This window comes from Oreochromis niloticus, linkage group LG22 (assembly GCF_001858045.2).
Source record: "Oreochromis niloticus isolate F11D_XX linkage group LG22, O_niloticus_UMD_NMBU, whole genome shotgun sequence".
NCBI lineage: Eukaryota > Metazoa > Chordata > Actinopteri > Cichliformes > Cichlidae > Oreochromis > Oreochromis niloticus.
Genome location: NC_031985.2, coordinates 21,820,319 through 21,889,400, shown reverse-complemented (window position 1 = coordinate 21,889,400; position 69,082 = coordinate 21,820,319). Strand labels below are relative to the sequence as shown.

The window sequence follows — 69,082 nt, the reverse complement described above, 5'->3', positions numbered from 1 at the left end:
TCTTTTGTTGTTTATGTTAGTTTCAGCTAGGTTACAGAGTGTATTTTCTTGTTTCAGTTTAGTTTTTATTGTTGGAAAAGGTTTAGTTTTAGTTTAGTTTTCGTTAGTTTCAGTGTTAGTTTTAGTCTTTTTAATTATTATTGTGTGGAGGTAATATGTCACAGGCAAGATATTGGTAATCCAATAACAACACAATGCTTTGAAAGCGGTTGACTAACAGTCTTGTAAACATCTCACAAGTCTCAATAAACACATTTATCATGTGTCATCAGGCAGGTTAATAATACATTTTTGCTTAATTAACAGATACCAAAGGTAAGAACATTTCTTTTCTCTTTATATATGTGTTCTTTTAGTTAGTTAGTTTTCCAAGGTCACAAATTGTTTCAGTTTTTTATTTTAGTGGACTAAAAAATTTTTTTCATCTAGTTTGAGTTTTTAGCCTATTTTTAGTTAACGTTAATAACCTTGCACCACACCATTGCAGGATGGAGCCATGCGAAATTTGATCCTACCATCTGACTGACGCAGCAGAAATCAAGACTTGTCAGACCAGGCAAGTCTGCTTCAATGTTTTATGCATTTCTGCTTGGTTGTAATGAGTGGTTATTTGAGTTACTATTACATCCTATCAGCTTGAAGCAGTCTGGCCGTTCTACTCTGCCATCAACGAGGCATGCACCCAGAGACCTGCTGCTCACTGGATATTTTCTTGTTGTAATTCCATTTTCTGTGAATCCTGGAAATGGTTGTGTAGAAAAATCCAGTAGATCAGCTTTTTCGGTAATAGACCAGTATGGATTATGTCCATTGATTTTCTTATCATTTCAGGGTTGTGAGGTGCTCTAGATTTTATTAGTTGTCACGAGGTAAGAGGCAGGGTACACCTTGGACAATCTGCCAGCCTGTCCCAGGGTAACACAGAGATATAGATAAACATTCACACTCACGTTCTACGGTTAATTTAGGACCCCCAGTTAACCTAAACCCATGGATGTCTTTGGACTGTGGGAGGAACCTGGAGTGCTTGGCAAGATTAAGATGAATATACAAAACTCCAGGTTTGAGGTATAGGTCAAGTAGTAGTTTTTCCCCAAGTGGCAGAGCAACGGCATCACACCAGCATGATTGGTTTTCAGATCTTGCCCAATGATAGAGTCCTGAGATGGTCTTTGAAGGTGCTATGTCTCCTCTCAACCTGTAGATGGCACTGCCGATGTTACAAGTTGAAACCACAGCCCCAGGGTACTATAGTGAAATACATTTGTTCCCCCTCTCATTCATTTAGTAACGCCTACATGTCTCATACTCCTGTCTCATCTCTTACTATGCATCACATTTACGTTCATAATATTAAGTTAGCAACCTTTGCTGCCTATGATGTGGGGTATTAATTTACATTTTCCCCAGACTTGGTAATTTTATGTCAACGTGTCCACTCGCAGAAGATCTCCAGACTATGGATGTAATTGTACAAGCTCATATGGCACAACTGAGTGAATATAAATCTACAGCAGTGGTAGTTAATGACATTCTGGACAGATAGTGCTCTATCTCTGGTTCACAGATGTGCATGAGGAGCCTTTGCTGTGGAATGAGCGTGCGTGTGTGCTGCGTGCATGCTGTGTCCCCAAGCAAGACTTCTCTGCCGGAGATGATTTTGCTACAGTGAAATGACCACAAATGCTTTTATTAAGCTTCTCTCACGAAAATATGATAGGAAGGCTCTGCACCAGGCAGTAAATGTTTAATTATACCTTGTGAATGGGGATATTTTATAGGCTGAGGAACGACATCTGGTGTAATAATCCACACAGGCTGAGCAAGCTGCACAGGTTGAAAGCCTGGTCACCAAACCTGTAAATTTTGCTTCATCCCATGCCTATAAGGAAGGCTTATACTTACTAAATCTCTCTTAAAAAAGAAATAAATCAAAAAATACAGGTTCCTTTATTTATTCTGAGATGAAGAGGGCTGAACAGTGAAGCAGCATTTCCTTCTGCTGATTGTTCCAATTTTTTCCTAGTGTGTCAGTGTGTTTCTGACCCAACCTTGAAAGTAAGGCTCTCATCGTGGTTGGAAAGAAATGGATTTAGCACAAACATGTGGTGGCTATTACTCGCATGCTACTAGACATGTGTAAGTTGTAAAAAGTGTGTCTGAAACCAGGACTCGTATATATGCTAAAGTGATAAGTGTAATGGCACCTCTGACCCCAACATGGATCTGTTTATCTCCAATTTACGATGCCCCCCTCCCCATCCCTGCAGCACTTTGTCTCGCAGGGAAATCTTATCTTCTTGGAGTTTTAAGTCGGAGCATCAAATCTGTACAGTTTGGGTTGTAAACTATGTTTTTCTTATGACCTTTGACTCTCATTTCTATTGCATCGCAGTTTCTCTTCTGCTCTCCAAATCCCGCTTTCGCAAATTGTGTCTCTCACTTGGTTTCTGCCTGTCCAGAGCTCATTTTCACTTGTTTATATCCGCTTCCTGTATTTGTTTGTTTATATGAATGATCAGCAGTGATATAAGTCCTACAATCATAACACAATTCCACTCATATTTACATTTCATCTAAAGAGAAAACAAAACAGAACAAAAAACCCAGCTGTCCTCTGTAGCCATTTTTAAAAATGGATTTTTTTCACTTCCTTACATCTAAAGTACTCCAAACACACACACACACACACACACACACACACACACACACACACACACACACACGCACATGACTTGAAAAATAAATTGTCAGCTTTTGAATCAAGAAAAGCAGCAATGCTTGCTGTAGAGTGACAGCAGTTTTTATTTTTAATGTTTATTCAGCAGGATGTTTAGACTCATTAAGGAAGACTTTTAGTTATCTTTGGGATCCAAATTCAGATATCCATGCTAGTTTGCTGTTGTGCAGGTGGCAGGCAAGGTCATGCACTAATCAGAGGTTTAGCCCTTTAGTGCCTCCACATGTCCAAGTGCAATTCAGCAAGACTGAACCTGAATGAGCAAATGAGAAGAGGTAAAGTGGTTTGAATGCATGTCTCCCACTTACCTGCTTTTCATTGGATAGCAGCATCATGTGGGCATGCTTAGAAACGTATTAAATACATAACTTGCACCTGTTGCTGACAACTTGTGAGGTTTTTTTCCCGCACCTTACTGTGGGGGTTCACAGCTACAAACGTGCATAACGTGAAAACAACGTCTGGGCGTGAGTGTGTGACGGCCTACATTCCTGCATCATCCCGCATCTGTCAGCAAAGAGCACACATTGATATTTCCACATCAGCTGACATCATCGCATAAATAGAATCCAAGTCAATGCACGCTGATTGCCATGGTGATGTTGTTATGGCGACCAATCAAAAAGAGAGGTGAGCTGATGGGTGCCTGTGTGTGTTCCCAAAAAAATATAAAGGCGCAGTGGAGAAAAAGAAAGCTGAAAATGGGCAGAGGTGGGTTACTGCCTCGAGTTCATCGCAAGCAAACTGTTAAAGAGTGCTTTCATCGATCTCTCTTGAAGACCGGAGGTGTTTTAGTCTCGGCTCGGCTTATCGTGGAATTAAAACGTCCTATAATTCAGTTCTCTAGATTAGTGTTTGCACATTTGTCTGCCCCCTCGTGCTTGGCTGTATCGCCTCCCCATATACTCGAGTCAATTAACTCCTTTAAAAGCCTCTAATTTCATAACGGTGCCCGTTGTGCTTGGCTGTCTGTGCTCAAGGCCCAGCTGGGGTCACAAGATTCCTTTCCAGCATGCAATTAAACAGGTTGACAGCCACAAACGAGGCTGAAAGCCTCAGCATCGGTCCACTTAACATAATATTACATACCTCAGTTGCCATGACAGCCTCAGTGTTTGTCTGTGAGTCAGTGATGCTAAACGGCTGCAGGTGTAAAGCTATTATTTCTATTATTAATTATTTATCGATCTGCTATTTGTGGGCCGCTTCGAGCTGAGTCCAGAAACACAGTAAAGTAAGAGTGCCATTAACACATTAGCTCTGCTGTCACAGGTGAGCTTTCTGCCTGCTCTCAAGTTTGAGTTTTTGCTTTAAGTGATCACATCTGGAGAGTGAGAAGCAGGCTGGTGTTTTAGGCAAGGTTTTTCTGGCACATTAGCACAATAAAGTCTTCTATCCTCAGTCATAACACCTGACTTTTGCCTAGTTTTGCTGCTCTGACCACAGCTCCACTGATCCATTTTCTTCAAGGTGGCCTGACAAAAGTTTGGCGCCAATATTTCAGAGGTGATTTCTCACCCTGCCACCACTCCTACACTGGAGGAGAAGAAGCCACGTGGCCAAAACTAGAATATGAAACCACGGGCTTCCCAATGTGTGACACTGAGACGAAGCAAAACTTTTCAGCCATCTCCAGCAAAAGAGTGGGACAGGCAATAACAGCTAATGCACACAGCCCCCTAAAAGCCCTCCCCTCTTGCTCCGAGGAACACAAAACGCCTGGCAGCGCGGCGAGTGACAAAAGGGGCGTGAAATTGAGTTTATGAGTAGATGTTTCCATGTCTGTATTTTCCTCCTCCTCAGCTTTTGTTCCATGTGGCTCATGAATGGAGGCGCAGTCCACATGAAATCGCTCAGGCTGGAGATATGCCCTGAGTGTGAAGACACCGCATTTATTTGCGAACAAGCACATCACATACTATTTGTTCCACTGAATAAACACTACTGAATGACTCCGAGTGAGGCCTGTTGCGTGCCATGCTTTTGTATTATTTATGTTCACTTAATGCCTGGTTTGTGTGGCTTCTTCTTGCTTCACTTGTTAATCACACATTTGTGCATGCGTGTCTGTTTATTACCAATTAAAATAGCCTGTGAGCACACAAAGGCTCTCTCTCTCTCTCTCTGTGTGTGTGTGTAGTTTCAGGACAGCACTTGTTGAACTGACAGCCTTCCTGAGATAAGTCTCCCTAGAGTTTTTGGATTGTGGGAAAACACATGTTGTTGTCCACTTTATTGGCACAGGGAGAAAACATGTTTGGGCTCGAGGACAAGAAAGTCAGTCTGCCAAAAGATACAGTACATCTGAGCTCTCCAAGCATTTGCGGGTGCGTGCAAGTCAGAAAGACAGACAGGAGCGAGCCATGTTCTTTTTAAGGCTGAGTGATTATAGAATTTGCAAGCTCACATTAAAGTGTGCTTGCACGTATGTGTGGCAGACTGTGATGTTTTCACCTACTGTATGTGTCCATGTGCAGTTTCCTCTCTATGGAGCGAAAGGATGCATCTAAAAATACCATGGGCCCGAGAGGAAAAGGAGGATGGGAAAGCACTTACCAAAGCAATAAGTGGAACACAGGTCTCTCCTTTCCTTTCCCGTGCAGCACCTTTCCAATGCACTTTTATTGTGGATGTGTCAACTAGAAGTTCAAATTAAACCTAAATAATTTCTGTTGTTCCAACGAGTTAAAAATGTGCCTGTTGGCTTGTGGATGCTGGCACTGAGGGTGCAGTGGTGTGTGTGGGGGCTACACAAATCCTGGGTGGTAGTGTGTACCAATTAAGGTAATTTCCGGGTATTTGCCAAATTAAAACCAGACTTCTGGGAGATGTAGATACACGGGCAGATTTCTACACGGATTGTGTAAAGATGAGGAGGAGGGGTGAGTAGTTGAGGAGGAGGAGGAGGAGGAGGAGGGAATCCAGATGGGAAGGAGCAGCATCGGCGCCGCAGGAAAGAAGGAGAGAGAGGGAGAGAGACTGGAGGAGAAGACACGAAGCCTCATCTCTGCTCGGAGATGAAAGACACTTTTATCACACACTGAACAATCGGATCTCACTTGGTGCCGCAATGTATTTTGGTATGTAAACGAAGCTTTTTTATTAATATTGTTGCTCTTACATTAGTTTTTTAATAGGCTGGTAATAACGCAGCGGAGTCACTTGTTGCTATGTTGGATTGGACGTGAGCTTCGTGAAGTCAGTCACCTGCACAGCGGTATAGACAGAGGGACTCAGCGCACAGGTTATATCACGGTATTTTTGACTTTAAAGTCTGTTTACGCAAAAATAAGTATCGAAAATATTAGTCTATGCATAAAAGAGATGCAAAAATATAGTAACAGCATGCTGAGAGAAGACAAAAGCTACTTTACTGCGTTTCTTAGATTATTTCATACCTTACATTTTAAACGGGTTTCACGATTGGGCTGTTTTATTGCTTTTGATCGTTGCCTGCAAGTTGATTGTCACTCCGCTGCTCTTAACCGACTGCAGTCTGTCACGTGTTTCTCAAAGGCATAATAACTTCTTTAAAGTAATCCATCCCAAAAGCAAATCAGATCAATCACGCAACGTTACGTGCGCGCACCCACACGTGCACCCTACAAGACTTTAGTTAGTTAACGGCAATCAGAGTAATGGCAGAGCGGATGGGTGTGTTATGATTGTGATTGCGATGATTACACACGGTCCTAAATCAAACTGTAATCAAGCTGAGAGAACATGCAAACTATAGAAAATAAGGCTCTATAATCAGCACAACAAACAAGACCCTTATCAGCCATGGCCTCAACGTACTCGTGCACTGTTTTTCAGGTTGCATGTGCACTTATGTACGTGCTTGGCATATTTGAGTTTGTTTTTGATTAGAACACCCCCTCACCAAAAAGTGTTTTGTGAAGGGGCTGATTGCTTGGTTGTGTGTGTAAAAAAACCCACCAAAACTCTAAAATGATTTATTTTAGTAAATAATTTTAAAAGCAAAAAAAATGACAAAGAAAAATGAAACTGGGAAGGTTGTCAAGGAAATAATAGGCCGCATTTGTACCCAGCATAATTACAGCATAAAATGCATTTCCCCCCTCGGAGGTAGCAGAATCCTGCAGAGCCTTTATTTAGTCAAAGAACAAAAGTATGAAAAGTACAGTTTTACTCAAATTCTGCAGTTTTCTCTCTCTCTCTCTCTTTTTTTAAATTTATTTTTGCAAACCAAATTTAAGGCTAGTATCTCAGCATTTTGAATAAGTTAGATAAAGTTTCTCAGTTTTGAGTTATTTTCTTCAGACGGTTAACTTCGTTCTTGAAAATTTGAGCTAAATGAGCTAAATTTTTCACTTATGGATGACAAAACAAACCATGTACAAGCACTTTTATAATGCAGAAGCAGTTTTAACCCAATATTAACACATTCACTGTAATGGAGGCAATTCAGGGTTCATTATTTTACACAAGGACACTTTGACATCCATTTCAATTCAATCTAGCACTAAATCGCAACAACAGTTGCCTCAAAGCACATTTTATTGTCAAGACCCTACAGTAATACAGAGAAAACCTCAGGAATCAGACGACCCTCTGTGAGCAAGCACTTGGTAACAGTGGGAAGGAAAAACTCCCTTTTAGCAGGAAGAAACCTCCGGCAGAACCAGGCTCAGGGAGAGGTGGCCATCTGCTGTTGCCAGAATGGAGATACTGACCACTGAGCCACTCTAAGTAATTAGGAAGTTGTACTTGATCACAGTTTACAGCAAAGTGGGTGTGTGCCTATTAAAGTAATTTCCAGGATCTTTGAGTGAGAGAAGACCACTAGGATTAAATATTGGTATTTTTCCAGTTAGAAAGCCCATGAAAGCAAATTTCATGTTTTGGGGTACAATATAGCAGGACTCATCCCAAATGCACTCAAACTGGCTCAACATCTTATTTGAATTGAAAACATTAACACAAATGATGAAGAGCATTTTACATAATAAAGTTTAAATTAAAATAAGACAAGACAAAGATGTAAGAAAGCATCAAAAATGTATCAAAACACTGAAGTTTTTGAGCACAGAATGTGTTCATCTGGTTCGCTCTGGTCTATTAGCTTTTATCATCATCATCATCATCATCATCATCTCAAAGGAACCACCTCATCTCCATCGAGTCATTGCTCCATATGTTTATCTATCTGCCTGTCTCCTTCCTCCTGTGATGTCTCTCAGGTAATGTGTGCCACAGCACTCTGCCGCCGCTGGCTCGTCCCACGCTGGGCAGGAACCAGCCCTCCCCTGACCCGAAAGCCCTCCTCCCCCTCCACCTGCTGCCTAGATTCACTGACGTGAGTACTGTCAATCATCGTAGCTGTCATGGCAACAAAGCTCTCATCACCTGCACTCTCATGCCTTTTATTATTATTATTATCAAAAGCAAAATTGTTCATTTTACCATACCAATTTTTTGCCTCAAGCGGAGGAGTTAATTTCGCGGAATAGTCTGCCTGCATGAAGTAAAAATTCAATGCACAGATGTATGAGCACGCTGCCTACACCTTTCCAAATATATCATGCCTAATGCAGAGAGCTGTGACATTTCCACACAACCTGGGGGGTGTGGAGCTGAATCCTTGGTATTCCTCCTGCAGAGCTTTTCTTAGAGCTGTCTGCCCCGGTGTTTGTGAAAGGTGAAGGTGGAGAGAACTAAGGCTGGCCAAGTCTAAGCCCAGAGGACTGTAGATGTGTCAGGCTGAGGGTTGATGTATGGTTTACACGGAAATCGTGTGATATCTCTTCGTATAATCCAAGGTGTTAAATGCCTTGGCTGTGTCAGAGTATGCTCATAACGCCATTGAGTCTGACCAAATAACTGCTCGGAAGCAGAACTGACAATTGTGCTTTTGTTCCTCCCTCCTCTTTACTCTTCTTTCCCATGACATGCTGTCAGATGTTTAGAAGATGTCTCCGAAGAGACACGTGAGGGTTCAGAAAGAGTACTGAGTGTATTTGTCTGCCTTTTGTGGCCTCTCACAGTGTAGCAGTTATTTTGCATGTGTGCGTGTGTGAGGGATTGTGTGTCGGGTCCGTCTCTTTGTCAAAAAGCCCATCTGCCACCCAGGGAGACACTGCTCTAGGTCTCGGCCCTCTTGCCTTCCATTTCACCTCGCTTTCATCCACCCCTTCCACTTTCTGTGTTGCTTGTGCTCTAACACCCTCTTCACTTCAGCTCTCTCTTCATATGTATTTTCCACTTTGTCCCCTGCTGTCATCTTTCCTCTCCCTCATCCTCTTGTGCGCTTTTTCTCCCTTTTGGAGCTTTCAGATCCTCTTCACCTTCCTTTGAACTCCTCTGTTCACTTCTAAATGTACTGCACATAATAAGAAACTTAATATTACGATATTTGTTGCTATTGCTGGGTGACCTTAATATAGCACGGACAGAAAAATGTTTTTAAATATCTCACTCGCACTCTCCCTGCTGTCTTTTCCCTGTTTGTCTCTTTCTGTCATTTCTTTGATTTTACTCCATGTTCAACACATCTCCCAGTCGGCAGCCACAGAAATAGTGTAACACCTGTAAAAAGTGACTGAGCGCTACAATGTTCACTACTGCTAATGCTGAATGAGTAATGTTGTAGACTTAACTCCTTTTTTGGACAGCAAGGTTAGAGAAAGAGTATCGGCTAAAAACTTAAAATCCAGCATATCTCCACACTAAAAGCCCTCTTTGCCACCTCTATAAACTTGAAATCTGCAATTAGCTACAGGCTATTATCTCAGTTAATTGCTAATCATTATCTCTGTAAAGTTTTAGAAAATAGTGACAGTGTCAAAAACCCACATATACTAATTTTACTGTCAGAAATGACAAGGAAAGCAGTGAATGCCCTCACTGATGATAAGGGAATTTGATATGTGGTTAAAATATTAGCTTACCATTACATTTTAGCATTTACATTAGCTAATTAGCTTGCCATTGTGTCAACTGTTCAGTCATAACCTTTCAGCCAATTACTTTAACCTTTCAGCCAATGTTTTTAATAGCTAATCTATTTAACAGATATTAATAGTGCTTAGTGATGTTTTGATAAAACTCTTGCTTGTTTCTTCTTCCCTGTTTCACTAATAATTTCAACAGTTTTGCCATTTTTTAGCTTATAATTGATAACTTTCAATTCATAATGTTAGCTAGCTCCTCGACTATTTAACTTTCCATTTTGTTTATTCCACTAACAGTTTCTTATGTTATGCAATTTATATCTATACTGTTAAGTTACTAGAAACATTAAAAGTGAGTAGAAGTTGAGGGACTGTAGTTAGTAGCTTCAATAGTTTATCCATATTTTGCGCTAACAGTTTCCAGAGTTAGGTCCTTTAAACACTAAAATTTGTGCAAATGTTTTGTTCGTTAGAAATATTTTTCAGACTCACTTATTCTTAACTGTTCACACCGACCATGTAATTTCACTGGATGTTTTGGAGCATTTATTTTTCCAAATCTGACCAATCACTGCATTTGGCAATATGTGCTCGTAACTCAAATCAATACCAGTACTGAATGTATGTGAGATGGAAATAGTAAAATATTCTATTACACCACAGACACACTGCTAGATGCTGCTCCGGGTCAATCGATTCTCTGAAATTATTTCTCTGCCTCCTCAAACTCTGCTCCAACTCTGCCAACAAGAGCTCAAACTGCCCCACTGACATCCTGAAATATGTACAAAAGCGGTCGTGATAAAGCTTCAACTCCTGGATCAATCCATGAAATTCTCCCTGCTGCTGTCTTTTCGTGAGAATTAGATGAACCCAGAATCTCAGTTTCTTACTTTCCTTGTTTAGAAACTCATCATTGCTTGATGGTCACTTCATTTTTTTCACTCCGTGTTTTTCGAGGCTGAATTGTGTGTATACGCTACACGGCAAGTTTGGATTGGAAAATTTTAGCTTTTAACTTCAGTTTTAGCTACCTCTACAATCTATTATCGTTTATTATGGAAGCTTGTTTCTGCCACTGGGAAAAAAATAATTGACATACAGAGATAATTTGAAATTTCAGGTTATCTCAAAATTTCAACTTGCTCACTATCTCGAAATGTAACAAAAAATTGAGATATTAAGTTGAAATTTGAAGGTACAAACCTTAAATTTTGACTTTGGAGAACAAACAAAAATTTTCTTCAGTGGCAGAAACAAACCAACATAATTTATAAATTAAGTTTGGATGTCTTTTTCTAATACTTATGTGTTACTTTTAGTTTTTCTTCTCAAATCTGTTCAGATGCACTTAAAAAAAAAAATTCAGATCATTTTAATTTCTCTTTTGTCATTTTAGTTGACCTCATCCTGCTGTATTCCCTTTGGGTTATGCAGACATACACTCATTTGTGAATCGCTGAACTCTTTCAGTTTTGCTGTCTTTATTAAATAAATTCCACCTCTGAGGTCCCCATATCCTTCAGTTGCTTTTGAGTGTTTGGAAAGAGCTGAACGAAAATAAAATATTGTCTAGAACGTATTTTGTCAGAGAATCGTCTTGCTCCTCTGAATCGAACCTGTGGGTGTGAAGTAAGTGGGCACGCAGCTGAACTCTGACGGCCTGTGTTTTCTTCTGAAATGTGTCTCTTTATGTGTGGGTTCTTCGTGTGTGTGTATTTGTGGTAAAGCAGTGCATTCGCTTGTGTGCTTTGGCCTCCATAAAACTCTGCACAGGAGTTTGTTTGGTGCCCACATGTGCGTTGTCATGACTACAGGGCTGCAGGCATGTGTGTGGATGCTTGTCGTGATTCAGGGACCCCCGCTTTTAAAACTTGGACTTCAGAAGCTCGGTTGGCTCGTATTCTTTATCTTTTTTCTTTTTGGAAACAAAAAAAAGTGATATTGTTTCCAAGAATAAAATAATTGAAATGACAAAGAGCCCAAAAGCAGCAGCTCATTCATCATAACTCACTCCTTTTAGGTGTTTGACGTCAGACATTCACACATAGCTGTCATGCTGGTACATAGTGTAAATCCAGGAGCATTCATCATTATAAAGTTTTTGACTGTGATCCAGGTAGAAGTCTGCTTTACTTCACTTTGCCATATGTTTCAGCCATAACTGACTCCCTGGAGCAGAGCATGTCTGACATGCTGACACCCTGTGTGCGAGGAGGTTTCTGGAGGGAATATGCTGGATATAATTGATGCTGTGTGGTGGATGTGATGCCTTTATTTAGTGTACAATCCACTGAATGTACTGCTTTCATTTCTCTTCATGAGCTCACAGTGGCAGATTTGTTTCTGCATGTGATATATGTATTTGTGCGAGTGTGTGTGTGCAAAACAAAACCGAAGAGGCAATGAGTAAGAAGGGCAAACTGACTTTGCTGCAGGTGCTAGTCCATCGTAGTGCCGAGTGGGAGTGGAGGGTAAGAGTGACTCCACGGGGAGCCGGGAAGGTGACTTTGATCAGACGCAGGCGAAGGGAAAGGGTTCAGAGGTAAGCAGATGGAGGGGTGAAGCGAGGAATGTGTGATGGAAGGTCAGGCGGAGATACAGGAGCCTTGGGGCTGAGGAGCGAGGAGGGAGCGAGCGGGCTGTTAGCTGATGTTAAACTGTTCAATCTCATTCACAGAAGCATAAAAAAGGTCTCATAAATACTCTCACATAAAGATGTTTGTCACACGTTACGTGACAGATTTAGTCCTTTGCTTTGTTTCTTAAATTTCTACGACTTTTTGCATTTCACACATGATACACATGATGTGTTTGTTTTTATGGAAGGTTGCTGGAGTTTTCTATACACAAACAGCTGCAGGGAAACAGGGAGATAAGAGACCTGCGACTGCACAGATACATTCCAGTGTAGCAGCCCAGAGTGATGATCAAAGAAAAGTAGTGAGAACACACACACACAGACACGCACACCCACTGTTGAGTTTTTCACTTTTGAAGAGCGTGTTCAGGTTTGGCACTAAAGAAACAAGGTACATCTCCGCTGCAGTGCTATACCGAGGGTTCTCTGGGGTTAGAGGACTAGCTGGCTGACCCATAAGAATGCATAAATTTTTTTTTTTACCACTAACCAGATTTCCATAAAACCCCCACTCCTCACTCCCCACTCCCCGCCCGCTTTGGCTGCTTATATGGCCTCCTACATTTCATCTCAGGTAATAGTCTTGTTTTGCTCCACAAAGCCCAGTTGGGTTTTATTACACTGAGTAGTTGTGCTCATTACAATTTCCAGTAATGTCCAGCGGTGCACAGTGTTGTGTGGTCAGATAATGGTATTGTGTACACGCGTATATGCAAAGGCATGGACAGGTTTACTGCCTCTTTCTTACATGCATAAATAAAAGTACTCTGGGGGGGGGGTCTGAAACTTCATTAGCTGATCCGCAGTACGAGGCAACACAAACATGATTATGCTGCATGCAATTTCAAGCTATTTTACTTAGTTTTCTTAATATGGTAATGGTTTCTCGCTGTTTGGTTGGAAAGACCATTTGCACGTTTGGTGTTATGAAGTCTTCCTGGAACAGGGCTGTGTGAGTAAAACTCTCACCCCTGCAGGTTTTAAAGGTGCCTGTAAAAGGTTTTGTGTTTTCTCTGTTATGGATAGCAAAGGTTGTGGTCAGCATGGCTTCAAGGTGGTCTGAGTGGACTCCAACAGTGATGCGCAGAAAGAAGGGCAGGGCCATTTTACCACTGTGCAGCATCCCCTTTTATTTTAACAGTCTGTAAACATCTGGGAACTGAGGAGAGTAGCTGCTGTTCAACAGTCCTCAGTGTTTTCCATCCATCCATCCATCCATCCATCCATCCATCCATCCATCCATCCATCCATCCATCCTCCCTCCCTCCACTTCAGACATTGTACAGAGATTTCTTCAGATTCTCTGAATCTTTTGATTATATTGTGCAATGTAGATAATCTGGTATTCAAAGCCTTCACAATTTTACGTTGAGTAACATTGTTCTGAAATTACTCCTCAATTTGTAGACACATCTTTCAGCAGGCTGGTGCACCGAAGCCCAGTTTTAGAGATTAGAAACTTTGCATCACTAAGATATCTCATGTTACTGGCTTATTGCCAGTTAACCCAATTACTAGCAAAAAGTTCCTCCAGCTGTTTCATTTTAGCACCACCTACTTTTCCAGCCTTTTCTTGCCCCTGTGCCAACTTTTTGGAGATCTGTTGCTATATTTTTCATGAAATACCAAATGTCTCATTTGATATGTTTTCTATGTTGTGCTGTGAATAAAATACTTTAAACACAGCGCACTGAATTTTTCAGAATTGGCTTTGCTCTTCAGACTGCTTATGGCCACAAGGGCAAAAAGCTTTACCACACGTGAGCATTTGGAACATATGGAGAAAACCGGTGGCCAGCAGAGAAGTGGGTTATGCTGCAGAGTGGTGTGACAGGTTTCATATAAACATTTTGAATCCTGTTCTATACCATGAAAACAGTTCAGTGTCAGTGTAATTAATCCAAGCTGAAATGACCAAACAGACTGCACTGTGAAAGCTTTTCTAAGTCACGTTACATCATGTCAGTCAAGATGATATGTTGGTATTTGTCTCGGGCAGGCTGAGGCAGCAGAGAGCACGTGGTTTGCTGTTTTGTTGATTTCACTGACAGATGTGTGAACATCAATATTGTTTATGGGCACCAGCCCCCCTTAGTAGGTCCTGAAAAGCTAAAATTATCTGCTGATAGCATGCAATTTAAAGAGATCACTTTCACTACCTAACTCAGTCTGGTCTGTTAGAGCATAATCCACAACCAGTTCAGACATTAACATTTCCCTTTTCCTTGTTGCAGATGGATCATATACATAAAGCTCTGACTGGCCCAGGCTTCGGGCTAACCTCACCCTTAATAAGAAAGCCCAGTTCCTGCGGCGTCTGTCGTCTTAGATTCAACTCTGAGGTGGGCGATGCTGTGTGGGAAACACATGCTTTGTCAATTGTTTTTTGTCTTTCAAGGTGCGCTTGTTTTTCTCACACACGCCCTTACATGACAGTTGAACCACAGAGAAGACCTGCCCTTACACATGGCTGTCTTACTGGTTTTGAAGGTTTAAAGCTTTCTTACTTAATTACTGGGTCAAATGTGAACTCACCTGATATTTGATCTTGGTAGAAAATTCATTCTGTATTATTTGTGCCATAGCATGACTCATAAGAAAGCAACTCAACAACTGCAAAGTACTGTCACATATTGTACAGATATTTTTGTAAAAATGTGGAAAAAGTGCACATAGTGCTTTACTTATTTACTTTAATGACTTACCACTTGATTACTTACTACACTGGCAACTGTAAGCAAGTCAGAGAACGATAGCTTTCTGCAGTTTTTCCATTCATATTCAAGTCATGCATTGTTGTGTAAAGTAAAGATAGCCACTTTACTGCATGAAGCAAAATCTTTTTTTTTTCTTTTCCCGTTGGACATCAAGGCTCAGGCTTCCTCCCATTATAGCGGCACGAAGCATGCGAAAAAGCTGTTAGCTCTGGACGCCCCAGATTCAAAGATCAGGACCTGCGAACCGGTCTCCAAGGAAACTGCAGTCCTGTTGTCGTCGTGCTCACGGCTCTCCAGCTCTGACACAACATCAGGAGGTGAGTGCATTTCTGCAACCATGCATGCACACGTGTGCACGGACATCACGCGCATGACACCGTTAGACATATGAACTCAGACCTTCTTTTCCTAGTCACGACCTTAACTCTTTGATGTGATAAACCTCCTGCTGCTTTGGGTTGCACGGTGAAGTGATTAAAGGTTGGGCATTATCCTCTGCTTCTTCTTCGTGTCTACATTTTCTGACCTCATTCAGTGGTCTCCTGAGATCAAAAGAGCATTGAAAATGCTTTGAATATGATCTGTGGGTAGCTCTCCTCCACTATGTATGAGTGTGCGCTTGCTCAAGGGCCTCAGGCACATGTGCGTCTGCAGGCATGCAAGTGTGGCGGTGTGTCAAAGCACTGACTGCTTTCCAGTGTGTGTTTATATTTGTGCCAGTGCTGATGTGCTACTTTTGCACGCTCGTGGGCGTTTAAGGATTGAAAATAATGCATTTCGCCACAGTTAAAGAAGAAAGAGGTTGAAGAAATATTCTTGACAACGCCGACAGGAGAGTTTGTTTTTGAGAGAGTGAGAGGGTGAATGATCATTTCAAGAGTTTTGGGGAAGTGGATGAGAAGCAGGAGCGCTCTCTGAAGATTACTTTAGTGAGAGAGTGGGGAATCAGTGGTAACAAACAGACACCCACTCAGTGAGGCAGAGCTAATCATTGTTATTAACAGAGAGTGAATCCTTAAATCTGCACGCGCTCCTCCGGGGGAAAAGTCGGCCCCACAAAAGATAACAGAGTCAAATCATCTCTATACAAAAGTGTCCGTTTAAGTGCCGCGAGGCAGAAACCCAGGAGAAATCATTGATTATTAGTGTGATTAGTGAGGTTGATGGAGCTCATAATCATGTGTAGCCTGCTGAGCTTTTATCTTTCTCTTATCATAAAGAATTCAGAAATTTCATAGAAGTGGAAAAATGTTCACGTTTGTCTTCCTTAGTGCTCGTTCTTGCCAACAGGACTTTCCCTAATGCATTTTTTGGGGGGCTCTGAAGCTTCAGCAGTAATCAACAGAAAAAATTCAAAGCTTCCCATCTGAATTTAATACTCCAATGCTGTCTGACAAAATCACCACACGCATAAGTTTAAAAGCTTTAAAGTGGTGCTGCGCTGTGCCGCTCTGTGAACAGAGCAGAGAGAGAGGGAGAGAGAGCCGTGGAGAGCAAGACCTCGTAGAGTGAGATTCTTCACTGGCCATAAAAGTTGATAAATGTGTACTAAATCTAGAAATTATGTTGCTAAGCTGGCTACAGTGTCTTGAAATTAAACTAAATCACCACGAATCCAAGTTGAGACTGCATTTATTTCTCCAGTCTACAGAAAAAAATACACATTCAAGCAAGCACATTTAAATATCACAATTAAGAACTGAATATCTACTCAGACGATGAATATCCAAACAGTCAAATATTAAAGTATAACCTTACTTTTTTCCCCCTTTGTTTTAGAGCCTTCATCGCTGAACCCTACCTCAGAAATGGCACCATCAACCAGTGGCTCCACTGAAACTGTGAAAGCACCTTCTGACCCTTCCTTGTCACCCATTTCAAGGACAACAGAGAAAGAGGCACCAAAAGATGGAGAGGTGGAGGCTCCAGGAGAGGAGACCGAAGAAGCAAAAGCTATACGTCTTCTGTACTGCTCTCTCTGCAAGGTGGCTGTCAACTCAGCCTCCCAGCTTCAGGCCCACAACAGCGGTGAGAGGCAGTCGCTGCCACGGCCAGACTTTGCTCAGATGAAGCGTGTTTCTATAATTTGTTGATCTGACTTTATATCTGCTCAGGCACTAAGCACAAAACCATGCTCGAGGCCAGAAGTGGCGATGGAGCCATCAAATCCTTCCCCAGGATGGGGGTCAAAGGCAAGATGGCTGCACCGTCTGAGTCATCGACAGGACTCCAGAATAAAACTTTCCACTGTGAGATCTGCGACGTGCACGTCAACTCTGAGACTCAGCTCAAACAGGTGATCCCTGCAGTATGATAAGCTCAAAAATGAACTCTGACAATTGTAGATGTGTTTTAATATGTTTGAACTTCTAGGAGTTCATCACTTTTTAATAGTTTTGGATATAATATGATACGGCATCCAAACCTCGAAATCTTAGATAATAAGATGTTTGACATTATATAGCATCTTAAAATGTATTTACCATGAAAAGTGGTTTATAGATTTTTAATACAAACATCAATTAATTACAATTACAACATTATTAATACAAAAACCTTTGTATATACGTGTTAATATTCCGCTGCATCTGCTTTTACCCCCCAAAAAAACAGAGATGCTTCATGAAAAATTACTCACATGGTGAGAAATATACATGCACTTTGCTAGGTACACCTTGCTAGTAGATTAGACTCGCTTTGTGTTTGGACCTGAATTGAATCTTCATGGCATAGATTCATAAAGCTGCAGGAAGCATTTTGGTTGGGTGCACAGTTGCTGCAGATTTTTCAGCTGCACACCCATGATGCTAATTTCTCTTTCTACCACATCCCAAAAGTGTGCTTTTAGATTTCGATCTGGTGACTGTGGAGGTCGTTTGAGTACACTGAACTCATTGTCATGTTCGAGAAACCAGTTTGAGATAATTTGAGCTTTGTGAGATCGTGTGTTCCGGGCATTCTGCTCCCGCATACCTAAATGCACTCAGTTGCTGCCATGTGATTGGCTGATTAGATATTTATCTTTGCACATTGGAATGCACAAGTGTCTGGTGGTCATTACAGGAATCACAGGATATAATGTACAGCAAAACTTCAATTTTATGGTTTGAGGAAGAAAGCAAATTTATTTAATTAGATTTATCCAAGAAGTGATCCCTTGCTTTCTGCAGTCACACCGTGCAGTGACCTTATTTTATTGCACACTGATTGCCAGTAGTTGTGTTGTTCCTGCCCTCATGGAGTGACCAATGGAAGGCAACATAAGAAAACTGACTCTTGCACTAACTTACTGGTTAGTTCCTCTTGTGCATGTAAAGTTATTAAAAGGTCAGCTGTCACACAGATTTGCTATTCAAAGAGTTCAGGAAGTACAAAGCCACCGTGATTCATCATCACTTTATCCATCAAGCATTAAAGACGGGAAACTCAGGACCATGCAAATTTTATTCCCAATCACAGTGTGAACGGCTCACACCTGTCGCTGCAGGTGAGTTAAAATCACAGATCCCTCAAGATAATGAGCACAAAGCTACTAAGCCTTTGCTATTTCACTGAGCATTTGAATATGATGTTAGCATCTCTGTTCGTGATGTGAATGCATAGCGTTGGTCTGACTGTTTAAAAGTTAACTTTGGCCAGGTGCTCATGAATATTTAGCAGCTTGCTGCTGATTGTGTGGCGCGTTGGCCACAGCCATCTGTTTGTGCTTGTCAGTCAAATTTTAAAAGATTTCCTAACCCGCCCCTTATAAATATTTGGAGTCTCAAAGTCAGAGTCAACAAAATACAAACAGTCTGCCTGAATTGCCAAAAATAGGAGCTTTGATTACTGCTTGCCTTTAATTTCCTTTTCACATTATTCAGATTACCAAGCATCACCTTCTTTTTTCGCCCATGCCATCTTCTTGCTGCAGCCTGTGTCTGTGTGGGTCTCTTTTGCTGTGTGCTTATCTACGTGTCTCTTTCCTCGACTCCAGCACATCAGCAGCAGGAGACACAAGGACAGAGCGGCAGGTAAACCAGCCAAGCCTAAATTCAGCCCCTACACTCCCACCCAACGTCACCAGAGTTTCCAGGCAGTGAGTACCATGCTATTGCTTGACTTACTTTCACCCCCTCATCATTGTGTTTGTGTACATGAGTTGATCCTCGTGGGCTTCTTCCAGGAAGCTCCACTCCCTACTGCCAGTGAAACAAATAGTCAGCGATAGCTCAAGAATAATAAATTTTCTGAATTCTAACCTCTTGACATAATGAGTTGGACAAAAGGGCAGGATTTCACTGGAACAGAGAGTGGATTATTAATAAGAATGCCTGGTGATAAATGGAACAGCTTGTACCTCTAGTTTTCTACTTTCCTACTTTAATTTCCCAGGAAAAACACTCACCTTGATACTACTTTGTCTGCCTGTGTTTCATTCTCAGATAAGGCTGACTTTACGAAAGAACCAAGATCTGACCAAGCCTCTGGCGTCTTGTGTCCTCCAGCGTCAGCTCTCTGTTGCTGCCGCCGCCGCTGCTGCCATGGTGTCTTTGCCCCCGTTCCCTCTCCCGCCTGCATCAAACTCGAACCCCGCCCTGTTTCACAGTCAATCCCTCCCCCAGGCCCTGCTTCATCCGGCACCCGGACCCATCTGCTCAACACACACGTCTGTTCTGTTTTCCCCCTACTGACCCGGCCGATGTCTCTATCGCTTCTGAACTACAGCTAAAAGCAGACATGAGGCCCGAACAAGATGTGATATAAGCCAGTGCCCTTTGTACTTCACATGCCAACAGACACCACGGGTGTCACGGACCAGACATTTGCTGCGGTTAAAACCACAAGAGTGGGTCAGATTGAGGTAGCAGATGGGCGAAGACAGAGTATTTTGAAATGTGAGAGAGTGTGTGAATGCTACCAGGTGCGTGGACACACGTATTCATCACAGAAGTGCAAGTTTTTGCTCTGTTTTGTAGCACTTTTGCTAATAATCTGTGACGCATTAAAGAAGTTCCCTCTCTCTTGAAATATATATATATGTATACATATATATATATATATGTATATATATATATATATATATATATATATATATATATAGAACAAAGATGCAGAATAGCAAACTTCCATGATGAATATAGCTGTGTGTGTTTGTATGTGCACATGAGTGCTATTCAGAGCATGCTTAACTATTATTTTCCAATTTTAAAAAAATTGCTGGGGACTTTCACATCGATTGCACAATGTTCCTACTTTTCTTTCTGTCTGAGGGTTAATGCATCCTCACGAGGTTATTGTTGAAAATGCTCCAAAAATGTGCAATTTGTCAAATAAATAAGTGCAATAATGATTCAAGTTCATGCTGTGCTCATGTCTTTGTCGGATGGAAATTTAAGGATCAAAAAGATGAGAGCGTACCCAAGAAATAAACATTTGACTTTCTCATTTCAACTCCTTGTGTACGTGTCTACGTGTATGTGCCGGAATTGTTGACGCAGCCAGGCGTCGCCTCCTCTCCAGATCATAAATCTCAGTATCTGACTACGACTTAAGCTCAGTTAATCTCCTTTGATACTTAGCAGCACACAGAACATTTTTCCTAGGTTCTTTTTTTTGTTTCAGGTAAAAAGGACACATCCATGGCAGGATGTCTCCGAAGGCCCCTCCACATATCCTCCAGCTTCAGTCTCCGAGATAAATCAGTGCAGGAATGTTCTGTCTGATGTTATTGTCTGTCTTTCTGATAAGGTTTACTACACTGCAGCTGCAAGCAATGTGGTCAGTTTGATGCACTTAGTATGGATACAGTGTGTGTGTGTGTGTGTGTGTGTGTGCTGCAAGAGTACAATATGTGTGTGATTGCTGGTGACATTCCACACCGATGTTAGGTGAGTGATGGCCGTCTATACTTGCTTCTTAAAAAAGATCGTTCGTGTGTGCTGCTGCTTTGTCAACTTTTCCTGACCCCTCATCATATTTTCTTGTTTTTTCTTTCATCAGACACCAAACTCGATTAATTTGTTAGATGTTTTACTTCTGTCTCCTGCAGTCGCTCCAAAGCAAATAACCTTACCGGCCAGTTCGGAGAGTTATCATCCAATATGTCACTGCTTCCTGATTCTTCCCATTGTCAAGGCAGTTACTATTATTATAAATTGCCTGGGTGATGACTGTGAACATCTGTGTGGGGGATGCTCAATTCTCCACACGCTATTGGAATTCAGACCTCCACTGGCCCCCTAACTGCCTGGCTCACTCCCTGGCCAGCCTTCACTGCCTTTTCTCCTTCACCTTTTGTCATCTTTCTTTGGTTATCTCACATGTTCACGTCTACTTTCTCCACCAGCTTTCTGGCAGGTGCACGTGCGCACATAAACATATGTCAACAATACAAAAGCCTGACTTGGCATCCACGGAATTTTTTATTCTGTGCTACCTGGAACGACTACAAAAGTACAATGCAGAGCTATGCATGCCATGTGAGGGCTGCTTGCTGTTCACGTTCATAAAAAGGCTATAATAAGCTCTTGGCGTGTGAACGCAACCTTTTGACACTTTTCAACTCAGTTCAAATAAGTAAGAACAAAGGAGGTTGTGTATACAATGAGTATGAGCGACAGGAATCACCATTCAAGCTTAAAATACTTATGTTTTTCTTATTATTGTATTAGATCAGAGTTTGTTGAAAGAAGAGAAGCATACCTTGGTTAATTCACTGATTTTCTTCATAGCCTTTGAATCATAGAAGAAGACTCTCATCTCTGTATGGAGGTGCCAGTATAGCTCTGTACAAGAAATGTAACAAAAAAACTCCCTACCAGCACTTTTATTGTGACTCCATCACACAATTCACCATTTTATGGGGTTATCGTGGATGTTTATCAGGACTCTGTGGAGGGAAATTTCTCACTTGGCAACAAAAAAACACCTTGCACACAACACCTATTAAACAAAGTGCAGTTTTGACGCTTGAGTTTTTGCAACTCATTAAACAACTGAGACCAACAAATGTGCTAATTAGTGAGGTTTAGAGACACAAGGATTTATTTGTGTAACAAAACCAACCGCATAGTCTACATCACAGGTGTCGAACTCCAGGCCTGCAGGTTTTAGATGTTTCCTTGATCCAACACAGCTGATTTAAATGGCTAAATTACCTCCTCAATGTGTCTTGAAGTTCTCCAGAAGCCTGGTAATGAACTGATCACTTGATTCAGGTGTGTTGACCTAGGGTGATATCTAAAACCTGCAGGACACCGGCCCTCGAGGCCTGGAATTCGACACCCCTGGTCTACATGAAAGTGGACCTGTTGTGCTCGTTTCCAGCGCTGTATTTCTATTCTTGCATTCAACCAGAGAAACTTTGATCAAAACAAACAAACATCCTAATTTGTGTTGTAAAAGCTCTCGATGCACACACCTCATTCACCTGCTATGTGAAACAAAACTTTTTAAGTTCTTCTCACTTTAAGGCCACAGTTTTCATCTGATTGGCTGCCCCTCTCAGTCAGAAGATTTAAACAGCAGGTGAGTGTGGCCTCTCCACTCAGAGGGTTTGTTAGCTGCCCTTCTCTATGACATCATGGAGTGCCAAGAGTAAAACAAGAGATTTAGGGGTGTTGCAGGGAATACTTACACACACACACTGATCACATTATTTAAAAGACTGACCCTGTAACAGTACAGATATGACTGGCCCACTTGAACATGCCATGCATTTTCAGGGATCTGAATTTTCTTTTTTTCACCTGTTATAAAAAAAAGAATTACGACAGGCCTGTTCAGAGACCTCATGGTATTTGACCAGGTGGTTAACAGCAATCTGTGGGCTTTAAATCCACTCAAAGTATTGCACATCTAAAGGCTGGCACTCCTACACCACAAGACCTGTGCAAGCTGCCCTGTGGGAGCAATGTCTCTCCAGCTCGAGTGGGCAGACAAAAGGTGAGCGGGCTGAGAGGGAGCTGCAGCATAAGCACCATCTGTCTGGGTCAGCATACCTCCACGACAATCTAGTGAGCACAAATTAAAAGTTCAGACAAAGCTTTCAATTTGGCCTCTTGCTTAAGATGCGTCTGTGGCTGTTGCAGCCCCAGACAGGATATGTTAGGTCCCTGCAAGGCTTTCTGGTCCTGTGGAGGCAGTGCAGCAGTATGGCATGGAGCAGCAGATCAGTAAAGGGAACGGATGTTGGCTGTGAAGTTAATGTCTCGGCAGGGTGTTCAAGAGCAGGCTGTAAGGCATAATGGCCAAGGTGCAACCCACTGAGAGCTGATTGTGTGTCTGGGGCCCGGTGCTGCTGTCGTCTGTGTTCAATGGGATGTGAGTGTGAAGGAGTGCTGCTGCAGTTATGTTTGTTAGTAGTGCAGCAGGCAGCTGGTTTTGCATCCATAGAAGGAAAACTGCTGGAATCCTTCTGCATTGTTGAAAGAAAGAAAGAAAGAAAGAAAGAAAGAAAGAAAGAAAGAAAGAAAGAAAGAAAGAAAGAAAGAAAGAAAGAAAGAAAGAAAGAAAGAAAGAAAGAAAGAAAGAAAGAAAGAAAGAAGCCACCTACTCATTCATCCACCGGTATCGGATCAGTCTGAGGCCTATAAAACAACCTCTACTAAACCTCTACAAAGTTTAATTTTAGGCTTTGATTACACAACCTATGTTATGATTTCATTACCATAAATTGTGATTATGGCACCATAAGCACATTTTCCATATTAAAAAATGGGACTGTGTATTTTTGGCCCCGGTAGAGGCGAGCTCTCAGATTAGAGTTAATACTTTTCATCTGGTAGAGAGGCAGATGATGGTTTCATTGGCCAGTCAGGATGTCTGGACACGGATGTAGGAGCTAGAGATCTGAGTGGACAGAGATGAGTTTATGATCTCTTAATAACCGTATTACGTCACAAAAGGTTGACAGACTCCTACTGGCTACTGTTATACTAAAAAAGGCAACCTATTCGTGTGTGTTGATGTCTCGTCTTGCTTTTTATTATCTTTATTGTACCCTAATTTTGCAGTCAGCCACAGCACTCACTCTATTTTTATTTTAATCACTTCCTCCTATCCCTTTTCCTCTACCTGTGATAATAAGTTTCTCTCCAGGCAGCTGACATGCGGGTAGTGAGGAGCTGCATGAAAAGACTGTGTGATGGATTCGTCCATTAAAGCAAGCTGAGCTAAAACCCGCGGAGTCCCTCTGGCTGTCTATCCGTCTGACTTTATATGTTCCTCTCTCTTTTTCTTTTGCTCTTTAATGCAGTCAGACTCACTAAAAAGTACACATGCACACAAACACCACTCAGTATTTCCCCTGCTGTGAGGCAACAGCTGTAACATTTGCTTTCTTTTAGCAAGAATAATACACCTTTTAAGTAAACACCAATGAGTCACCACAGGTCTGTAAGGCTTACACACACTCACTCAGTTCCACCCCAACACTAAAATGGCATCAGCTACACTCTCTCAAAATAAGTGTAATTTATTTTGTTTGTGATTAAACTTGATTGCTACATGTCCTCATGCAGGTAATGTTGAAATAATCCCGCTTAGAATTCACAAAGAACGAAACATTTGTGAGAAAAGTCAGCTAAATTGAGGACTGTTAACGATCCATGGTCTCGTCCAATATCAGGTGCCAGTTTTACAGCTGAGGCACCTTTTCTGAAGTCATTTATTTTTTAGTGGGTGACAGTGACAACACCCAAACCTTACCAAACCTTCTCTGTAGTCTCGGTTTGCTTGGCTGGCATCCTCCTCACTCGCAGAAGGTCCAAATGAATTAGCTGCAGTGCAATGCCAGAAAGGTCCAGGTTTCCTCCCCATCCCATGCCAAGCAAGACATCCCCTGTGTGGCTTGGAAAATTAAATCAGCTCATGACTATGTAATACCAAGTAATCCAGTACTTATGGAACATTTATTGAGCAAAACCTGGGAAGGTTAATGATGGGTACTTATGGGTGCAGGGTGACTGTGAGAGAGGCAGATCTCTATGTGTGTGTGAGAGAGCCACAGCGTGCATAAAGGTATAGGCTTATTATAGGCCTCATGTCACAGAGAAAAAGACAGGAGTCTGTATACTGGAACAGACTGTCAAAAGACCTACTAGCTCAATTTAAAAAAAAATACATTGATCTAATCATTGACTGTCTTTCTTAGCTGCTGTACAATCGTACACTGAAAAAGCCACGGCAGTTTCAGGAAAAACTCAAAAGAATATGACTCAAACACTACTTGCCAGAAGGGTTTGGATGAACAGTTATCAGCTCCATCCACATGCAGCTGAGCACTCTACTGAGCTCTGAATGCTCTTATCTTCAGCAGTCAATTAGGCTATAAATGCTCAGTTTGGCTTAATGAGCCTGATCCTTAATGGCTCTTAATCTAATTCCTACTTGTGAAAAAACAGAAGTTTACTATGGCTCTATTTCCCAGTTGTGGATGATTTTTTTTCTTTGCTTTGTTTTCCAGCTGACAGGGATGATATGGGTGAAAAGGGACAGCTTGAAGCGGCAGGGATTATAATTAGATAATTGTACTTGTGTGCGGTAGTCTCCTGTTTGGTCTCAATGGAGCAGAATATGCAGACGAATAATGAATACTAAATAAATTATGTCTCCTCTGCGAGGAAACGCGGTTTGTTTTCTATTATACATCAGTGCCATCTAGCGGACGTCCGTTTCATGCAGAGGAAGTGACGTCGTCTGAAATTCTTACCAATCAGCAGTCGAGGCTCTCAATTCGAACGGCAACTCTCGGAGGACGGAGGCTGCGATAAAAATTGATTATTTTGTTTCCTCATTTTAAGCGCTAAATGCGTTTTTTGCTCGAGTGGTATCATATAAACGGATTGTGTTGGTGATTTAAATATTTATTCCGGTAGGTTTCATTTGGTGCTGCTTTCGAATACAATGCCAGACTGCAGTTAGTAAAAAGTGCGTTAACAAACGTTAACGGCTAGCTCGCACATTAGCTTCCTCGTTTGTTTTGCTACTGCGTTAAGCTCTTGAACTGCACACTAAACTTCGCCGTAATAACAGATCCCGAGTCATGGTGAGAGAACGGACCCAGAAGAAGTCCTTCCAGCAAAGTCTGGAGGACATCAAGGTGAAAATGAAGGAGAAGAGGAACAAACGTCTGGCCAGTGCCTCAGCCCCCAGCGGAGGCCGGTCGAGGATGATAAACAAAACAAGTGGTAAGGAAATAATCTTTTGTCAATTCTGCCCACCCCCCAACAAAGTTACCTAATTGAATAGAGAACATTTGTTGTTATTGAAATAACGAGATTGGGAATGCCTCTCCGGTTTGGTGCATCCATGTTAAACCCACATTCTTGCATTTGCTAATCCATGAAGTTACTGAAACACACTATAAGATTGTTTAAAAAAAGGGAGCTGGAACATAAAGCTCCTGGGTCAGCTGATTTCCAATCTGCAGGTGAAGTTTTCTGGCATGAGAGATAAGTATAATAAATAAACAGAATGCAAATCTAAATTGATTGTGGTAATAGAAATAGAATCTGTTAAACCCAAGTTTTTAATGAGTGTCTGCCTGAGGGCTGCAACTCAAACAGATTGTGGCCAGGCTGAAAGATGTCGTTTACAGCTGTGCTAATGGCCTTCAGTAGAGCTTTTTTGTCAGCAGCTGAGCAGCCAACATACCGCAGTGTGTTGATATTCTGATAATGACGCTGACATTTACTGGCAATATTAGTATGAATGTGGATTTCATTTTTCTTTTCTCAGGAAGTGCCTCCACGCACACCATCCTGATAGGTGTGCAGATGAACAACAAGGCGCTGGCTGTGGCCTTGCAGGCTGAAAAAGAGAAAGTGAGGCAGGCTAATGCAGTGATCCTGCAGCTGAAAAGAGAGCAGCAGGCACTCTTCCTTCACCTGCTTCTGCTCAAGAGAAAGTTGAAAGAGCAGGAGGCTCTGGCAGCGAGCGCTTCAGAGGTACGCACTGTCAGCTGTCAGATTTTTTTATTTTATTTTATTTTTTTAATTAGGAATGTCCTAAGTTATTAGTAGACCATATGAATTATTTTGAGACACTGCACTTTGAATGTAAAATAAATTGTATAAATTCTTTATTTGCTTTGTTTAGACTAAACCTTCTACTGATGCCAAGCAAAACATGCATTCAGTTAGGTAAGGTTTTAAAACTCATAATGACTTACATTAAAAATGTTACATGCCTTAAACTGAGTGAAATATTGAGATTTGCTTCCTGTTAAATTACAGGAGAAAGCGGGCCAGCCAGAAACTGGACCACATCATCTGTGAATCTTCACCAGCTTGTGCAGGTATGCATAAAAATACTTCAATATCCCAGATTATTGTTAGGTATTATCCATGACTGTTAACGTATTAACCAAATATATTATTTATTAGAGGTCTTTCTTTTAATATAGTAACATTGTCTCATTCTTATTCTTCTGACATTTGCATCCATCTTAATCTTACAGTCAAGACATTGAAATTATTTAATGTGTGTGTGTGCATGTTCGTTTGTTTCTTCATAGATCCTCAGCTCTCTAACAAGAATGGGGATCTTCAGTGTGAAAAACAGACGACCTTGCCATCTACAGTAGGAGTGCGGCGTCAGCGTACAGATAAAAACAGGAGGAGGTCTGAACGTTTGCAAGAACAGAGGATTCTGGGTGAGGAAGGTCAGGTTGGTGGCTTTGGGTCTTGGATCCCAAGTCCTATTCGCAGTGACAGTGAAAATCTCAATCAAATGCAAAAATTAGAAGAACCAGAGATGGCAGATCCAGGTTTCACTGAGGAGTTACAGCACTCTACTCCTGAACCAGTGCCACCCAAAAAAAGCAGACAACAGGTCGCCAGGAAGCAGACCCAGCAACAGCAGCAGCTGTCCTCCAAACCAGAACAGGTTTCACGAAAACCCGAGAGAGGTCGCAAACCAGAGCGTGCCCCATTAAAGAAACCATGGGAGAATACCAAACCCAGAACCAGGTCAAAGAGTCGGGACCGATCAGCCACACGGGCCAAAACGGCACCTCCAGCACAGGGCAATAAACTCAACACTTCACTGGGATTTAATGACACATTTGACTTTGACTGTGAAGAAACCGTCCACGTCACGCCGTTCAGGGCCAAGGCTGAGGACAATCAGCGAATCACACCTTTGAGTGAGGAGGCTCAAGAAACAGGACAGGCCCAGGCTGAAGCTTCACCTGTGATTTCCAAGCACAGTGAATCCAGCTCTTCATCTCCGTCTTCTGAATCAGAAGACAGCCTTTATGTTCCTCACAAGACCAGACAGAGACCAGGTTCTCCTAACAAGACCAAGGGCATCACCACTCGTAGAGGCCGGCTCTCCAGTGCAGTCAGAAAGACGGAAAACATCCCTCCTAAACCAGAGATCACTGGTAAGCATTTAGATTTGTTTTTAATCTCAGCTTTTGTTTAATCTTTTATTTGTTGTTGGTCTCTATTTTTCTTTAACATTTGATAATTAAAGACTTTCTGGTATTTTATTGAATTTTGTTTTTTGTAGTCTTCAGAGATGAAGAGGCAAGTCCCAAGACTACAGGCTCTGAAGAGGCAGCAGGTTGCCTCCATCAGTCACCTGATTTTAGCTGTTCTAACAGTCCTGACCCTGTAAAGATGGAACAGGATAATTATCAAGGTAGGTGTTTAATTTGTGCCATTAAAAAAATAATTAAACAAAAAACAAAAGTATGAAACAGTTATTAAACAGTTGTGTGTGTGTGTGTGTGTTCTGCTGCTTCAGAGGCTCGTGGGGAGGGAATGGAGAATGATTGTTTGCTTCCTGTCAGCCCTCTGATTGAAGCTGAGATGATGAGAATAGACAATGTCCTGTCCAATTTTGGAGATTCCTCCGGTGAAGCTCCACTGCTTTTACCCCACCAAACTCCAAAGAGGCTCAAATCATGCAAGAAACGTAAGCTGTTACAGGATTCAATCCAAAACTGCATGTCCAGTTTGCATATCACTGTTAAAATGTTTCTGATAAATAACCTTTTGTTGCCAACATCTTTGAGCACAAGGGGCTGGCTGAATCACCTTTTTGTTGTGTTGCACTGGTGTATGCGTGTGAATTCACACAACTCCTGTTTCCTTTTTCTTTTCCTCTTTCTCACGGTTCACGTCTTCCTTCACATTCCTGCAGGTGGGCTTGGTGTAAGGCCAGCAGGGCGGGGCTTGAGTCTATGTGATGTGACCAATCTGTCCCCTGCAGCCTATCGCAAATTTTCCTGTGGAGGCTCGTCTGATTCTCGATGCTCCACCCCCGTTCCTATCCGCAAGCGGCGCTGCACCATGGCGGTCAACTACAAGGAGCCCTCGTTGCACGCGTAAGCTCACAACCGCTCTCTACTGCACGTGGTTCACTGTGTTTTTATTTTCTTTGTTATTGCAAGAAAACTCAACATTTCTCCTCAATAGGAAACTTCGGCGGGGAGACAAGTTCACAGACGTGCAGTTCCTCCGCTCTCCAATTTTCAAGCAGAAGTCTGGCAGGAGGTCTGTGCAGAAACCAAGGAATTCAAGAAGTGGGCATCAGCCATTTGAAAAGTACAATGAGTCTTTTGTTGGGTGTCGCTGAAAGTTGTTGCCTGACTTTGAAGTTGGTTTTTTTTCCCCATTACTGTCAGTGAGATTTCTTTGTGATAAAGAACTACTGTGATAATTTTTATATATTTGTTTATGTTTATGTATCTTTTAAGCTTTCATTTCTGTTATCTGTCTTTAGGTGAATGTAGTATTAGCCTTCTCAGATTTGCTCATTTTGCCATTTGCCAATTTTAAATTGTTTAAATTTTGCATTTTAACATTTTAAATTGTTTATTATGAATTCTTTAAGAAGTTTATGTTTGTAATTCTGCTTAATTTTCTTCTACTGTATGATAATAAACTTCATATAAGCGTTTACACATCATTATGACAGGTTAATATCTGAACACACCAAGTTTGGGCTCAACTCGATCAGGTCTGGACATTAATTTCAGTGTTGTGTAGTTGCAAATGAACACTGGCCACGCAAACCACTTATAGTCTGGTTCTCATCAAAGCCCTGTTTCGTTTTGTTGGGCCTGAGAAGCTCAGCTGTGTTTGCAGCTGAACCCAATTAAGGCTAGCAAGGTCTTTGTGTTGGAAAAAGTGCACACACGCAATTAGCCTCACTTCTGTTTTATTCAGTCTATAAAATAGGCTAATGCTATGTCATTAAAACCAACTGTAGAAAGAGCATGAAATTCTCTCTCCAGACATTACAAAAGGTATTTTTTTTCTAAAGCTTGAAAAGTACAAACACCTTTTTTACAAAACAGTAAAAGTACATAGTATTGCACAATCTTTTCGTTTATCTCCAAAGTATAAAGTTATCAATCTCCATCTGCCGGACAAAAATAAGAAATAATAAATTAATAACTTGCCTTAAGTATCATTCTTCTAAATTACAGCACATAAATAAGAATATACTCTAGATAATTAAATTAGTCCTTAGTCAGCAGTGTAATTTCTATGTAAAACAAATTCTGAAGGAAAGGAGATTCTCTCATTCATGTTAACTAATACTTGGAAAAATAAAAGTGCATTTCGATAGTCAAATTGCCCTATGTGGCATGATAAAAGCAAAAGATTGGGGGTTTTTTTTGTCCTTTTTCAGTTCTGGGAAAGAAAATATATGTTATATACACATTTAAAATGTACAGTGGGGTATAAGTGCATTAAAATCTGTACAAATTTAAAGTATGTATTCCTCTTTTGGCAGGACGAACTCTTCACAGACAAACTTTGACTTCATTAACATCATGCGTGCTCACAAGAGTAGAGTTTTACAGACAGGAAAACGTGGACTCTCAGTCCCTTTCCTCACAGGTAACACTAATCCACCGCGCATGCGGCAATTCCTCATGACATCTCTACCTGAGTCAACTGAGAGGAGGAGGCAGACAGAAAAGGCAGTATGAAAACAAAGATTAAGTAAGATGGGTGGTTAATCTCTGATCAGCTGTCATAATACAGTGCTTTCAGCACACAAACAACACCTGCCCTGTTTAATGTTTTACTACTGCTCTTCTTTTCTTTCCATGGGCCTCTGAGACACATGGTCAAATACAAAAACTACAATGCTTTTGTCTGGAAACGGAAACAGTCTTGCAGTTCTTAAATGAGGCCTTCCCCTCATGACCCATCTTTCAGGGTAGTCTAAGCTACTGATTTATGGTGTAGGCCAGCAAGCATCAAACATTACAAAAGTGTTCATCCAAGACCCGTTTGCACCTTTTACATTAAGATATGTTTCTGAAACCTATCTACTCCAGAATCAGTAGTCGTGTCCTTTGCTTTGCTTGTCTTTTGCATTGCCTAAAACAACAGTTCATTGTCCCAGGACACCCTCATCCTTGTTGAGGTGAAGACAAATCTCTTCCTCTCGTTTACTTCTCGATTAGGCCCGCCTCTTTTATCTTAGTGTAGAAGAACTTCTCCAGTAGGTTGGCACACTTGTAGTACTCGCTCTCTGGAGGGTTGTATTCACGACAGTTTGTGAAAATTCGCTGCATGTCGGCCATAAAAAGCTTCCGTGTCGTGTAGTACCGGCTCTTTAGACGCTCACTCATTGTCTTGAGGTCTGTAAAAATGTGAAATTTCAATTATGATACCTCTCAGTGGCTGAATGAGCATGGCATTTAACAAATAAACCCCACTTAGTTCATGCTTTAATGCCAGCTGAATAACAACAGTAAAAGATGTGGACTTTAATTAGAAATGATCTGCTGTCGTACTGCAAAACAATGTACAACTATGCAATGACTAGTGCAGACAATTAGTAATACACAACTTGTTAACACACGTACCCATGGGGAAGCGTATGACTTGGTAGTACCCAGGTGCTTCTGTTTTTTTCACAGGCTCCATGAAAGGCCAGGCATTCTGGTGACTCTAAAACACATAAAGCAGTGCTTTAAGAAAACTTTGTCTGTGTACGTGTGTGTCAGATGTAGACCACATTACACGTGTCTATCCCTCACCTTCACATGTTGGAGGATGGTTTTCAGAGTGCTGTACAGTTGATCGGGGTCTTTCAGTTCTTTCCTGAAGAGTGAAAAATGGTAGAAAGAACGATATAAAACTGAGGCTAGCTAAGTGCTATTTCCAGATGTGCATGCGTGTTATTATTGCCTGCAAATTTTTATCATAAATGAAGACCAGAGACAATGTCTGACTGTATCATTGATAAAAATGATCCAATATAAGATGTGAATACATTAGCCAAATCATTAGCGGAGCAACTTACCCTTTGCCCACAGGCTTCCAGCCAGTTTCACCTGTTGATATAAATAAACTAATATTAAACTCATACACCACAATGGAGTCATTCTCTAGTCACTAGAGGAAAAATAGGTCAGCAACTTCTGTGTAACCACAAAAAATGCTGCTGGGTGAATGATTGCGCAGAATGTTTTTGTAAGTAGTTGGACGACTAAATAGTTGCGCAGAGGTTGCGCGTGTGGCACTCTAAACCTGGCAAACATCTGCAATGAATTCCCATCTAATTTTATAAAACAGACTCTAAACAACTTGCAGTCAGTCTCTGCAATAGCAGACATGATGCTGACTCAGTCTTATTGCGGATTTCTCACTGTCCTGACACACCAATGTTTCTATAGAGATGGCAGCTGACTGGAAGTGGTTTAATATCTGGTTCCTTTCTTCAAAGCAACCACTTCAAAGGCAGCCACATAGCGAGCTGAGTGCAATAATTTTGGTTGCCCTACAGTCTCCAACCACTGTTTTTCTTGTGTGACAATAGCTTAAAAGATGGACGTGGATATAAAGTAGTGACATTGCAATTACTGCTTGTCTTGTTGCCACAAAACAAATTCAAAAAATTCATCATAATTCTTGCATTCACGTGCAACCTGCTCTAGTCCTTGGCTGGTAGCCGTACATACAGAAAATAACCACCCATCCAGATTTCGTAGAGAACAGATTTTAAATCCCAAAAGTATTTGATTAATTAGCTTTCAGTTCTGCTTAACCTGTCGCTTCGAGGAAATTAACAAAGTTGGTGGTGATTATAGAGGTAGATGTACGACAAAGCCCATAAAAACCCAGTAGATAATATAACCAAAAAGTTGGACAGCTTAATTGCACAGGATGTATGTGGTAAGTGGCCTACTTTCATCAGCATTTAATGCTGTAATGGCAATCATTACTTTTTAATGGCAATAATCTTGTAATGTAACAAGCTACTTTTAAAGGCCAAGGTTACCCAACACTGAAAAAGAATAACATACGTATGCCAGGAATGCTCTCAATGGGAATCTGCCGGACTCCATCCTTAAAACAGGACAGCCCTGGATAGACTTTTCTGATCTGAGCCTGTTTCCTCTCAATCAGCTTCTTGATTATCTGAAGGCAACAAATGAGAAAAAAAATCTTAGTTGAGGGGACAGAAAGAAGCATTCAGACCAATAAAATGTTAAAGAGTTGATTTAAAAGTCACCCACACACCTCTTTCTGCTTCTTGATGATGACAGAGAACTCGGTGTAGGGGATGCTGGGGTTGAGCTCACAGCCCATGAGTGTGGCTCCTTCATAATCCTTGATGTAGCCCACATACTTGGACTTGGGAACCTTTATGTCTTTTGAGAAACCCTGATAAGGAGGAAGTAATAATTTATCCTGGAGCTGCCACGCGCTAGCAGTTCTGCCTCTATTTATTATATTATTGTAAATATCTATCACAGTCCAAGAAGAACCATGTTACCTGTTTCTTAAAGTACCCAATGGCGTATTCATCAGCATAAGTGAGAAAATTGAGGATTTCATGCTTTATGTGATATTCTTTCAGGTGGTTCATCAAATGTGTTCCATAACCCTGCAACCACACAGTCAGGCCAGGAAAGGGTTAGAGCCAGCCATCCAGATATCACTGAATACCCACCAAGCTGAGAAATAAAGCTGGGCGCGCTCTCACCTTGACCTGTTCGTTGGAGGTGACGGCACAGAAGACAATCTCTGTGAAGCCTTGCGATGGAAACATCCGGAAGCAGATCCCTCCGATCACTCTCCCGTCCTTGATCAGGGACAGCGTTTTGTGTTTCCTGCCAGAAGAAAAGATGAATTTTACAGAGGGAATCTGCTTCTATAGCACTTCTGAACTTAAGGTGTGACGATGAGGCAGAGTTACACTCACGGATCGAACACCAGCCGCGTGATGTACTCCTTGGGCATGCGGGGAAGCTGATGGGAGAACACGTTCTGAAGGCCGACGAGCCACATCAAAATCCTCTTGTTGGGCTTCTGGTTTAGGGAGTTCCCAATGACGTGGAATTCAATCACGCCCCTGCGCTCCTCCAGGCGGGCGGCTTCGTCACGTGCAGAGTGAGCTGATAGCAGGCTGGTCTGCACAGACAGGAAGGTATCAAATAAATCACGGTCCAAAATTTGCTGTGATGTGCAGAGGACTTGAACATTTTGTGCAGGGACAATTAACCTACGACTAAAAAAATAAATGAAGTGCTATACAGACACATTATGGCAGCTTGGAAGGAGATCAAGACCAATTACCATGAGATCTGACACTGACAGGAAAATGATTAGGCTGGAAGGATGAGAAGATTTACAATTATCTAATGACTTTAATTCTTTTTACTCTTGTTATAAAGTGTCAGCCTGGAAAATCTGATAGAGGCTTCGGGTCTGGATGGTATCTGTGAAGATTACATAACTGCCCTTTGCAAATCTGCAGTGCCTTCTTATTTCTCTTAAAAATCCAAGACTTGAGTCAAAATGAAAAGCATTGCAGGTGATGCCAGTTTCAAAATATACTAGGAGTAACCCCCAAAACAACTGAAGAAGAGAGCACGGGCCATTTTAGTTTGTCTTCACTTGATTTACAGATGTGAGGCATCTTGACTGACAGAAAGGTTTCAAGAAAACGGCTGTGTATCAGAAGCTGGAGCGATATGCACTGGTTTACCCTGAAGGTGTCTTATCACTTTTACTTTTTGTCACATACAGCAACAGCAGGAGAAGCTGTAAAAAGGGCCGTTATATTATCCCACTCATACATGACACCGCGCCGTAGTGATTGCTTCAGAAATCATATGAAGCTCGCGATTAAGTTTTCAACATGGCAAAGATAACATAACAGAGAGCGTTATACATGAAGAGGAAGTGGAAATCATCAGGCCTCACGAGCACTCTGATACAGTTTCTGACAAACAGCTTATAGGTGGGCTATAATTATAGAAATTATAGAATTTTAGCCCAAATTACTACTTTTCATATGAAGATTAAATTCACTTCCAACTAATTGGACTCCATGCTGTGACTAAACAATAATGGGTTACCTCTGGAATGGCAGCAGGATCAGTGATAGTCGCCATGACTTCATTGATAAGGTCCATGGGGATGTCACCAACCACCCTGGGTCTCTTGTTTTCCTCATGGGGAAGGGGCTCAGAGGGTTTACGCTTTTCTCCAGCTGGGGGAGTGTACACAGAGGAAAGCTCTCATTACTCAAGGTGCTTTATGTTGTAAGGTAAAAACAATATTAGAGAAAAAACCCCAACAATCAGACGACCCCCTCTGAGCAAGCACTTGGCAACAGTGGGATAGAAAAACTCCCTTTTAACAGGAAGAAAGCTCCAACAGAACCAGGCTGTGGGAGAGGCAGCCATCTGTTGTGACTGGTGTTAGAGGGAAAAAGAAGAAAGCAGGAGACAGAAATCCTGGAAACTGGTTCTACAGAATGAGATGTGTGAAAGCTGAAGCCTCTGCCTCCCATTCTACTTTTACATATCCTAGGAACCACAAGTTAACCTGCAGTCTGAGAGCAAAGTGCTCTGTTGGGGTGATATGGTACTGTTGGTATGGTTGGTAAACAAGTGACGGACATTTGAAGTCTCCTATCCTCAGTCTTCATTTTGAACCTATATGTACTTGTTTGTTAGAAGCAGCTCTGGGGTTTACTTCACCTTCATGTGATGACAGATCTTAGAGGCAGCACTTAAAACAGCGTTACATTAAAAGCATAAGAATCTCCAAAACTAGAAACTATCTTAAAGGACGGCTGACTTGAGTAATCTCGCTGTAAAGTAGGAACCGTTGCACTTTCTGGCTGCTGTTACAACCAAATTTCCCCTTGTGGGACAATTAAAGGATTGTTCTATTCTATTCTGTTCTATTCTATTCTACTTTTAAATGTGGAAAACAAGGCTGACTTCACTCAGGTCCACACTTTTTGTTGTTGCACTGTTACGCAATAAGTTGGCTTAACTGAAACCTCATGAGTAATAACAGGTTTGTCAGCAATACCTGGGTTTGGTTCCAGTACAGAAGCTGCCTTCCTGGCAGGACTGACACTGCCGCAGGTGGACGGGTCTACTGACACGGGACTGGTGCTGTAGTACAGCGGCCTGGCCACTGAAGCAGCACTTATAACTACAAAAAGACACAGAGGGAATTGAATTTATTCAGTCATAGGCTTTAACCTTTTCTTAAAAAAAAACAAAACAAGTGTCATCTTGAGAGGCGTTTCGGTGAAGGTGCGTGGGAGGGCGTGTCACCTGTGTGGATAGGAATCTGCCCTCCTGCTGCCCCTGCCAAGAAGTCTTGGCTCCAGATTGGAGAGTTATGACTGTAAACTTCCTCCTCCAGCATTGACAAGAACCTGAGCAGAGAAATCACAACAACTACTTAACTATATTAAAACAAGCAGTCAACTTTACATAAGTGGCTACAGTCTGGTTTCATACTGAGGATGTGAAGCACATCCCAGAGTGTAGCTACTTGAAGGCCTGTGTGGCTAACTGCATGTGAGCCTTCTGTATCTCTTACTTGGGAAAGTGTGTAAGAATGAGTGTGCGTTTCTCAGGAGGGAGCTTGTCCTTCTCCTGTCTGGCCTGCTCCAGCAGCTGTTTCCTCATCACAGTGAAGACAGAACGCAAAAGCGTCCGCCCGAAGATCTGAGTGGTCTCGTAGCGGGGCAGGCTGTCACAGAACTGAGGCACATTGCAGTAGCAGAGCCATCTGGAACAAGCATATCCCATAATTATCTTACAGCTTGTAACTGTACTGGTGCAGGAAAGGCAGGCACAAGATTATCTGTCTACTCTGCTACCTAGTGTAGTTGACTTTGTATCCAGCTGCGTCATCGTTGGGCACCCTTTGGCGTCTTTGAGAGGGCGTTTCCAACTGCCAGTAGTTGATCTGGTTGAGAAACATCTTAGCCAGCTCCATAATGGTTTGGCGTTCTTTAGATGGCAGGTGGCTGAATTTGTACTGGACAAAATTGTTCACCCCCTATTTTGAAAACGTGGAGTAAAAGAAAGAACAAATACATCAAAATTAAGATAAAGATCAGAGGATGAAAGAGTCTGTGCAGTGGAGACTTGTTTCTCTACCTGCTCGATGCTGGGCTTTTCAAACGGCGGACTCTCCTGTGCTTCTAACATTGGTTTACCCATCTGCAGGATGGATTTCCTCAGCAGCTGACAACGGAAAAAGATGGCGTTTGTTTAAAGTGAGCGAGATCTGAAAACTGTACCTTGCTTCAAACGGAGTGTAAAGCAGTAAAATTACTTTGAAGAGGGAAAAGTAGACTTGTTTAGTGTCAGCATCCTCCTCTTTGTGAATGCACGTGTACAGATACTCCACATCCAGAACAATACCAAGAAGCCTGTTCATTTCCTCCTCTGAAACATTTTCTAGATGGGTCACATGATCACCTGGAAAGAAGAAATAAGCCAATGAAATTCATCTAGCTTACCCTTCTTGGTATTATTTTCTGATGCAGCTTCTCTGGTGGGCATGCCCACTTACCCAAAGTGTGAGAGCAGCTCCGACAGGGCTCCTGGAGGTTGACTGCGTTGGACTGCTGCTCTGTTTGAGGAGGTGTAGGAGGGGGATTCTGACTTTTCCAGCCATTACACTTACAGGCTCCTTCAGCCTGCAATAAATAGAGGTTAAATTAGTACAAGCAGGCACAAACACGACAGTATTTACATTAAAAGCAGCAAGTGAGCAATAAATGGGGGCAGATTATACTGAACAATTAAGGAGAACCATTCAACTTGTTAAGCTTTGCTTTTTTATTCCATAAATATCTTAAAAGCAAACTGCAGCTTTTCCAGGCTCTCTCAGGTCAAACAAGAGAAGTTATGCCCGACTGTCTACAGTAACAGGGGGCGGGAACACGATCAGCTGAAGGTGCTGTTCTGAGCATGCGCCCTGAAACAACAACAAACTCCGCCCCCGCCAGCAGCTGTCACCCTGTCAAAACAAAGACCCCGTCCCTCTCTGCGGATCATACGCTGCATAAGCCCAATAAACTCCTCTCTGTTTACCCCCCCTGCTATGACGGACTGCACGGGGACGCTGTGAAATTTCCAGTGGAAACACGAGACCGTGCACGACCACACACACGCGTATCCAGACCTTGTGCACACAGCCAGCTACTCCCAAAACCAGCGTCAAGCCAATGTTTACGTTCACCAACCCCCCACCTTGACAGAAACAGTAACACTGTAACAGGCTGCAGCTGCAAGGCCCCTGCTGAAAAGTCCAGATGTAAAAAAAACCTCCAAAACACTTAACGTGTCAAGATTTTTTTTTTTTTTAGTATTACCTCTTCAGTAAGTGGTTCATGCATGCAAAAGAAAAAAAAGAAACTCAAGTGCGGCAATGGCTTCCTTTGCTGCGCTTGCATTTTGAAAACTATTGCAACCAAGCCCAGGAAATGCACCACACTTTAAGTATGAGCCCCGAAAACTACCCCGCTTCAAAGCCCTGCTTTTGCAGATGTGGCATACTTTGCAGGATGAATATACTCCGAGTTTTTCCAGTTTCTTGGGCCGAGGCGAGGAGCGTAGTTGTGCCTTCTTCACGGCGATACGTGCGGATCCTCTAGCGGCGCCGGAGCCCTCCGTGCCTCCGGCTCCAGGAGCGGCCGGAACCAGGCCCGCGGCTCCGATGGCCGGCGAACCTTGCTGAATCCCAGCGCTGTCGGCCATGATTCCCACCGAAACCCGAAGGGACCGCCAGCCCGGGGAATATTCGCTGCGCCGTCCGCTCTATTCCACAAACGGAGGATCAGACATGGCGCTCATCCTTATTTTCAATTTCTCGCTGTAGGCCCATTTTCCTCCGCTAGGGGACCTTCATGGGATAGGCCAACTCCACAACAATTCAAAGAGGAGAGGTCACAAAATGCAACCATTTATAGCAAAATTTCAAGGTCAAACATGGTGGGAGGGAAAAAAAGTGGATGCATACCTTCAGTCAGGCACAGGCGACTTTCAAGACTATACTGAAAAATTACTGAAATGAATAGCAACACTATTTAGAAATATATTTATAGACCCTTAAAAATATTTTCACATTATATCAGTAAACATATGGAAATGTCTTAAGGATGCTCACCCAAACAACAACAACAAAAAAAAGGTTAAAGTTCAGGATTGATGATGATTAGAAGCTTTCATCAGTTTCATGATGAGTATGAGGCAAGTAAAGGTGTAGGTCATAACCTCCAGAGGACAAAACAAACAGATATATAGAGTGGTAGACGTAAAAAGTTTAAAAAAAAAAAAAAAAAGCTATTGAGGTCCAGAGGAAATAAAGGCACGCACACATACACACCGCCTGATTACAATAATAAATGATCAAATTTATTTCAGTATTTATTTGGTCATTACATAACAGTACTGTAAAATGCTTGCATTTAAATGTTTCCGGCTGCAAATAAGTGTTCACTGCAAAAACAAAACAAAACAAAAAAAATTACAATTTGCATCCCTATTATGTGTTAAATCATCTATTCATAAACCGCCATCGTGCCAGCTGATAGTTGTTTTACTGTTCCTACAATTATCGTCACAATGTTACCGAGATGTAGGAGGACAGACGGAGGAAAGCTCAAAAACTGTGCAGCGTGGTGTCCGACTCCTCTGGAGTTTTACAACCTGTGCCTCTGAAAGCTCACGTCTACTTACAGGGAGGAGTAGGAGGAGGAATAGTTCTGGACAAGGCATAGACAAGAAAAAAAAAAAATGGAGAAGTGTAAAGTAAAGAGATAATATTAAAAACAAACAAACAAAAAAAAAAAAACGTTTGGATATATTTTTTATGACATAAATGTACAAGACAGATGGCTAAATAAATGCAATTTCATTTTTTTGTTGTTGTTAATAAACACTAGATACATTTATAAAGACCACCACTGATTATAATTTAACCATTTATATGTGTAAAAAAAAAAAAAAAAAAAAAAAAGACAAAGAAAAAAAAGGAACAGCAACAAAACTCCAAACCCAGATTGTAGCTGTTTTTTTTCTCCTTCCTGCTAACTGTACACTTTTTTATGATTATCTAGACAACTCCCTAGCAAGCATTAGTCCTGTCATTGGTAAATTGAAAAAAGGTAGACTACACTGCAACACCTTATTTACAGTATATTATTTATATATTTATATTTATATATTTATATATATATATTTATATATCACACTGGCTGAAATCATGACAAGATATATTCATGAGCATCATTAGTGCAAGGCATGAGTAAGACAGACCTGTAAAAAGAGTTATTTACTAAAAGTACTCTATGTGCGTGTGTGTGTGTGTGTGTGTGTGCGTGCGTGTGTGTAACAATAAGGGGGGTTGTGTGTCGGTGGGACAGAGTGTGTGCTTGACAAAGGTGTGGATGATGTGTAACAGACAGTGTGTGTGTTCATGTACAGTGATGTTTAGGTCTCACAGGGAATAGGGGAAGGTTGGGAGGGGGACGACAAGTCAGTGGCGTGTGTGTGTTTAATTGTGCAAATGTGTGTTCAAAAAAAACCCCCAAAACAACAAAACACACGGATAAATGCGTGTGAATAAGTCGAAGGATGTGATCTGTCACCAGACAGCAAACCCGGGCCGGGCTTTGTACAGAATGACACACCGCCGTGTCTAAAGCACTTTCTAATCGAGAGAAGATGTCAAACATTTATGATTCCGATATTAATTAAGAAGCAACTTTACATATTGCAACTCCCCACTCACTGCTATCACCTTCGATTTACCCCCCAGTGCAAACCCAGCAGTCGAGCAACATTGACACAATGGAAAAAGTATTCGCACAAGAATAAATCGTTGAAAAGCAGAAACCCAAGAGACCGCAGTATGACAACAAAAGGGTGGTCTACACAAGGTTTATGGACGGACACATCATGAGGTGGGCAGGTGGTGACACTGACGTGTACCGTAGAGGCCTCTGCGCTGTGTTTGTAGACACAAGGGGATTTGCTGCGCAGCACTGGCCCTTGCAGACAACTCAACTCACAGAGTAAATACTGTGAAACATTGCACAATGCCACGAAGGACAGCTATGAGCAGGCACGGGCCCAGAATGGAGACAAGGTGGTGTGAGAAGCTATGCACTAGTGCTACGTTGGGTTTAATGGAGGGAGTGGGGTTATAAGGACCAACTCTTCTTTTTTTTCCCCCAGCTACGAGATAAAGGGCCCTAGAAACAACAAGAGAGACAGAACCTACAGTTTCTCTCTGCGCCCTCCACCTTTCCTCTTTCTGAGACTAACAAGAACACACTCCTCCAACCAACTTTTTCTGCTCTACTGCAGATTAAATGTGTAACTCTTTTTAACTTTTAGGCCGTCTAAATATGCTAGCATTTGCATCCACAAGTTTGACAAAATTACAGTAAACAATAATCAACAAAGTTATAAAAAATTGAACAAAAACAGAAGACTGGTATTAGAAATGCAATATTAAAGACTTAAGCTATCCCAGAAAAGAGAAGTGATCACTTCCTCCAGATGAAACTCGTGTCTACACGCTGTAAAGATGATGACAATGCGAGGAAGGGTGCTCTAATGTTTCTAATATCTGCTATCACTGATCTATCAATAATACGATAGATGTAACAAGCTCGATGGCAGAAAGTAAGACAAAGTGGTTAGGAGGCTTCCCCGGGTAGCAGCAGAACCATAGTGGAGGAAAAGAGGCAGAGCTGCAAAGAAAGATCAGTGTGATGGCAATGAATTTGTTAAAAGTGGATGGGTGGGGTGGCGAGCGGAGGGCATATTTTCTTGTTTCAGAGAGTAGATGACACATTGCATTAGTAACTGCAGTGGCATTTGGGGCATTGACCACATTAGTTACTGCCATACAGGTTGGTAGGGAGGAGGGTGTTCTTCATGTTAGTTACTGCAGCATGGAGCCTTGGCTGGCTGGGCAGCTTCTGTCAGGTCCACTCCCCGGCTGCGCCCAGTGTTTGCTCCTGCAGGCTGAGGCTCATTTTTTGGCAATCTCTTTGCTGGAAGAAATCAAAAACAAAAAAACAAACATATAATAAAACAATTTTCAGGAAAGAGAAGCTACAAATGATTAAAAAAAAAAAAAATACATTAACAAAAAAAAACAAAAAAACATCAATCATACTAGTTTGACCTTGTCCTCCAGTTAATTTTTAACTCGTATTTAAAGCAGGAACTGAAACCCTTTAGGAATTTGTGATTGTCCAAGCCTAACAGCGGCGTCGTAAACCTTGTGTGTTTTTCAGTAGAAGAAAACTGGAGCTACAGTAGAAAGCTCAGGCAAGCAGAAAACATGCAAATTCCACACAGAAGGAGCCCTAAACTGGGCTTGAAGCCATGACCTTCTTGCTATGAGGCAACAGTTCTAACTCTGAATAACAGAAATGTGCAGAAAAACAAATATCTACAAATTGAATCCTAAAAGTTACCCACCAATGGCCATAAATATCTCATTCACATTCATAGACGTTTTGGCCGATGTCTCCATGAAAAGTAAGCTGTTGTCATCTGCGTAGGACTGGGCGTCCTGTTGACACAATGTAAACAATTTTCAAAACATTCTCCAACACACATTTCTTCAGGCATAGGAGAAACACAATTAGAGGATAATTAAAAATGGAAGTCGTGGCTCTAGAATGCAGCGTCCGCTTCGAATGTGATCATTCAGCCATCCACCTATTTTCCTCCCCTCATCCAACTCCACTTTGCGGTAGGGCTGGAGACGGGTCGCCAGCCTGTCGCAGGGCTAACAGAGAGGTACAGACAGCCATTCACACTCATATTCACACCCATGAGCGATTTAGAATCACCAATTAAATAACTGTACTAACTACATGTGCTTGGACTGTGGGAGGAGGCTGGAGTACCCGGAGATAAACCACGCAGACACAGGAAGAACATACAAACTCCACACAGAAAGGTCACAGAGATATTAGATTAAAAATAAATTAATTAATAAATAAAAATTGTAAAATAATCAAAGCCTAAGACACAGTCTAAGGTTTGTCTAGACTGACCTGGAAGTCCACAGCTCTTTTGTTGGCCAGATCAGCTTTGTTTCCTGACAGAGCGATGACTATATTAGGGCTAGCTTGTCGTTGTAGCTCCTTCACCCAGTTCTTGGCCCGTGCAAAGGACTCCTGAAAAACAAATGAAGACACGGTACCACTTGTCAACATCTAATGCTACTTTCATGTTTTAACTTGCTCTACAAGTGCTCTGGAAGGCCTGGGTCTTAGTCAAGGATGAACGTGCCTCGTTTGTGATGTCGTAGACCACAATGGCAGCTTGTGCTCCTCTGTAATACATTGGTGCCAAACTGTGGTAACGCTCCTGGCCTGCAGTGTCCCAGATTTCAAATTTCACTGTTGTGTCATCAAGACACACTGTTTGGGTTAGGAAAGCCGCTGTGGAGACAGGAAGAGATGAGTCATTTTATGCGTGATCATTAACGACACCAAAACTATATCTTTACGAGGTCATATAAACAACAGAGCTGTGAATGTGTCAACACAAAAGCATCAGTCTTCTAAATTCTGAATGGGGACTTCTCAGGAAAACAAACAAACAAAACAAAAAAAACAGAACTGTCAGGTTGTCAGAAACATCCTGATTTGATGACATGACCTTACCTCCTATTGTGCTTTCCTGGAATTCATGGAACTGGCCCTTGACGAAGCGAAGCACTAAGCTGGACTTCCCCACAGCCGATTCCCCCAACAGCACCAGCTTAAACTGACAGATCTTATTCCCTGCATTTGGTCCATTGGGTCTCGTAGCTCCTCCTCGATTGGCCATGACCTAGTCAGATCCCAGGTATCCTGTGTGCTGAACCTCACTGTCGGGACTTCTGCTGCAGGAAGCACGAAAACAAACATGTTCACAGAGTAAAAAAAGATATTAAACTCTAAGAGATTTGTAATTTCAAACAAATGTAACAAAACCTCTGCTAATATGCTTTTCCCTTCCAATGCAGTTTAACAAGTCATAACAAGAATGGAACAGTTACTTTTGTATAGATGACAGTCGGACATTTAAGACAAATGAGCATTACTCATATATTGAAATCATGCAACAAATGTATAATTATAAGATCAGCTTCCTCTGAAAATCATTATTAAAATTACAACTCTTATGAAAACTAGAATCAGACTAATGAATAGGCTACTAGAAAAAAGTAACTAAATTTGGTAATCTTTTGACATTTTGACTGGGATATAAAGGCCAATGAAAGTTCATCAGAGCAGACTACATAGAAAAAACTGATAGATCTCTCACTCATACTTTCATACATCAAAGTCAAGCATTCACCCACTGGTATCACTTCAATTTGTTATGAATTAAGAAGGATTTCCCACACAGAGTGTTTCAAAGAAACAGGTGGTTTTCACACTGCAGTTTAGGCAACATGAAGATATTTATGTGATCAATAAATTCAAATATATTCCAATATAATTCATACACAGTGCATAGAAAATGATAGCCTGTATCAATTAGCTATCTTTTTTATCTGCAAATTATGGCTGTAAATGTAATTTTATAAGGCTAATAAATGAATTATTCTGTGAACATTTCAAGTCAGTAAAAATAACTTGCAAGCATTTCAAACATACAAAGGCCTGTTCTGAATGCATGTGCGACTTTCGACAGGCCAAATTTAGGACACTTCTTCATGAATGTAACTTACAGTAACACCAGGAAAAGGAAGCCTTGTCATGAACTACAACAGTGATTCGTGGCAAACTCAAAAGAGAGCCGGGGAAAGACCCACCCAGATTACTCAAGTGTGGTACAACTGCGAGAACCATTGCATGCATGCATGCATACCATGTGTGCATGCAGTGCTTACTAACTTATTTGGGAATGAACAGCTCAGAATTTCTAAAAAAACACAGACGGCTGTTGTAAGGACATAATCACGGCTTATGTCTGACCTTACAGGGTGAATTTAGTGGAATCTTGTGCCTGACCAAAAACTGGCCTTTCGCCTCGCATCAAACTCACATATATGGTGCAGTGCAATAAAGCACAAAGCAACCTTTGTTAACCACACAAGTCACACTCTGTTGAGGAGAGGCATTAATCTGTGGTGGCTGTAGGCTCAATGGCAGTTTATGAAGATGTTGTACTGAATTATATTATACTGTAAGGTAGCTGTACATAATAGCATACGACACATTTCAGTGGCTGTGGCTTGAAAGGTTGTGGGATAGATTCCCCGGATACTCCAGTATTCATGCTGAAGTATCCTTGGGGAAAGCACTGAACCCTGAGTTGCCTGCAATGCCTCCATTGTGAATTAGAGTGTGTGCAAATGATAGAAAAGGTGCTTAGGTAAAGAAAAAAAGCACTTGTATGCATTTATGTGTGATTGGATGAACGAGTAGTAGTAGCTGAGACTGCTCCAAGTAGAAAAGTGCTACTTAATTATATAAGTTAAGAGTTAACACGTGCTTATAATGTTCTTATAAACTGCAAGATAACTGAGAGGATAAAGCTATAAATGTACTCTGAACAAAATTGCAAAAACAGGCAAGTCAGTCTATAAAGTAACCATATTTTTGCCTCCAAATCCCTGACATCATCATCCTAACTTCTTCTTTCAGTGTCCCCTTCTTGCCTAAAAACTACAGTCAGCTAGGACTTTGCGGTTATTGCCCCTAGGCTCATGGGGACTGGTTCAACAACTGATCATTTTAGATGAGCTCTAATGACATATCTGTTTTAGCTGCTTTTAGTCTAGCCTCAGGTCCCCCAGGGTTTGGTCAAACACACTGTAAATGTTTTCTACTACTGTTTTACTTGACTGTTTAGCATTGGTAGAACATAGTTGTTTTCTGATTTCTTTTCTTAAATATTATATTTTATTATGTTCCCTGTTTATGCAAGCTCCATGTTTGTAATTGTTCTTGAGACTTGGATTACAAAATGAGTGTGCCTGTACAGCACTTGTGGACAACTCCAGTCATTTCAAAATGAGCTCTATAAATAACATTTACTTTTTTTTTCACACACATTATGAACCTGTGCGTCACTAACCCACATCTGTGGCAAACCGTTCTTACTTGTGTCGCAACACTAAAGTCTGAAGGCATTCATATAAGGTAAAGATTTCCTTTACCTTAGCCACCAGATTTCTGGGTGTATTTCAAATAAAGAGCTTTGGGGAAACGAGTCAATAAATTGACCGGCGAGGTCATGCCAAAACATTTCAACCTTATCTCAATCGACTCATCCTTGAGACGAAGTCTTGAAGACGCGCAGCAAGAAAACAAACATGCTCCAGGAACTGGAATGAGAACAGTGACCGTATTTACCCACACTCATGACACGGACTGTCAGCAAACGCTGCGCATTGCATGACTGCGACGCGCATATTTGGCTTTAACCCTCGTTAGTTGACTATGAACACACTTGCTCGGTGTTAGCAGTGGCTATCGGTCTGTTTTGATGTTAGAGGGGGCCGCCATTTTCCCCAAAGTGTTTTTGTTCTCTAGCTTGTTAGCAAAGCTTAGCATTCCTAGCTGTCTGGTGTCATTAGTCTCCGAACTGCTGTAAGGACATAAAAACAACACGACAGCTATCTGCACAAAACTAACGCCATAGTTTTTTTTTTCTTTCGAATTGAAACCCTGATTGCCTGTGCCGTTTAGCTAATGTTGATTCAAGGGGAATAGCTGAGCCCCTCAATTAACAAACACTAACGTTAGCTTGCTGTCACTGTTAGCATTAGACCCACTGAACCCAGTCCACCTATTAGCAAAGTCACTGTAAGCCTGCCATGCTACCTGCTATACCAGACATTATTAGCCATTTGCTACTGGTATACAAGAGAACAAGCGGACTCGACAGGACAAAGGCCCGCATTTCTGCATCCCCTGTGCCACCAAACACCATCGACATCAGCTGCACTTAGCTAGCGACACAGCTAACTAACGAAGTCACCGATGACAACTAAACAAACGGCGGCGTCATGTCACCGAGCCAGCTGCAAACCACAACTCGTCGATTCGTGACAAGTACTTTACCTGAGAGCCAGGCGATGTACAACTTTAAATAGCACCGCTGCAGTTCGCACACAGAACCTGGGACAGTGTGATGAGCTGGTGTCAGGGGAGGGGGGACCGAGAAAATAATTTCAACAATCCTGTCACGTCTCCTCCTTTCTTTCTTCTCGCAACTTCCCCTTAGAACCAAAACACAAACAAGCTCTTCCGCTCCCCGTGCCACGTCACACGACACGCCCGCTAACAGGCAGATGGTGTATATAAAGTTTGACTATGATCTGCCCTCCAGGATCAGATCTCGGTATCTGTTTTTAATGAGATACAAATAAAATCAGACATTAATAATAATAAAAATTACAAATAATATTTTCATGTGTATTTGATCAAATTACCCAGTAATTTAACAAAAGGGAATCAGGCACAGCTGATATTTAGATAGACTCGGTACAATATAGATACCTTTTTCTATAGGAATCTTGGGTTAAAGGTGACCTTGTCACGAGGACAAAGGCATTTTAATAGTCACATAGATTGTTGTTCCTTTAATTTGAAATTAATATTTACAGACAAGTATTGTTATACCCTTTTGAAAAGAAGCATGTAATCTATTTTAAACCCACTGGATCTTCTTGGCGTTTCTTCTTCTTTCATCTGCTCCCTTCAGTAGATCATCTGCCTCCATCTCACCCTACTTCTAGCATCCTCATCTGTCACAAAAGCCCTCTGTATTCACTCCTTCACTGCATCCACAAATCTCCTCTGAGGTCTTCCTCTTCTCCTCCCTCCCGGTAGGTCCACCTTCAACATCCTTTGTTCAGTATAACCACTAACCCTCATATTCAAAGTTTTTGTTTTCTTTCTCATGTATCACAGGGTTATCGTTATTCCCCAAGTTGCAAACCAGTGATAAAGATCTAAAAACAAGATACGAAGAAAGAGGAAACACTTTTTCCTGTCCACTCTTAGATAAAGATGAGATTAAATGAACGAGACGTGTCGAGAAAATATATTTATATAAAATATATTTAATAAAAATGTATTAAAATAAAAAACCTAGTGCCGAGATAGCCTGGAACTGTAGTACACAACATACCGAGAGGTGGCGGTATAGAGAAAATCTCGGAGTTTATCTTTGGCGTAGAAGAAGAAGCCCCACCCTCTCTTCCGGATAAGGCCATATCAGCACGTTTTATTTATTGTTCACTGTATTTGTGTGCTTTTATCTTGTGCTAACGATGAGCTACATTTTATAACAAGTCATTAATAACACATATGGTAGTCAGGTTCATGTACCTCTTAAGCACTGTCGGTGGTTGAGCTTAACAGCAGCATCCAGTCATGGAGGAGGTGGAGACACCAGAGGAGCTCCTGGCAAAGCAGCACCGCAAAGAGAAGAAGGATCTGCAGGGTAGCTACTTTTAACTGTGCTCTTTTGTTTGGTGGGCTAACATTTCAGCCCTTGCTGGTAGCTAGTTAGCGTACCCTATGTTGTTTATGTGTCGGAGTGTTTAGTCTCACTTTATCCGCTATTAAGTGACCAGCAAGTAAATAAATAATGGTCACCGCAGACGTTTCTGTGGTTACTATTGTGAGGCAACTGCCAGCCTTATCGCGTAGTTTGTTTTGCTTTTAGAGTAATAAACCTATAATACACAGATCACTGTTGGGAGAAACTTTTAGGGATTTGATGACTTTAGCCCAGGGGTTGTCCAACATAAGGCACGAGGGCCAGATTCGGTCTGACAAAGACACCAATCCGGACCCACTGGACGGCTTTGGAAAATGTGAACTGTATTTTAATAAGCTTTATAGTTTTTCCGAATGAAAAAGATCTTCACCATGGCATTTCATACTACACCCGAGTAATTAGGTAATAGATAAGTAATTAAACAACATAAAAGAAATAAAAAGAGAATTTTGTCAATTAACAAAGCTTTCTGTTTTATAATTACAGTACAGTCTTGCAAGTCAGCCACCAGAAATGCTTCTGTAATTTTACACCTTTGTTTCTTAGGGTTTAAACCCAAAGAGTCATTCTGACAGATTTCTTTCATTTGCTACTGCAGTATTTCTTGTAGAAAAACTGAGATATTTTTTGAAATCGCACTTCTTTATCTTATTTTTAGATATCTCAAGGATTAAATTTGTGGTTTAACTGCTTTACTGTGCTTTACACTGGCTGAAAGAAGGTGTTTCACTGGTCTGGCTCACTTACTATGAAAGTTGGCTTTATGTAGCTCATGATGTAAAATGAGTAGCTGCTTTAGCTGACCACTGATATCAAAACATTTCTTTCACATGCCACATGTGGCAAAATAATTAATAATGTCTGATAATGTAAAATCAGTTGTTTGTGCAGTTTGTGTAGACAGGTGCAGAAATATTTTAATCTTTTTTTTAGGTGCATTAGTGCTATCTATGACATGTATCCTTCACTATGTTGGCGGTTTTGTGCATGTATAACTTTTCTAACCAGTATGCAGCATCATCTGTATTGTTGTGTTGTTCTGTTTTGTTTGATGGTCTGCTTTGCATCATTTTCAGCTAAAATCCAGGGCATGAAAAATGCAGTCCCCAAAAATGACAAGAAAAGGAGGAAACAGCTGACAGAGGAGATCTCCAAACTTGAGGCTGACCTCAATCAGAAACACGAGGAGGAATTCAGGCAGCTCAAAGCAACAACTGACACAAAGGTGACTTATTATGTTTAGATGGTCGACAAATCGGGTAGAGTTTGATTAGTAATTAATGTAGAAGCTCTCTTTCATAATGGGGTAACAACTGTGAGACGGAAAGGGAAAGAACAGTTGTTAAAAGGTTTTTGTATGTGTTCAGTATACATTCAGTATGTAAATGAGTCTAGTCTTTGTGCTGTATCAGCTGCAGTTTACAACATAACCATTTCTCTCTTTACTCAATATTAGAAGGTGGAAGAGGTCATAAATGGAGTGGAGAATGTAAAGGTGGAAGATGGAGAACAAGAGGAGGCGAAACAGCCGCGAGTAACCAAAGCCCAGAAGAGAAGGGTGAGGTGCAGTTTTAAAGACTTGTGTGTTGTGAAACTTTTATGCATTTACATTTAAGGTTCTCATGAAGAAGAACACTTAGAACTCATAGTCAGTCTTCCTTGTTTACCACAGTTCACATTCATGATGTCTCCGCTTTAGAGAGGTCTCTGATGATCAGTTCTGCCTGCTAGATATAAGTTGGAGTCTAATAAATCACCCGCATTTACCTGCTTTTGACTTTTAAATGATTTTGTATAGGACAAAAAGGCTGCACAGGAGAAGGAGAGGGAGATCAGGATAGCAGAGGCTGAGGTGCAGAACCTGCAGGGTGTGAGGCACCAGGAGGGTTTAAAGCTGGCCCAAAAACTCGCCCAGCAAAAGCTTCAGATCAAGGAGATCTCCTCTGATGGCCACTGCATGTACCGTGCCATTGAAGATCAGCTGACACGGCGATCAAAGGTACATGTTGTTATAGAGGCATCTTCCACAGCATGACTTTTGTCCTGTCTTCCTTCTCTCACCCAACTGGTCATGGCAGATGGCCGCCCTTCCTGAGCCCTGACCCTCAAAAGCCTGGAGGTTTCTTCCTGTTAAAATTGAGTTTTTCCTTCCCACTGTCGCCAAAGTGCTTGCTCATAGGGAGTCATATGATTGTTGGGTTCTTCTCTGTATGTATTATTGTAGGGTCCACCTTATAATATCAATTGCCTTAAGGCGACCGTTGTTGTGATTTGGTCCTGTATAAATAAAATTTAATTGAATTGACTAATAACTGTAGCTGTAGTTTAAATACTGAATCAGGAATTACATAAGAAATCGAGCATTGCTGACAATCTTTGACACCTTCTGTGTTTGGAGTCTCTACAGCTTGTCATACAGAAAATGACTCAATGAGAAACTGTCGAGTTTAGACGCACAGAACACATTTTCTAGTGCATTCTGTTCTGTTTTAGCTCCAATTACCCACAAGTGTGAAGGAACTTCGATCCCGCACTGCCGAGCACATGAGAGGCCATCCTGACGACTTCCTGCCTTTCCTCACCAACCCAAGCACAGGTGACATGTACACAACAGGTGAGACCATCTTTGTTTTTGGTAATGAAAGTCAAACTTCCACTGCTATATTTCTTAATATTCAATTGACATGTTTGTCTTTTGCTTCCAGACGAGTTTGAGAAATACTGCAGTGATGTGGAGCACACATCAGCTTGGGGTGGACAACTGGAAGTGAGTTCCTCCTTAACTGTCATATACTGTACTGTACATAGTGAAGTATTTTGTTGTAGTCTTCAATTCATTTTAATAATTTTTTTTTTTAATTTTTCAAATTTTGCAGCTTCGAGCTTTGACGCAAGTTCTTCATTTGCCGATCGAGGTGATCCAGGCGGACTCTCCTACCATAAAAATTGGGGAGGAATATGACGGTGAACCCATCACAGTTGTGTAAGAATGTTTCCAAATATGTTTTTTGCTCAGAGTACAACACTATCAGTAAAAATGTGCAAATTAATGTAGTTGTAGTAAACATTTTAAATTCACAATCACAAATTTACAAACACACTATTGACTACTGCCAGTCTAAATCCAATCTGTAACCTTTCCTCTGTCTCTTTGCTTGTAGCTATATGCGGCATGCTTATGGTCTAGGAGAGCACTACAATTCTGTGGAGCAGCTAAAGGACCCAGTCAACGCTGAGGACAGCTGAGAGAGAGTTAACATAAGCCTGTTGGCGTAATGCAGAGAGTGTTCAAACTTCTAACACGAAGCACCCTAAAATATGACATATTTGAAGGGAGACCCATGGTCAAGCGAGACATTGCTGAGCTCAACAGAGAATGCTTCTGTTTTCACATCAGTTAAATGTCTGTGTTGAAGTCAGATGAGGAGAGTGAAACCTAAATGAATACATAACTTTTAAAACAATAACGTTGTGTTAATGATGATAATAATAAAAAAACACAATTGAACAGAAGTTGATGTGTGAAAAGATTTTACATGGGTCACCCCTGGCTAATCGTAATGATTATAGGGTTACCTTTTAGCTCATTTTTAGAGGCATCGCTGAATTGCATCTTTTTTTTAAGAAAAAAAATACAATTCCAGTCATGCAGTTGAGGATTCAGTAGCTGCTTATAGTGTGTAACTACCAACCAAATGTGGACAACGAGTGGTTGTTTTCAGTGTTGTTTGGCTGAAATGAGCTGTTAAACGTGTAAATCATACCAAGTTACATAAATGCATACAATACCATGAGTGTGTGTGTGTCACAGCTTTATTTTGAATGTTTCTAATGAGCATCTTTTTATATCTTATAGGCACCAAAATGTATATACCATGCATTAAAAATGAAAAACCCTCACTGTCGTGGGTGTGTCATGGTAAAACTGGCCATTATAATCAATCCACTCACATTTAACACTAGAATTACTGAGCTTTTTTTTTCCTGGTGCAAGTCCCTACTACTAGATTTACTAGCCCTGCGCAAATTTGCGTAAATTCCCCTGAACCTAACACCTCCTAGCACCCCGTTGAGAGGCCTTCAGCTCCATTGTTCTCCTGCTTTTGTTGTGCAAACATACCTTCCCCCAACCCCCAACCAGGAGAGATTCAGGAGACAGGAGAGAACAAGGAGAAGGTCTTTCCTTCCAATCGTTGTCAGACTCAACAACAAAGTACCTGCAGCCTACAATACACCATGCTAGTTTTTATGTGCAGTATTTCTCATATGCAATATTAGTTCTTGTCAATCCTTGTCACTACATTGCATGCCTGTCCATAAACATATATACACAGAGTTGTACATATATTTATATATCCACACCTTACATAATATACATAAAGTCTAGTTATACATACATATATACATATATATATATATATATATATATATACACACACCAATATTTTTCAATACACGTGTCCGTATTTATGTTTCCAGATTGTTTGTATAGTGCACTTTCAATACTGTACTCTGTGTACAGTTTGTATTTTTGCTGCTTTTGTCTTGCACTGTCCACTTTTCTGCAGTGACAATGCAGATTTTCCACTTGTGGGACTAATAAATGCAGATTTGCTGTGTGTGTGTGTGCAACATTGGCATTTGTTTACTCAGATCCAAGGCAGGCCAAACCTCTGTGTTACAACCTACATACAAAAGACACACATTCACAATATATGGGTACACAAGTCTGTTTTATTTCAAAGTGTTTCAAACTTTACAGCGTTTGCAGACCCAGTGTCCATCATCCCTGCATTTGGCACAGGTGAATTTGTGACATGTTGCACAGGTAAACATTCCACTTCTAAGCACTGAAGTGGAGAGTACCTCTCGCTGTGCAGTTTCTTTTGCAAGTTGAGGAAGTTCAAGCAGGACTTTATTCACCGTGCCCAGTAATGTTGTTTTGCCCTGCAGCAGTCTGTGCATCAGTGACAGTGAAGTAAAGAAATTGTCCGTTGTGACGTTTCTCCCATCATCCAAAAACGGCTCCATCAGTTTCATGACCATGTTCTCTGCCAGCCTCTCTCCCTTCTGACGACTGGGGTCCTTTCCCAAGTAAGGAGATGCACTGCAGACATATTTGGTGTCCAAGTCCGTGGCCATCCAGAACTTGATCCCAAATTTGTCTGGCTTGGTTGCAATATACTGTGTGAATGGACAACGAACCTTGGTAGGGAACAGCTGTTCATCTATGGTCATGTGTTCTGCTGGTCTCAGTCTCAACAACCTCTTCATGCACAATCCTCTAAAGCCTGGTAGCCACTGCTAACCAAAGCTTACAAAGATGTTTTCGGTATTGTGATGCCGCGCTCGGTGTTCCAGGTGAAGGGACTTTGACTTGGTAAGTGAGCAGTGAAACTCTTAGCACAGTTCTTGTTGAGCATGTACAGATGTCGGAGATCACCGCAAATTTGTCTGTTTTCACCCGTTCTGCCCGCGTGTCCTTGTCATCAAATCGAAGGTGTTGCATAATTGAAATGAATCTATCTCGGGACATTGTCTCTTTGATTACTGGCACCAGAAATCTTTCTGACCAGCAATCTAGAATGACACATGATTGCTCTTACAAACAGAATTGAAATGAATGCCATCAGTTCATGAACTGACAAATTCTAGTCCCGCTCTGTTCTGCGGACTTGATGGACCGTACACTCCCTGATGGCCTGAAGCATTCCCAGGTCTAACAGGCAAAGGAAGCTTTGGAGCACACTTGTAATCTTACGCTGTCGGAAGATAAACAAATAGAGAATGGTAAATTTACATGAACCTCACTCTAAATGGGTTTATATAAATATTATATGTAATATGGCAGTGACAAACCTTAGCAGACTCTGAGGGTCCAGCTTGCGCAGTGAAGCACGAGCAATTTGCTACTGCACTGGGCATTCCAATGTCCTCCTCTGCCCACACAGTGCCATCTTTTGCCGTGTGGCTCTGGCTGGGCTTTCCAGTACCACAGTGCCTCTTCCGTGGAGGCATGTTGGGTTCTTGTTCCGTCTCCTTTTCAGATTCTTCTGAGGAGGTATCAGTGGCCTGCTGGACAAATGAAACCTCTCCTCCATCAGAATCTGCTTCGTCCATTTCCTGAAGCAAGGCCAAAGCCTGTTGCGCGGAGAGGTTCTTCCTGCGTGGCAGTGATACGGAGGCCATCCTGATGTGCGTTCTCAGAAATGCGAACAAGAAATGATTCTCCCGCCTGGGTCGGTCTGCTTTTATGCACAGCACTGTGCTGTAGTCAAGCAATGCCACCACATACACAGTGACAATGGAACAATGGAAGATCTGTGCTGAGAGTCAAGGAAGGTGTGAATGTGTGTCTTTTATATTTGCAGGTCAGTCAATGTGTGGGATATTTTGTATAGATACGGCAGGCATTTCTGAGAGTTGTAACACAGAGCTTTGGCCTGGCTTGGATCTGAGCAACTCTGAGTGAGCAAATGCAAATGTGCCAGGCCTCAAGGAAAATGGGTGCTTTGCACAACAAAAGCTGGAGGAGAAACGAGCTGACGACCTGTGAAAATCTCAGCAGGGGCGATTAACACCTCGGGACTTGCACCAAAAAATAAAAAAGCCAGTAATTCTAGGTGTTGGGTTGAGGGAAGTTACGCAAATTTTCGCAGGTTAACAGTGTTAACAGTTTAATATCCAGCTGTGTCCACCAGAGGTCGCAGCTGCTCCCGATCAGATCTTTGACTTGTCAAAGAGCGTGCCGTTGCCACGGTAACTCCACAGAACGTTACGATAGGCGTAAATGGCTAGAAGGGAGTCGGCGGCTAGAAAGTGGGTGATAAGGGTTTTATATGCCGGAGCAACCTCTTTAAATTAAGCTCGACGCACATAAAGGAAGTTCCCAAGTGCGTTTCCAGACTCACAAACCTGTCAGTCCTCCTGTCGAACAACAACTCCATCACGGGCCTCCCCGCTGAGCTGCTCTCCTTACATCAAGTGAGTCTTCTCGCTTCGTTTGTTTGCTCGCAGCTTATCTATTTGCTGGAAAATTGCCAAGGTGCCACTTGAAATGTTTTACACATCACGCAGATTTGTGATTAAATACTTTTCCTCCTGCAACGCCCGAAAGCTGGCTGAGCTGAATTTAGGAAATAATGCCTTGAAGGAGTTTCCCGCTGTTCTGGGCCATCTGGAGTCCTTGAAAAAGCTGTACCTGTTCAGAAACCAAATTACTGTAGTGCCACCTGATGTGATAGGTAGGCTCTTACTGGTTTTGTATGATTAACACAAAGCTCGAGTCATCTGCGTTTGTGTGTGCGTGTGTCTGTGCAATATGCATGTTTTACAGGTGGCTTCAAGAACCTTGTTGTCCTCAATCTGAACCACAACCAGATTCAAAGACTTCCTCCAGGGATTAAAAGGTGCATTAATGGCGCCTCAGTGTGCAAAATGGCTCCCTATACCTGCAATTATAGGTTCTGAAGTCAACAAATCATTTAATATGTGACAGTTTAATTCTGATACACATTTGCACACAGTGTGAAAATGCTGCATGTAAAAAAAACACGAACCCCCTCAAGTTCAGGCCTGTTTCTTCTTTTTAGCTTGAGTATGCATGAACACCTCAGCGTGCTGGACAATAAGCTGGAGGAAGTTTCCGCAGAGCTTGGTCATCTCTTTAGATAAACCTAAACTTCAACCGGCTGTCCTGGCTTCCTCGGCAGCTGTACTAGTGCAAAGAGCTGACAAAGCTGTATGCAGCCAGAAACTACTTGACCAGCCTACCAGAGGAGGGTTCTTATAAAATCCCACACCAGTTACCTGTTGAGTTTTTCATGTTTTTCTTTTCTTTTCTGGTTTTAGTCAGCAAATCAAGAGTTTCAGGAAAATCACTAATTTGACTGGCCACTCACATGACCTAAATTTCCCTGAAGTTAATTTTTGACTGAATATAGTGTTCCTATATTGATAAGGTAGCTTTTAAGATATTTGTGTCAAGCTGTATCTCTGCTTCTACTTTTGTACTGTGAAATAATTTGGCCGTAACGGAACTGCACTGTGAAGGGAACAGGTTTGTGCAGTGTGAGCTGATGACTTTGGTGCAGTATGCTGAAGTACTTACATTAAAGGTAAATGTCAGTCTTTAAAAACATAGATATTTTGCTCCTTTAATCCTGGCTTTGTTCCCATATCATTGTTTCCTTTTGTACCAGTAGGAACTGGTTGTTAGGTTTGTATTGCGGGAGGACAGGAACAGGTTCTCTCTAATCCATGTGATGCTTCTCCACTGTCCAAATCTAAAGACGCTACTGGACACCGCCAGCTCTTGTGCGGTCTGCTGCAGCCCCTTCCTCACCACCTGGCTGCATTGTGTGCATTTTGTAAATCTAAAGAAGGTGAATCCATTGCTTTTTCCTATTCTAGTTGCATAATTTAAACAACATAATTCTGTGACACCTGCTAAAGCAGACATGACTACATTAGTATGCAATACAGCGCCGAAAAATGCTACATACATAATGACTGAAGTAGGTAAACAAGCTCTGTTGCCTTTGTCTTACAGGACTTGAAAATGAGGAGTATGCTTACTATTCCAGTGTGTGCCCTTCTCTGTTCATATGGGTGCTTTAACACAGAAGGACACGCCTACTTTGGTGTTGCTACAAGATAAATACAAGTTTATTTAAAGATACAGTCTTCTTTTTCATCTCATTTAACTTAATCTGAAGGCACAAAATGTTTCAATAAATATCACAGTGACAGTGTAGGTCTGGAAGCATATACATGGATTCATTCCTCAGTGATTTTGTCCTTCAAATTTATTTGGCATTTCACTCTGTAGCCACTAGATGGCAGCAAATGAACGTTGATAGGACCCTCGTTTCAACGGGGCTCTAAAATGCAGGCTTTATGCCAGCTACAACGATGTAAAATCCTTGAAAACAGATAAAACAATACAATTAAAAAAAAACTTTATTTACAAATACTTGAACATAAAACCTTTGTAAGAGAATACCTGTTACACCTGTTTTTTCTGAGTAAAGAGATAATTCTGTGGAGACCTTCACTGGGTTTAACCCGCACAAAATCTATATGAAGACCCATTTACATTTAGCAATGGAATATTTTATTTTTCTGTCTGTCCACCTCGGCACATCCTTTTCCCATGTCAGCGCTGATCAAACTCCACAGCTATAGCTGCCCTGTCTCTATCGGCTTCTACAGAAAGTGGCATCTGTTCCAACCTGCCAGACAAGAGAAAGATAGAGAGAGGGAGGGAGGGCTAGAGAGAACTTCATTTCTAGCAAATTAATTTCCCATCCACGCCTCCAGAGCTTACTAGCTCGTTCGCTAGCTGCTGCGGCCGCTGCTGCGTGTGTCTGCTGAGTCGGAGCCTCATGCATAATGCATCAGGTTTAATTGCAAACCCAGAAACTAATGACTTTGGACTGGTTAACAGCAGGGGAGCCATACATCTCGAGCAAACTGAATGAAAAATCAGCTCAGAGGAGAGAAAAAAAGGAGCCTAGCCCCTAATTGATGAATAATTGAAGCGGCGAGCTACAGGGCATAATTGTGACATTTTGTTTCAATCAATTTCCAAGTGGTGTGGGCGAAAGTGCACTTAAAGGAAAAAAGCAATGACAATGAATGAGAATGAAAGGGAGAGATGGAGAGCGCGGACGGTGATGGAAATGGACTTGTGTCTTCAGTCATTGTTACGACATTTGCTGGAGCAAAAAGGCAGGACTGGACCAAACGCTTTTATCTCTCTTCCTCTCTCTTTATAGGTTTATCTGTCAGACCCCTGCTTTGCTGTAGTTGGGTTGCTTTTAAAAAAAAAAACTCAGCTAATGGATCCGTATTCTTGAGTCATTTTCACGTACCACATCTATTTTAAAAAGAAAAAGAAATGTGAAGTTGCTCGAGTGGACATGCTTTTATTTCTTTTTTCAGTCAACCTAATTAGTTTATTGGGAGAGTACGAGGGCCAGGTCACAGAACCGAACACCACGCAAGTCAGTCTTGAACTATCGTGTAAGGCCACAACGACTCGTGATTTTATAACTGTGACTATATTACTGAACACGGGTGCTGTGATCTCAGCTACACTTATGTAAAATGATCACTCAGAGAGAAAGTTAGTTGCAAGAGAAGGTCTTTTACTTTTTCTCTCCCACAGCGCGCTGCTGCTCTCTGTCGCTCTCTGAAGCCTTGCTGGCCGCTCGACCAGTGGGCGCAACAGAGAGAGAAAGGAGACACTGCTGCAGAGCAGTAGGGTACTGATCATTTTGGCTGTGGCTAAAACTAGTGAAAAAGTTGCTGAGTTAGCAGCCGTGAGGTGAACGAGTTGATGTGGTTAAAATTTCCCTCCACAAAACTCCCCAAAAAGACAAACATATGAATGCTGATATTTAAAGCTGACGCAATAAATGAATATCCAAATATCTGGAATTTTTGGGTGCAGACCTGTATTGTTTCAATATTCAAGATTTGATGGCAACAACAAGTCTCTGAGCATACAGGATCAAAGCTAACAGTAATCACGGTTCTGAAAATGCCAAACTATTCTGTGTAGACGATCAAACAAAGTTGTGTGCACATTCTTAAACTTAAAATAGCTCCACATGTTTGATATGGCAGGTTTTTTTTAAACTACATGCCTTTCCTGACATAACACCAAATGGATTTGTGCATCTTCCAGGGATCAAACCAGGCATCTTTCACTTGTTAAGCAAGCATGCAAACCACTACACTATGCAGCCAGTATTAGGCTATGCTACGAAACTAAAACTATTGACCAGCTTTATATCATTATTTACATCTTCACAGTGGGCAAAAATCTATGTATATATTTGAGTACTTTATAAGACCACAACTGATAAATAGGTCATTGCAGCTGGCATCGTACTAATGGGTGAAAGGGCAACAGTATGTGCCTTCTTGCGGGCAGCAGATGTTGGGTCCTGCAGCAGTGCAGCAGCAGCCGCACTCGCTCAGTGGCCTCAGGACTTGTCTGTTAGTGGGTCTGGTGTCTGGTCTCTGGTGTCAAGCTTTATGCGTGTCTTTGCACGTACAAACGCACACACACATCCCTTTAACGCACTACAGAGGAGCAGACACGCTCACTTCACTCGCTCTGCACTGATGGCACATCATCACAATATTTTTTCCCCACATAGCGTTGTTTTCATCATGTTGTTTCACAAAACGCATAGTCACACACCCCCACACGTGTGCACATGCATTCTTTTTCCATATCACTGAGCTCTTCCTTATGATTGCCACATACAGAGTGTGCTGCGTGTTTCTTAACATCATGCGCAGCATGATTGACGTGTATGGAAATGAGGAGGTTACATCCTCAAAGGAGATACCATACGGATGGGAGCAGCACACTGACGAGAGGCATCTACAAAAGGCGCTTGTAAATTCTTGACATGCCTAACATATGTTAATGAGCCATTCTCTCACTCTGATATAATTACTGCGAGGGGATATTGCCTTTGGTGAAAATATCCGTCTCGCATGGCATGGCTACCTCATGGGGGTGAAAAAAAAGTAAAGAATGATAAAGTAGCGGGGGCATAAATTCTCATTTACCATGCTTGGAGGTAAAGAGAGTGATGTTGGCAAATTCACTCAGGATGATATATTGGGGAGAAGGCACCTTGGGTTCATTACATACTTCCTTTGTTAAAGCGCCTTCTGTAGTCTTGCATCGTTTGTTTGGAGGTATTTAGTCTGTCTTGTCACTTGGAGCATTTACTTTGGATGTTTGAGCTTACATTGTATCTTGGGGCCAGAAAGACAAGTGATATTTAAACTGTTGTTGCTGCTGAAGATGTCATGTTAATTTTATCTGCTCATAGTTTATTTGGTGTTAAAGCTCAATACATCACTACTATTATCCATTCTGTATATGAATCCCCACCTTTTATTATATTAAATTTATTATGCTTAAACTGGACATACTATGCTTTCGCTTAGTTTCTATCATATTGTTACAGTGGTGGGTGCTCATATTAAACATAGCCAATAATAAGTGTTTGTACCAGTAATCAGACTCCTTTAAATGCTCAGTTTCAGATTTGTTTTTTTCTTCTCTCGGCTCTGTCTGACATCAGAGTTGATATCCTTAATCTTATCTTCTCAGGCACAGAAGCCCCTCCCACCTGCTGTTTAAGCCTTCTGTTTGCTAGGGGCAGCAAATCAGAATAAAGTTGGTTTTAAATGGTGCTAAAGTGTGATGCTTTTTTATTCAGAGGATTAATTGAGGGGATGCATCGAGGTCCAATGAAATTTAAATAAGACTTTTAACTGTGAGTCATGCAAAGCTACTTTGACAGTGTCCAAAATTCAAAACGTGGAACTGGAAATGACCGTAATAGCTCCCTTTAAAGCAAGCGTTTCCAGCTCACTCCAGAAACAAACACCATGATGTGATACGCCAACTGCTGCACATTCGGTCATTTTCAGAGATCCAGCAAAGCCACGATTATGGTCTTCACCAGAATTATTTGACAATAGCTCACCTGGATTCCTCATCTTCTCTCCTTGGGGCAGCAGCACAGGGTCTATTGAAATGTGTAGCACTGATTGCTGAAGTAGGGGTCTTGTGAATGGAGAGAGGGGAACAACAGGCATTCGATAGCGAGCGGTGGACCAGTGTCATAGCCAGGAGTGTGCACCACTCCAATCAGTAGATTCTATTGTTGTGCATTGCTGCCCATGACAGATCTTGGTATCGAGCCACTGGCAGAGTACCAGAGCATTGTCTGGTTGACAGCTGCCCCAACAATCCTGTTGTGTTACTAATGACTACGGGCACTAGGGGGCAGTGTGATTCTCTGCTGGCTCTCGACCAGATGGGAGAGAGATGCACTGATGCACACAGCACACTGAGATATGCCTGACGAATCTAAGAGATAGAGCAGTTAATAAAAGCAAGAACAATGAGCTGTTATTGGAATTCAAAGCTTAATTGAAATCTACGCATCAAATCAAAACATTCAAAGACATGTTTGACTTTTAAAACTTATCAGTGCGGCGAAAGATTCCTTGGTGAAAAGGGAGAAAGTTTCATTGCATTCATTGTTGCATAGCAATAGGAAAAAAAAAATGGCAAAGACACCAGATGTACAAGACAATAACTGTACAATCTCTTTATCAAAATCGACACAATGCAACAAAAGAAGTTGCCTCATACAGACGAGAAAGTAAAAAGTAATAATGTAGACGAGCTAGACTTGGAAGTGCACCCGACTGTCAAGAAATGCTGCAAAGCAAAGCCATCTAGATGCCTGGCTTCTTACTACTCTTTTGTTTTTTCTCTTCTTTTTCTCACCATAGAATATTGTAAATGAAGAGAAGCAAGTAAACTGTCTGTCCTTTGAGGTTACAAGGAAGTGATACCATTACTGAACCGTTCCTCATTAGAGGGGGTCTAAGACAAGAGCCCAGCCATCAGGCCAGCTCCCTGTCTCTGGCAGTTCTGGGTCACCACCAGCAACACTGCAAAAAAACCAAAAAAACAACCACCATTACCAGACTGCATTTGCTGCAGAAATAAGACAAAAATGCTGCAGCAACATCAAAAGAACAAATAAATCTTTAATCTTGAGTGTCTTTGAATCTCTTCAAAAGTTTCCTCGGGTTTGGTAATAACACAGAGAGCGTGGAGAGGGACAAAGATTGTGTGTTTCTGTTTGTTTGGGATGGTGACTGTTTTTATGTTTGGGGAGCAAACAACATGGGAAAATGAGGCTGAACGAGATGTCGATGCTGCATTGTATCTTTTGATCTTACTTACTCAATAGCTATCAGAAGTAGCATCTATGTGATGTGTTTTTATGTATATTTTGATGCAATTTTTCACAAATAATCATCTTATACTTTCTAATGTATTGTCACTATCGGATTTCATTATTCAAAACAAATGAATTCAGCCTGTCAGATACACCTTGACGAGCATGCTGAGTCGACCCGAGGACATCTATCACTTCCAGAGCCGCTCCACTTTGTCACCAGTGTGACTGACAGCGCACAATCTGAAAACCCGGTTTTGAGGTCATGTGATGACCACTGAAGCATACCCACAAGAGCGGAGCGGCAAGCGGGTGGGACACCAGGTAGAAGCATCTGCTCTGGGTTTTTCTAGAACACACACTGCCTGTGGCGCTGCAGGCTTGGCTGGCCAAACATCTGTCTGTGGTGTGCAGGCCGGCTGGATGAGCAGACCCACAACCCAGCCAGCCAAATGAACGTCCTGCACACATGAACGTCCTTCAGGAATATGTGGGTTAATGTCTTCGTTATCTCAGCCGTACTTTACTCGTTCCTGTCGGGGTATCACTTTTTCCAAAGCTGCTGTCGGTGTTTGTTTTTCGTTCTGCAGCGATCCCTGAAGATAAAGACCACATCCTCTGAAGTTGCTTGTTTGTTAACGCTTCGTTTCTTGTGAAGCAAATTTATTCTCCCAACAGCACATGGCTCAGAGTGCCGTTGCTGCCAGTGAACTCAATCCGTGCCTATTTAAACCAAATATTTGCATTTGTTTTAACAGTAAGATGCCATGTATATTCTTAACATTGAAGAATTTTACACAGTCATGAAAATGGTTGCTCAGTTTGTATTTTCTAACCCTCTGAACAATATGTTTTCTATTTCCAGCAAACCTGATGTTGTAAATACGGGTATTACATGAATGAATTTTCTCAGCACAGCGAATGGGTGCTGACTCTCTGCGCGAATACATTCTGGGGATTGTACTGTGTTGTGCAAAAGGTTTAGGCATCAAAGTAAAGTCCGCATTTGTTCAAAAGATATAGCCCTACCGTTAATAGTTATTCATATGTTCATACAAATTGCAGTAAAAACTCAAACTAACTTTAAATAACTCGTGTTTTTAAGATAAGCAGGTTCTTAGGGAGCTTCTCACAGTTTATACTATCCTAGACTGATTCAGTGTTTTTGAGGTCTGGGCTAAATGATTCCTTGAATTTAAACTCTTTGTAATTATGTCTATGTCTGCTTTTAAAATATCCATACAGCACTGAAGATGGCTAAAACTCTGCACGATATCATATTGAACAAGCCTACAGTCCTTCAAGCACATTAGGCACGATGCTGCTTTTGAGCTAAATGCTAATATCAGAACGCTAATGCTACAGTAACAAAAGGGAAAACAGTTGGGAGACTCAACAAGACCTAAATGACTGTAACTGTGTGCAATGAACTTGAGATCTCGTAGGCTTTGAAATGGTCCATTCAACAATGAGGACCAGGTCTGCAGCCACTCGCAGGATCTTGCCATCTTCGAAGCAACTTTGGTGAGTCAAGATGGTGATAAAACTGTAACAAGGTGGAGTTAGTTTGCTCTCAGTTTGCAGTTGAATGGGGTTAAGATAGCAGTTACTTTTAATCTGTTACATCCAGAGTTCAACAACCAGTCATTTGCTAATCTCTCTGAGAGTTACTGCAGGCAAATCTGTTTGCCTTGCAGTCCACAGTGGTTGCACAGAGATTTGAGCATGCAACACTCTTAACCTTCTGCGCAAACAACTGGTCATTGCAACTACTCTCCTAACAAAGCAATTCAACAATTTAACCATGGAATTTCCCAGTCACAGGGACCTGTTCTATTTTTATTCCCGTGTGACTTAGTACATGCTCATGATTAGCATCCTTAAATTTCCTTTTTTTTACTCATTCCATAAACCACAGCTAAAAGGGATGCCATTTTTATTAAGAATCATAACAAATTAAGATTTTGACCTGATGATGCCTCTAAATGGTGAGATAACTGATCATCTGAGTCAGTATAGGATTCCTCTTCCAAGGATCACAGCTGTAAAAAGTCAATCCAGTAGTTATTGATGTACTTTAATATGGGCAAAAGTGGACTGAATAGTCTCCAACTGACTGACAAATATCAGCCACATGTTTTACATATCAAAATCTTTTTTTAAATGGTTCTAACTCCACGTTTGTCTTTTATATACAATCTCAATGGGCTTGAAATTCATAGGTTACTGAAGTGTAGAGTTTAGTACTTCTGTGCTCAGAATAGGACCTGCTGTGAAACAAGAGGCAGGCATCGTAACCTTGCCAGGATAATTGAAGAAACTTTGCAGTCACTATCATGTCAATCAAGCATTCATGTGCTGTCTCCCTGTGAAGCGGGCTAAACATTTCCGAGATAATTAGGAGGGAGTACAATTTGACAAAAAGCAACCATTAAATGTGGTTTTAATGAATCCAAAACATTCTTTACAGGACACTGCTTTTGTGTAATTAGCACGCATGTTGAATTCCTGGAAAAAAAGGTGGTAATGCCCACAAGAGAAGCTCCAGTTACTTTTAAATTTCAGCAACAACTATGCAGGGGCAGTTGTAACCTATTTAATAATAATAACAAAAATGACAATAATTTAAAAAGGAAATTTATCTGTTGCTGTATTATTTCACTTGAGTAGCACCAATAGGAGCGAAAACAACAAACGCCATGTGCCGTTACGGCACAACACTTCACACAGCTCAGACCAACAGAAAAGAGCAGCGTGATGCATCTCGCCCCCTTGTCCCCTTCTAATCCAGCCTTGCCGACAACAGATGGCCGTCTCTCCCACAATGCCATGCGGTCGCAGATGTCAACAGAAGAGGTGACAAACACTCTGCAGGTGTCTGTCCCTCTGTGTCCGCGGTGCGCGCGTGCGTTTGTTTGTGTGCGTACATCAGGGGACAAAGAGCATCTTTCTTGCTGGGAGAGGAGTGTGTAATTGATAGCAGAGGACAACCTGCAGGAAGGAAGTGCCATCATATGCTAAATGGATGGGTAGGCACAGTCTGGCACGAACTGTTGGGACAGATGTGATAGAAGTGAACATTTGTCATTATGGAATCTTATAGGAGTGTGTGCAGCGTCTTCTGAAATCACTGAGGTCGCTGATATTTAACAGCTCACAGAGAGAGACGTATTCTTTATAAATCCTACACTATACATCAAATAGCAAACATATCCATTATTTCATGCTTTAGTGTTGGAGTACTTTTAACTGCACTGTGCAAGCTGTTCCCTTTCCTTGTGCGCTGGCCAGACCAGGTGTGGTGGTTGGCAGGGGCTAGCAGAGCCAGGTGAGCAAGCTGCTGGCCAGGTGCCCTCCAGAAGCTCACTAGACTGACCAGATACCAGATGGCTTTGGAGCACCAGCAAGCTGGCAAGTACAACGATACGCACACACACAAGAGCATGCATAGGCGCTCATGCAAGCGGACCTTCTCGCACACATTTTACATACGCGCGCACACAGGCGCTCTGATGTGTGCTATAAAAAGTCGAGCATTAGGAAACACTGCAGCCCTCCAGTGAGTTTGGATGTGAAATGCTTAATGTGCTTTTACTGTAGTTCTCTCCCAGTGGCCAAGGTGGAACTCATGCACAACAAGGCGATATACAACTCTCTGCACCTCGGAGCTCACATAAATGTCACTCACAAAGTCTAAAGCTGGACTACATCAGGAAGAATTTTCAAGTTTACGAGGCTCCGGTTGTGGTGTATAAAGATTTTTTGGCGTGCGACTCGAGCTACTAATGGAAACTTTTGCTGCACTTTAAAGCGGTATCATATTTTCTAAATACGGGTCTGCTAAGCATTCACATGTTTGTATATAGTACGCTACACTGTGTGAATAATGATCGAACATGGGTTGAGGTTTGCTCTTTTTCTTTGATCTGCTGTACCCACAAAATTCTTTGCAAAAACGAGTCTTTCCAAGCTTCTTGAGGATTATATTTCCACATTGTACTTTCACTTACATCCTTCTACAGAGCCACTTGATCACTTTAGCTACCACGATACCTGCCCTTTGATCAAGCGATAGTTCCTAAAGAATTAGAGACACTATGCAGGCACATTTGTTTCTTAATTTAAAAGTTAACAATTTCATATTGAGTTTTTTCCTTCTTCTTTATTATTTAACCTGATTGACACTGCTTATATTTGTATACTTCATCATATATAATCTTGCTTTGGGTTCAGGGGTTGTTTGACTTCCAGATCCAGCCTTATTTTAATTCCTAATTTCTCCTCTCAAACTCTATTGTTTTAAAATTTGATAGAAGAATAGAATATTTTGAATGTAACAAGGTTTCTCGTCTTATTTTTCCTTTTTTTTTTTTAACTTTTGATGTTAATACCCAGTGATTTCCTGTTATCCGCCTGTTGAGGTGCAATTCAGAATCTACAGTTAACAAAGGGCTCTTACAAAGGTAATTTTACAACAATTTAAATAGTAAGTCAGGGTTAAAGTGACATGTTATTGCAGTAAAGGTCAAGTTAAAACAGATTTCACACCAGGTTGAGTCAGATCATTTCCAGTGCAGAGTTTAAAACTTTAATATATTCCATTTACTCTTTCACCTTGCCAGTAGGTCCTCCGTATCTGACAAGACCTGCCAGCTTTTGAAGCTAATAACACAGCAATGCTTCTATAGGTTAATAGAGCCTCAAGAACCTGTTTAAACGACAGATTTCATCCTCATAACAGCTTCTACTTGCATGTGTTAACACAGCAGCGCCTGAGACCTGAATACGGTTGGTTTTAAAACATGCATGTTAATGCTCAGCCTCTGTATAGAAACAATGACAGTGGTTTCTTCTGCATTAGCTGACGGTTCATAAGCTGCACTTTTGGGCCTGTGCTGGAGAAGACGAATCGGCCATCTGTAAATATTTATTCAGCATCTCTATAATTAAACAGAGCCAATGCATCATGTCAGGCATACATGTCTGATGATACCGGCTCACACACAGTGCTGAATAATACAGTGGGGAACAGCTTGGTCAAACATTTGTTGTAGATCCAAGAGAGAGACAGCGAGACTGAGACGGGCTGAGTGATGAAGTGACGAAGAATAGATGCGTCCAACGTATTAGACTAGTGAATAGTTGATTGATGAATGCAAGATGACATTTGTGGTGTGATAGTGGAAAGAAAATAAACAGATGAAGTCATAGATACAAGATGTTACAGTGGAGAATAGCTGGATGGTAGCAAAAAAAAGATGTCAGAGGAGGAAGACAGACAGGCAGAGTGGGGAGGTCAAGGAAATAAGCTCACAGTGGTCTGACAGTAGCTGTTCAAGCTATTTGAACCAACATTTTGGATTCATCACTCCATCAGATCTGTTGCCACCGATTTTAAGTCCAGGTCTTGTGTAATTTGGCATACTTCAGCCTTTTCTCCCACTTTCCGTTCATCAGAAATAGTCTCTTGACAGCCACCCTTCCACTGAGACCATTTCTGATGAAGCTTCTGTGAACAGTAGATCAACTGAAGGGTCAGATGCATCTCTCAGATCGTGTGTCAGGTTGTTACTGGATTTTTTTCTCTTACTTCTTCAAGACAAGACTTTCAGATACTGTTCACATGCTGGAGAAACCTTTTTAGGGCTGCCACATTTTCTTTTGGCCTCCACTTGTCCAGTTTCCTCACATTTTTTATGGAATCATTCCACACATTTACCATGTTTTTGGCTAATACCTCTTTGGGAATCACATTGTTGGTGCAAAAACACTATTTTGCATCTGCCACAGTGTGTCTTTGGCATTTTTCACAGATTGGACTAAAAAAATCGGGATATGTGATGTGTTTTTGTGAATGCCTGCTAGCAACAAAGTGCCTAAAGGTCCAGTATCTGGACCTTATTAAGGTATCTGTTATGTGTAACACAGCACTGGTTCATCCTTTGAGTTAGATGCTTTTTTTTTATGCTGGAATGATTTACAGGTGAGTGTTAAGTGGTCTAACAAACAAAAAGACATTCTGCTAAAAATGGTCAGGTGAAAGGACTTATGTTACCTTTAATGTTTTTAAAGATATTTTTATTTCTTTTTGGTGACTTTTGGTAAAAAGCCCAAAGCTTAGCAACAGGCAATGATGATTTTAGACATTAGCAGATCCTTAAATTTAATATTCCCACAGAGACATTTGTGTAAAAGCTGTGTCCTCCTCTAAAATGCAAACAGTGCTCAGAACCCAGTGAGAGTAAAAGAGGAACTTGTCCTTGGTCACATGAGCAGGAGACAGTCACCTTCAGCTGTGCTTTCAGTAGTGGAAATACTGGAGGTTAAGGTGAGGGTGCTGCTGGATAGAGCATGTAGGAGGTAGCACACATGCTCCACCACTTAAGCGCTTTTAATTCACCAGACAGCTCTCAGGTATCCTTACATGGGTACAATCAGACATCACGTCGACTATAGCATCACTAAACTGCTTAGCGTCTGATTAAATCGCACAGACATTCGC

The 69,082-nt window shown here is 41.6% G+C and overlaps 5 protein-coding genes and 1 long non-coding RNA gene across 14 annotated transcripts; 4 read left to right on the top strand and 2 right to left on the bottom strand.

Moving 5' to 3' along the window:
* The first annotated feature begins 5,638 nt into the window (after positions 1 to 5,638).
* LOC100701178 (zinc finger protein 385D) lies at positions 5,639 to 19,751 on the top strand. Its single transcript, XM_005478556.4, has 8 exons — positions 5,639 to 5,820; positions 7,945 to 8,060; positions 14,530 to 14,637; positions 15,167 to 15,329; positions 16,792 to 17,040; positions 17,127 to 17,308; positions 18,989 to 19,090; positions 19,437 to 19,751. The coding sequence occupies exons 1-8, from the start codon at positions 5,811 to 5,813 to the stop codon at positions 19,683 to 19,685; spliced, it is 1,179 nt and encodes a 392-aa protein (XP_005478613.1). The 5' UTR covers positions 5,639 to 5,810; the 3' UTR covers positions 19,686 to 19,751.
* A 5,950-nt stretch (positions 19,752 to 25,701) lies between these two features.
* On the top strand, positions 25,702 to 29,913 carry sgo1 (shugoshin 1). 2 transcript variants are annotated; one of them, XM_005478555.4, is made up of 10 exons: positions 25,702 to 25,867; positions 26,029 to 26,183; positions 26,734 to 26,942; positions 27,094 to 27,137; positions 27,231 to 27,292; positions 27,512 to 28,381; positions 28,510 to 28,641; positions 28,747 to 28,917; positions 29,215 to 29,329; positions 29,421 to 29,913. In XM_005478555.4, the coding sequence occupies exons 2-10, from the start codon at positions 26,039 to 26,041 to the stop codon at positions 29,578 to 29,580; spliced, it is 1,908 nt and encodes a 635-aa protein (XP_005478612.1). In that variant the 5' UTR covers positions 25,702 to 25,867; positions 26,029 to 26,038; the 3' UTR covers positions 29,581 to 29,913. The 2 variants fall into 2 exon arrangements, with proteins under 2 accessions (XP_005478612.1, XP_003444192.1); XM_003444144.5 differs by having other exon boundaries at positions 29,146 to 29,329.
* Positions 29,914 to 30,148: 235 nt separating this feature from the next.
* On the bottom strand, positions 30,149 to 39,493 carry kat2b (K(lysine) acetyltransferase 2B). The gene is made up of 18 exons (XM_003444058.3): positions 38,801 to 39,493; positions 37,812 to 37,938; positions 37,572 to 37,717; positions 37,394 to 37,480; positions 37,111 to 37,292; positions 36,828 to 37,019; positions 36,557 to 36,660; positions 36,306 to 36,431; positions 35,339 to 35,472; positions 34,180 to 34,388; positions 33,961 to 34,087; positions 33,751 to 33,861; positions 33,495 to 33,638; positions 33,278 to 33,392; positions 32,275 to 32,305; positions 32,009 to 32,072; positions 31,835 to 31,919; positions 30,149 to 31,608 (listed from the first exon to the last, which is right to left on the bottom strand). Exons 1-18 carry the CDS (start codon positions 38,999 to 39,001, stop codon positions 31,415 to 31,417), a joined length of 2,379 nt encoding a protein of 792 aa, XP_003444106.1. The 5' UTR covers positions 39,002 to 39,493; the 3' UTR covers positions 30,149 to 31,414.
* Positions 39,494 to 39,840: 347 nt separating this feature from the next.
* Positions 39,841 to 47,532, bottom strand: LOC100701272 (ras-related protein Rab-5A). 2 transcript variants are annotated; one of them, XM_003444059.5, is made up of 6 exons: positions 47,338 to 47,532; positions 43,942 to 44,159; positions 43,565 to 43,716; positions 43,327 to 43,449; positions 42,743 to 42,836; positions 39,841 to 42,309 (listed from the first exon to the last, which is right to left on the bottom strand). In XM_003444059.5, exons 2-6 carry the CDS (start codon positions 44,105 to 44,107, stop codon positions 42,194 to 42,196), a joined length of 651 nt encoding a protein of 216 aa, XP_003444107.1. In that variant the 5' UTR covers positions 44,108 to 44,159; positions 47,338 to 47,532; the 3' UTR covers positions 39,841 to 42,193. The 2 variants fall into 2 exon arrangements, with proteins under 2 accessions (XP_003444107.1, XP_005478611.1); XM_005478554.4 differs by having other exon boundaries at positions 43,942 to 44,162; positions 47,338 to 47,530.
* Positions 47,533 to 48,440: 908 nt separating this feature from the next.
* On the top strand, positions 48,441 to 52,578 carry otud6b (OTU deubiquitinase 6B). The gene is made up of 8 exons (XM_005478553.4): positions 48,441 to 48,724; positions 49,861 to 50,009; positions 50,241 to 50,342; positions 50,583 to 50,783; positions 51,278 to 51,398; positions 51,490 to 51,551; positions 51,661 to 51,767; positions 51,946 to 52,578. The coding sequence occupies exons 1-8, from the start codon at positions 48,655 to 48,657 to the stop codon at positions 52,028 to 52,030; spliced, it is 897 nt and encodes a 298-aa protein (XP_005478610.1). The 5' UTR covers positions 48,441 to 48,654; the 3' UTR covers positions 52,031 to 52,578.
* A 2,969-nt stretch (positions 52,579 to 55,547) lies between these two features.
* On the top strand, positions 55,548 to 62,641 carry LOC102080966 (uncharacterized). 7 transcript variants are annotated; one of them, XR_001224266.3, is made up of 7 exons: positions 55,548 to 55,768; positions 55,902 to 56,028; positions 56,121 to 56,193; positions 56,377 to 56,595; positions 56,837 to 56,901; positions 56,989 to 57,168; positions 57,336 to 60,922. It is a non-coding gene; the product is annotated as an uncharacterized LOC102080966 (long non-coding RNA). The 7 variants fall into 7 exon arrangements; XR_270314.4 differs by having other exon boundaries at positions 56,986 to 57,168; XR_002057841.2 differs by lacking the exon at positions 57,336 to 60,922 and adding an exon at positions 62,126 to 62,641 and having other exon boundaries at positions 56,377 to 56,901; positions 56,986 to 57,168.
* Positions 62,642 to 69,082: the final 6,441 nt, after the last annotated feature.

What these genes read in the sequence shown, in the direction of transcription:
- LOC100701272 (XM_003444059.5), bottom strand. Translation starts at nt 44,107, where the DNA reads ATGGCCAATCGAGGAGGAGCTACGAGACCCAATGGACCAAATGCAGGG. An exon ending in TCTACGACATCACAAACGAG is followed by an intron (nt 43,450 to 43,564) that starts GCACGTTCATCC and finishes TTTGTTTTTCAG; the next exon opens with GAGTCCTTTGCACGGGCCAA. An exon ending in AAAGAGCTGTGGACTTCCAG is followed by an intron (nt 42,837 to 43,326) that starts GTCAGTCTAGAC and finishes TTGTGTCAACAG; the next exon opens with GACGCCCAGTCCTACGCAGA.
- kat2b (XM_003444058.3), bottom strand. Translation starts at nt 39,001, where the DNA reads ATGGCCGACAGCGCTGGGATTCAGCAAGGTTCGCCGGCCATCGGAGCC. An exon ending in GAGCTGCTCTCACACTTTGG is followed by an intron (nt 37,718 to 37,811) that starts GTAAGTGGGCAT and finishes TCTTCTTTCCAG; the next exon opens with GTGATCATGTGACCCATCTA. An exon ending in CCATCCTCCAACATGTGAAG is followed by an intron (nt 31,920 to 32,008) that starts GTGAGGGATAGA and finishes TATGTGTTTTAG; the next exon opens with AGTCACCAGAATGCCTGGCC.
- LOC100701178 (XM_005478556.4), top strand. An exon ending in TGCTGCCTAGATTCACTGAC is followed by an intron (nt 8,061 to 14,529) that starts GTGAGTACTGTC and finishes TCCTTGTTGCAG; the next exon opens with ATGGATCATATACATAAAGC. An exon ending in GTCTTAGATTCAACTCTGAG is followed by an intron (nt 14,638 to 15,166) that starts GTGGGCGATGCT and finishes TTGGACATCAAG; the next exon opens with GCTCAGGCTTCCTCCCATTA.
- sgo1 (XM_003444144.5), top strand. Translation starts at nt 26,039, where the DNA reads ATGGTGAGAGAACGGACCCAGAAGAAGTCCTTCCAGCAAAGTCTGGAG. An exon ending in TGGCAGCGAGCGCTTCAGAG is followed by an intron (nt 26,943 to 27,093) that starts GTACGCACTGTC and finishes TGCTTTGTTTAG; the next exon opens with ACTAAACCTTCTACTGATGC. An exon ending in TCCTAAACCAGAGATCACTG is followed by an intron (nt 28,382 to 28,509) that starts GTAAGCATTTAG and finishes TGTTTTTTGTAG; the next exon opens with TCTTCAGAGATGAAGAGGCA.
- otud6b (XM_005478553.4), top strand. Translation starts at nt 48,655, where the DNA reads ATGGAGGAGGTGGAGACACCAGAGGAGCTCCTGGCAAAGCAGCACCGC. An exon ending in AGAGAAGAAGGATCTGCAGG is followed by an intron (nt 48,725 to 49,860) that starts GTAGCTACTTTT and finishes CATCATTTTCAG; the next exon opens with CTAAAATCCAGGGCATGAAA. An exon ending in CTTGGGGTGGACAACTGGAA is followed by an intron (nt 51,552 to 51,660) that starts GTGAGTTCCTCC and finishes CAAATTTTGCAG; the next exon opens with CTTCGAGCTTTGACGCAAGT.